The 72,089-nt window shown below is 36.7% G+C and overlaps 1 long non-coding RNA gene across 1 annotated transcript; it reads right to left on the reverse strand.

Moving 5' to 3' along the window:
* Positions 1–15,943: 15,943 nt before the first annotated feature.
* Positions 15,944–30,580, reverse strand: LOC128316218 (uncharacterized). Its single transcript, XR_008299805.1, has 4 exons — positions 30,530–30,580; positions 29,023–29,075; positions 16,389–16,456; positions 15,944–16,083 (listed from the first exon to the last, which is right to left on the reverse strand). It is a non-coding gene; the product is annotated as an uncharacterized LOC128316218 (long non-coding RNA).
* Between the last annotated feature and the right edge of the window lie 41,509 nt (positions 30,581–72,089).

A 72,089-nucleotide genomic window follows, 5' to 3' on the forward strand; every position in this document is an offset into this window, starting at 1 on the left:
CTTTCATTGTTAGAATGGAAGTTTATAGATAAGCAAGAGGAGGAGGCTAAAATGGTCCGTGTGGTAATTAATTAGAGTTTGAGATAGCAGGATGAACTCATGTTTGGATTTCTACAGACAAGGATGTTTGTACATAAAAGTATGAGGAGATACATGTTTAAACACAGGTTAGAATACACACATACATTTTTCTGCTCTGCAGTCAAGAGGGCAAAGCAGCACTCCAGAGCAATGAAATTGTCTGGGATCCAGGTCTTGGTTTTTAATTTCATTGTACAAAAAAAAGAAAGCATTGACTTTTGGAGAAATGGTTGATTCTAGGACTGGGACAAGAAGCTAACTGGAAGATGATCCTGGAGTATCTCATAGTGACAGAAAAGTAAGAAAGTGCTAAAAACAAAACAAAACAAAAGAGCACAAAACACACACACACACACACACACACACACACACACACACACACCAATAATGGGTTAAAGGGACACAGGATTCAACTAAAAGTGCTCTCAATGGCCAAAACTGGAATTTGAGAAATAAAATACACTGGTTTTGGTTTTACAACTGAAAGTGTAAAATAAATATTGATGACTCTACATTGATACAATAAATAAATAAATAAATAAATAGGAGAAAAGAGACAAATCTGCTGTGCATAAGATGTCCAAATATTTTATATAGATATTCCAACCTTAAAGAGGTAGACCATAATTTCCCACTCTTTAAGTATGGGTTGCTCATAGTGACTTATTTCAAAAGAGTACAGTATGGAAGTGGGGAAGACGAAAGAGTAACTTTACAATAAAGAAACATGGTGTCAAACATTACCCTGTCTAGGTGATCAAGGTTAACATCAACAGTCATAGATTATTTTGATAGCATACGTCCTTGCTAGCTATAATGTGATGAACCTGACTTTATTTCTGTGGTCTTCCAAATTCTCATAATCCCAGTCAAATCACGTGACAAATCTGACAAGTCCCATTTGGAGACATTCTATGTAATAAATGACCAGTACTCCTTAAACTGTGAAAGTCACCCAAAACAAAACAAAAAAAGCCTCAGGAGTTGATATTGTCAAAAGAATTCTAGGGAGAATTAATGACTAATGACTAATACCATATTCTGGATGGAATCCTAGAACAAAAAAGACAGTGGTAAACTTGAAATCTGAAAAAAGTGTCAGCTTGAGTATTAATAATATACAAATACTTGTTAATTTGATATAATGAATTTAATATATTTACATAGTAAGATAAAAACATCTCAGGCAAAATAAGATTATTGTATAAATATAAATGTAATATATGTCAGGAATCAATCAGTTCTATACTTAAATATATTTAATAACATAGCCTAAATATGTAAGATAAATATTTACAAAACCAAAATGAAATTTTGATAAATCCACCATCAAATTGGAAAACTTTTTTTTAAAGTGACAAGTTAGTGTAACCACAGGAAAAGACTGAACAATACAAACTTTAAAAAAGTGATAATTCTAAAGAAACTCAAGAAGTGATCAGGATGAATAGAAATTAATGAGTAAAGCAGAATCAGAAAAGAAAGAAATAGTAAGGAAGATCAATGAAACTGGTTCTTTGAAAAGACCAACTTAGTGGCAAGAGTGTTAAGGAGACAAGACTGAAAATACAAATAAAAATGATAAAAATGGGAAAGTATATAGCTCTAGATAAAATATAGGCTAAGAATATGAGAATATCATGAACTTTATGCCCAAGAATTGAAAACCATAATGAAATGCATAGTATCCAAAGACGTAACTTACCAAAATTAACTTAAAAATTAATCAGTCCCAGATGAATCAGTCCCCTTTCACAAGCCTGTGAAATAGGTTAAAATAGTCAATACTTAAAAATATACCTATTAAAAGAGAGGGGAAAACACTTACCTCAACAGAGATCATTGTTGAAATGAATATTCTTCTTCAACATCTAATGCTATGCAAAGTTTTTCTAAAAATACAAAAAAATTGAATTTCCCTTGTTTGTTTTGTGAGATTATTATAATACCAATAACGAAACCAGATAAAGATAGTATATTACAAAAGTTAGGCCAGGGTACCTGGGTGGCTCAGTTGGTTAAGTGTCTGACTCTTGAATTCAGCTCAGGACATGATCTCACTAATATCATGATGTGATATTAAGCCCCACATCTCTTTCCCTCTCTCTCTGCCCTTCCCCCACTTGTGCACACACATGCATGCTCTTTCTCTCAAATAAATACATAAACTTTAAAAGATTAGGCCAATATTTATGAATTGAATCTACAATTATATACAAGACATAATACATAACCATGTTGAGTTGTTCACTTAAATGTAAAAGTGATTTCACTTTGAAACACACATTTATTAAAATACTAAGAAAAAAAGATGGAAAATAATTTACTTGATTGTCCAGAGTGCTAAAATAAATAGAGAAATATTAGTATAGTATCCTTAACGTAAATATAAATTTTGCATTACATACATATCTATTTATATTTGTATTTATATTTATATTTATATTTATATTTATATTTATATTTATACCTGCTAGCATTGCTTCATTTGTACAACCAATGTTTAAGACACAGCCAGTGCAGTAAGACAAGAAAAACATAGCAGAATATAGCCTTTGGAGAGAAATATCATTGTTACTAATTATTAACAATATGATATCCTAAACAAAATCTGAGAGGATCTACAAGAACAAGCTAATCAATTTCTTTTGTAATTCCTTAACTGAAACATTTAGATCCATATGTTTCAGAATTAAGAATTTTTGAGTTCTAGAAAGGTAAAAAGGTCCATAAACATACATTACATAACATTGCCTGCAGTTTGGGAGCAGCGTTCCATAATCAAATATATTAATGTTTTCAACAAAACTTATGAATATTCACGCTAATTGAGACAAAGACTGTAAATAGCCTCACATCTGTTCAGATCAGATTTGGCCTTGGAATAAGATTGAGTGCCAAATTTACTTTTAAAAACTCTCAGTTTTTAGAGCTTTTTGAATTTCAGAATTATGAATAGGGGATTATGAATCTGTTGCAAGAACAGAGTTCAGCATGATTGCTATGTAAGCGCTAAATAAACAACAACAAAAAACCCTAAACAATTCTTATATACTAGCTACAGAAATTAGAAAGTACAATTTTGAAAATTTTAACAACAAAGAGCTGTAAAAAGAATGAGGAATAATGACAGAAAAGTATTACCATTTTTCAGATAAAATTATAAAATTTGAATAACATAAAAAATAAGATTCAAGTACATGGGGAAACTTACCATATTTATATATAGAAAGATGCAATACTGCAAAGATTTCCTTGCAATGCAATTATGCAGAGTTCAATAAAATATCAATGCAAATCCAAAGGGACTTTTTAAATATAACTTGACAAGTAGATTGCAATATTTATATGAAAGAGAAAAGGGCTTTGAACAGGTAAATCTATTCTGAAATAGGAAAAAGTGGGAGGCTTCAAAGCAAATAGCAAGACACAATTTTTGAGTGATTTGGAGGTGGATAAATTGACCCGTGGTACAGAATAGAGATAAGAGAAACCAACTCTTTCTATGGGATAAATGTGACCTTAGGAAGCAGGGAAACACAGGCTATTCAAACAATAGTAGGAGCAAAATTGCTTATCGATAAGAAAAAAAAAACAAAGATTTAACCTCATAACAACCACTCATTGAGAAGATAAAAATATACACATTTAAAATATTTTAAACACTAATAAAAACATATGGTCATAGATTTAGAACTGTGAGGTAAGAAAGGATTTTATTTGTCTGCATTAAAATTATTTTTTTCTGAACTTAAAGTACACTGTAAAGAATTAGAGAGCAAACTTCAAATTGAGAGTAGATATTTTCTCTGTATGTGTCTTCTAAAATATAGATGTCTATATAGAGACAAACCTTTAGAAATCAATAAGAACAAAAGACACAACTCATTTAAATTATGGGAAAATTATATAAAGGTACAAAACAAAGAGGAGCAAACTTAAAAATGTGAGAAATATCTATTCTCATCCCTGCAAAAGGCAAATTCAAACAATGAGATGTCATTTCATATCCCAAAGCTTGGCAAACACTGAGAGGTCTGACAATACGTTTCAGTAAGAATTGAAAAAGCAGTATTTACAAGCTGCTGTAAGGAAATGGGATAAACACTTAGTAACCATTTCACAATATCTAGTAAAATTAACTATGTGAATAACGTGCAACTTGTAACCTATCAGTTCCACTTTCGGCATATATCTTGGAGAAACTTTTGAACACATGTACAAGAAAACAGATTAAAAAGTGATCATACCAGTACTGGAAATAATGGGTTAATTGTAAAGGTCTTTCAGAGGTGCCTGGGTGGCTGTCGGTTGAGCTCACTCTTGATCCTGGCTCAGGTCATGATCCCAGGGTTGTGAGATTGAGTATGAGATTGAGCGCCATTGGCCTCAGCACTGAGTGTAGAGCCTGCCTACATCTCTCTCTCTCTCTCTCTCTCTCTCTCTCTCTCTCTCTCTCTCTCTCTCTCTCCTCTCTCCCTCTGGCTGTCTCCCCACACATTCTCTCTCCCTTAAAATAAAATCTTAGAAATATCATAAAGGTATGGGACGCCTGGGTGGCTCAGTCGGTAAAGCATCCGACTCTGGCTCAGGTCATGATCTCATGGTTTGTGGGTTTCAGACCTGCATCCGGCTCTGTGCTGACAGCTTGGAGGCTGGAGCCTGCTTCGGATTCCGTGTCTCCCTCTCTCTGCCCCTCCCCTGCTCATGCTTTGTCGCTCTCTCTCAAAAATAAATAAATGTAAATTTTTTTTTAATTATAAAGGTCTTTCATGTCTAACAACAGAAGAATGGATATATATATATTATATATATTATTATATATATTATATATTATTAATATTGATATTATATATTTATATATAATCATATTATATTATAATTATATATATTATATATAATATATATTAATAATATATATTAATTATAACATATAACTATATAAAATTTCATATTTGATATATAAAATAATGCATATTATATATAAATATTTCATAAACGTATACAAAATATGCTTAAACTGAGTATACAACTTACTACCAGAAATGGGACAAAGAAGGGGAGAAGTAGCCAAAGACTGGAGATGACAACACATGTAGCCGTGTCTTTATTATCATTTCTTCAAAAGGTAATGGAAAAAGATCTGCCGCTGGTATTAACATTATATTTTGCTCAAATTCACTTACAGAAGTGCTCGCTTGTATTTTTAAAATAATCAGTTTCCTTAAATTTTATTGTAGGAATAATTTTTCAAATACATCGAGACGCTTTGGTCTTCTGCATCAGGGCCGTTGCCCAGTTCTGCCCCTTCCAGTAACCAGTCAGTCTCCTAGCAGGGAATATGGAACATGGACAGTGACTGCTCCAACATCTTGTAGGTTATTTTAGGTCTCAGGTTTTGCACAGACTTCTCACCTCCTAATCCTGCTAATCTCCACAACTTCTAATCTTATCTACTTATTTATCAACTTAAAAAATTCCAGAAGTGCTACATGCAACCATTGCAAAAGTGTGTGTGTGCGTGTGAACGCATGTGCACATGCATGCACACAGGAAGATGGGGGCATGAATAATCTCAAATAAATTTAAGCTTTCCTGAGCAGAGGTTGAGATCCACTTGCAGAGAGGTGCCTGGGTGGCTCAGTCAGTTAAGCGACCGACTCTTGACTTTGGCTCGGGTCATGATCCCAAGGTCATGAGAGCCAGCCCCACATCGGGCTGGCACTGGGCTTGGACACTGCTTAAGATTCTCTTTCCCTCTCCCTCTGGCCCTCCCCCATTTGCACTCAAGCTCTTTCTCTTAAAAAAAAAAAAAAAAAGATCCACTTGGGGAAAAGACACCCAACGCCAGTGACTTGACTTGCTGTTGGCTTTGTGTTTCCGACCCATCTCCCTAGTTGTCTCCTGAGATGCCTACTCATCCATCTAAACTCATCTCACCCATAACTTCTGGGTGTGAGGTATTCATTTCTTTAATTAAATACTTAGGAAAAACTTACTCTATGCAGCACTGTTCTAAGGCCTGAATTCTGAATGACTGAAATGGAAGGGGCATCAAAATTTTGTACGATCTTTATGGAGTCAATTTAAATATTTTTCACATCCAAAAAAGGATGTCCTCTTCAAGAGTTTCTTAATCTACTCTAGGTAAAGCTGTGATCTACCTCAAATTTCTCAAGTCATACCTTGGATGTCTCACTTGTCTTAAACAAACACTTCCTCAACTAGACTTGGGACCCCTTTGTCCTCCTTTATCTACTTGCCCCACTTCATCAACCATGGTTTCATTCCACTCCAGTCTGTGTATGTCCAAATCATATCCCATATGTCTCTCTAGTCACATCTAAGGTAATGCCTGTGTGTTACTGCCACGGTAAAAGTACCCGTGTACATATAGCTATGGAAAAAGAACCAATCTTAATAATTATTTTGGTCTGGAGTCTTTATGCAACTTTGTACATATATTTACTAATTCTGATTATCCTAGTCTTTTGTCGATCCATGTATCTATCAGGTATTATTTTTCTTCTTTCTGAATAACTCCTTTAACATTAATTGTATTGCAATGAATTCTGTCAATTTTTATTCTGGGGTGTGTATATATATATAGAGAGAAAAATTTATGTTTAGGAATTGTCTCATACAACTGTGAGGGCTGACAACTCAAAAATATGCAGAGCAGCCAGGCAGACTGGAGACCGAGAGAATTGATGTTACCTTCTTGAGTCTAATGTCCATCTAGAAGCACAATCCCTTCTTTGAGAGAACTCAGTTTTTTCACATAAGACCTTCAACTTGTTGGATAAGGCTCACCAACATTATGGCGTGTACTCTACACAAAGTCCACTGCTTTAAATGATAATCACATCTAAAAATTACCTCCATAGCAAAATCCAGACTGCTGCTTGACTACAAACTGGGCATCTTAGTTCGTCAGGTTGATACATAAAATCAATTATTATATTTTGTCTTTATTTTTGAAAGGTATTTTGTGGGTGTAGAATGCTAGGTTGACAAAGGTGTGGTTTTTTTGTTGTTGTTTTGTTTTGTTGTTGTTCTTCCTTGCAGTCCTTTAAAGCTGCCATTTCATTGTTTTCTACCCTGCATGGTTTCTAGGGAGAATTTTTCTGACATTCTTACCTTTGTTCTGTATATATGTGTCCTTTTTTTCAAGGGGGGTATCTTATTTTAAGATGCTCTTTTTTTCACTATTTTCGACAATTTGATATTATTTCTCTCTCTTCTTCTTAGGGTTTGTGGTGCTTGTTGGTTATGCAGTGCTATGGTCTGAAGTTTCATCCCCCCGCCCCCCCCCACCAAATTAACATATTGAAATCCTAATACCCAATGGTGTGGGGGTTGGAGGTGGGTCTTTGGAAGTACTTAGGTTATGAAGGTGAGGCTTCATGAATCAGATGAGTGGCTTATAAAAGAGATCCCACAAGGCTCTCTAGCTCCTTCCACCATGTGAGGACACAAGGAGAAGGACCTTGTGGAGGACACCCACCATACAGGCAGCCTAATCTCAGACATCTGGTCTCCAAGCTGTGAGGAAGAGATTTCTGTTGTGTTTAAGCTACCCAGTTGGTGGTATCTGTCATAGCAGCCCAAACAGAGTAAGGCATTTAGATTTGTGGTTTTCATCAAGTTTGGAAAGTTTTCAGCTATTATTTAAAAAATGATTTTTAATTCTTCCCCTCCACTCCACTTCTGTCCTCATGAATCCTTGATCACTCCTCTGCAAACTGATATTATTCTGCAGCTCATTCCATCTCTGTCCAATTTGGTTCCAATCATTTTACTCACTGGACTTCATTTTAGACGTTTTCTAAACACAGAATAGTAGTCAAGTGGGTTAGTTCTTAGAGGTGTTCTGAACCGGGTCTTGGCAGAAATGGAAATCGGAGGAAGTTTAAGAAACAGGCCCTGGTGTTTATGATCATCAGTACTCACAATGTCTCCAAGACCCTGCCTTCTGCTCAGCTCTGCCTCAGGGAGGGACTAGAGGAAGCAGACATTGACATACCTTGCAGTTTAGGACATCTCTCTTGGGCAAGTTGTCACTCTCAATTTCTGGTAGGCAATCAATCTCTATTAACTATTCTTTTAGAAAGCCACCACTATGACTTTAGTTTGGGGGAGATGTTAAGACGTGCTCTCCAGAGCACTGAATTTTCCACAGAACCAGGACCACTGCCCCATGGCAAGCCCTAGGGAAAATACCCAGTCCAAGTCTTGGCCATACTCTTTAGACAAGGTCATCCTTTGGATCCCTTTGTCCTCAAATTTGGAAACAATTGCTAATTTGCAGCATAGTTCTGCTTTTTGCCTAATTATTAAGATCATTACTTACAGGATTCAAGGGATGCCTGGGTGGCTTAATCAGTTAAGCATCCCACTTCAGCTGAGGTCATGATCTCACGGTTCATGAGTTTGAACCCCACAGCAGCCTCTGTGCTGACAGCTCAGAGCCTGGAGCCTGCATCCGATTCTGTGTCTCCCTCTCTCTCTCTCTGCCCCTTCCCTGATCATACTCTGTCTCTTTCACTCTAAAAAACAAATTAAACATTTAAAAAAAAGAGAGAGATTCAAAACTGGTGGTTTTTTAAAAATTATTTATTTATTTAAGTAATCTCTACACTAAAGTGGGGTTCAAACTTGTGACCTTGAAATCAAGTGTCACATGCTCTTCCAACTGAGCCAGCTGGGGACCCTAAAAACTGTTGTTTTTGAGAAATATTAAAATGTTACCACAAACACTATTGGTTTAATATTTTCTTATTTTCTAAGAGGCATTGGCAGTGTTTCTAATTTTTATTCCTACATGAAGGAAATCCAGATTAAGGGAATTAAGTCAAAATTTTCCTATAAATGTGAAAATGTTAACATTGATTAGTTAAGACGAAAGTCTGTCCCTAATCCTTAGTTTTCTCAGAATTAGTACTTTGGAAGTAATTAATGGTTATTTTACAATAATAATTGATCCCATGGTACACATACCCTTCCAGTGCAACTCATTAAAATAAAGACATTTAATTTGATAATCAACTGTAATACCACTCAGCTAACAAGATGTAACATCATTTACCGGCTTCATAGTCGTTATATATGGCAGAATAATAAATAATTAACCTATTACAGGAACATCTGGTAATCCTTTAATCAGTGTACCCTCAGCTTATTTATATAAATCTCAATTTGGTCTATGTTGCTTAGATTTCATGAATTTAATTTACCTTTGATGATTAAGTAACTAATTATTTGGTTACTCTATTATGGTTTTTACTCTAACATAATTGTGGGCTAATCAGAGTACAACATTATAATCTATCACCTTATATACTAAATGCACTTGTATAAAAGAATGAAAAGGTAAACAATTCTTTCTAAATATTTTAAATATTTTCATATCACCATGTAATATGAAAAAAAACATGGAAAGCACATAAAGAGATAATGTGGAGTAATGAAAGGCAAAATGATTTTTCATGTAAAATTATGTGTTTCCTTTTATTGCTTCTTCATTCATTATAAAATGTGAGTGATCACTCTGGCTTCATCACAAACTTATGAAGAAGAGTGTATTATTCCCAATTTACAGATAGAATAGTGAGGCCCCAAGAGTTTAAGTCACTTGTCTCAATTATTAAGTGGTCCATTTGAAATATTTGCCTATTTTATCCCAAAATTTATTCACTGTACCATATTTTTCTTTATATTTTTATAACAAATATGTAAATAAATATATTTATTTCAGGGATTTTTAGGAAAAAGGAATATAATCTTTCCTTAAATTGTTGTCTGTTGAAGTAGATACAACAGAAAATGCAGGAAGAGGAGGAGGAAGAGAGGAGAAAACCAAGAACAGGAAGAACATGAACAAGAATAAAAAGATGACTTCTTCCATCATTTCACCCATATCCCTATCTTATAATCACATTAACATGTTTCTCTCTCCTGTTAAAAAGAGGTGTCTGTTTTGTTTCAGTCTCAGCCTACTGAGATCCAGTATTGGAGCTGGACCAGACCTTGTGGTCCTTATTATGATTGCAAAAGGCCCTCAGTAATAACCATCAGAAAACTGGAAAAAAGAGAGAGAGAGAGAGAGAGAGAGAGAGAGAGAGAGAGAGAGAACTCAAGCCAGGGGTCCTGCTTTTACTGGGGTCAAGAGTGGGATGTAGGGTTTTAGGGTTCACTCCTTATTGGAAAATTTAAAATGGAAGAATGGGAAATTAAAGCACAGGAAGAGAAAAAAACCACAAGTGACCCAAATGGTCAGTCTATCAGACCCTTGTGGCTGGCAGTGTGTTTATTTGAGATGGCCATCCTTGAAGTGGATGCCTCCGTAATCAAAGCTTAAATAAGGAACTTTTATTACTAAAAGAAAAGCCAACTGTCAGAATCTATGCCACAGTGGAATAGCTTAATAGCCAATGTTTGTTTTTATCAGTTTATTTTTGTATTATTTCCGTATCTATTCCAGTTGTTTTTATTCTGGGTTGACCAGACATGGTGAGATCATGAAGCTTTAAAGCTTCTTTCTTAAAACAAAGTTCTCTGGGGTAACATAATATATAGATTTGAGAATAGAAAGGACTTATTCGGGAAACCCTGATGGTACTTCCCAGAGTACTGTTAAATTATGTATATGTTAGGATCATGAAAGTCTTACTCACTGTATTTCTCTATTATAGGATAAAGGTGAGTAGAATTCAATTAAATTGACAGAATAACAATTATCAATAGCAAATTTATAATTTCTTATTACTTATTACATATCAACATGCTTTGATAATTATATTTGATTCCACATTTGTCTTAATGTAGACATTACAATATCTTTCATGGGTAATCCAATGACAAAACAACAACAAAGACACAGATGCTCAATGACTAATTCAAGTTCTTTATCTAAGAATATGCAACTAACTCAATGTCAAACAGCAAGTCAATTAAGAAACCAGTAAGAAAATGTCTAATTCTAGAGCTAAATGTTACCAATAGGCAGAAATCACGTTTTAAAAAATGCTAGCTACCCTTTGGAATAGAAACAAACCAATCTCTTAGAAGAGAAAGGATTCAAATAATTTCCATGAACCTGACCCAGTCTGAGACAGTTCTCTTAGAACAAAGACTTTGAAGTGAAAACCTGACAATTTGTTATATTACCAATTTAGAAAATAATCTCAAACCCTACTGATACAATGCCAACCTGTCATGTTACAAAATTTCCCCCTTATTTTGTCAGATCATTCAGCATAACAACTGTTTTCTCTAAATCTTTCAGTATTCTGGAGCAAGGGTTAGAAAAAAGCTGTTTCTTTTCTATTAAGAATCTTTCATACCTCTTAGAGGTTGTTTTTTTTTTTTATTTAATTTTTTATTTTTTTAAATTTACATCCAAATTAGTTAGCATATAGTGAAACAATGATTTCAGGAGTAGATTCCTTAATTTCCCTTACCCATTTAGCCCATCTCCCCTCCCACAACCCCTACAGTAACCCTCTGTTTGTTCTTCATATTTATGAGTCTCTTCTGTTTTGTCCCCCTCCCTGTTTTCATATTATTTTTGTTTCCCTTCCCTTATGTTCATCTGTTTTGGTTCTTAAAGTCCTCGTATGAGTGAAGTCATATGATTTTTGTCTTTCTCTGACTAATTTCACTAAGCATAATACCCTCCAGTTCCATCCACATAGTTGCAAATGGCAAGATTTCATTATTTTTGATTGCCGAGTAATACTCCATTGTATATATACCACATGTTCTTTATCCATTCATCCATCAAGGGACATTTGGGTTTTTTCCATACTTTGGCTATTGTTGATAGTGCTGCTATAAACATGGGAGTGCATGTGTCCCTTCAAAATAGCACACCTGTATCCCTTGGATAAATGTCTAGTAGTGCAATTGCTGGGTCGTAGGATAGTTCTACTTTTAATTTGTTGAGGAACCTACACACTGTTTTCCACAGTGGCTGCACCAGTTTGCGGTCCCACCAGCAGTGCAAGAGGGTTCCTCTTTCTCCGCATCCTCACTAACATCTCCTGAGTTGTTAATGTTAGCCATTTTGACAGGTGTGAGATGGTATCTCATTGTGGTTTTGATTTGCATTTCCCTGATGATGAGTGATGTTGATCATTTTTTCATGTGTCGGTTGGCCATCTGGATGTCTTCTTTGGACAAGTGTCTATTCATGTCTTTTGCCCATTTCTTCACTGGATTCTTTGTTTTTTGGGTGTTGAGTTGGATAAGTTCTTTATAGATTTTGGATACTAACCCTTTATCTGACATGTCATTTGCAAAAAATAGAAATGGAAGGAACACTTCCAAACTCTTCCTATGAAGCCAGCATTACCTTGATTCCAAAACCAGAGACCCCACTAAAAAGGAGAACTATAGACCAATTTCCCTGATGAACATGGATGCAAAAATCCTCAACAAGATATTAGCCAACCGGATCCAACAATACATTAAAACAATTATTCACCACGACCAAGTGGGATTTATACCTGGGATGCAGGGCTGGTTCAATATCCACAAAACAACGTGATTCATCACATCAATAATAGAAAGGACAAGAACCATATGATCCTCTCAATAGATTCAGACAAAGCATTTGACAAAATACAGCATCCTTTCTTGATAAAAACCCTCAAGAAAGTAGGGATAGAAGGAACATACCTGGAGATCATAAAAGCCATATGTGAAAGAACCAATGCTAATATCATCCTCAATGGGGAAAAACTCAGAGCTTTCCCCCTAAGACAGGAACAAGACAGGGATGTCCACTCTCGCCACTGTTATTCAACATAGTATTGCAAGTCTTAGCCTCTGCAATCAAACAACACAAATATAAGGCATCCAAATCAGCCAGGAGGGGGTCAAACTTTCACTCTTCACAGATGACATGATACTCTATGTGGAAAACCCAAAAGATCCCACCAAAAAACTGCTAGAACTGATTCATGAATTCAGCAAAGTTGCAGGATATAAAATCAGTGCACAGAAATCGGTTTCATTCCTATACACTAACAATGAAGTGACAGAAAGAGAAATCAGGGAATAGATCTCATTTACAGTCACACAAAAAAACATAAAATACCTAGGAATAAATCTAACCAAAGAGGTGAAAAATCTATACACTGAAAACTATAGAAAGCTTATGAAAGAAATTGAAGAAGACACACACAAAAAAATGGAAAAAGATTCCATGCTCCTGGATAGGAAGAACAAATATTGTTAAAATGTTGATACTACCCAAAGCAATCTACATATTTAATGCAATCCCTATCAAAGTAACACCGGCATTCTTCACAGAGCTAGAACAAATAATCGTAAAATTTGTATGGAACCAGAAAAGACCCCATATAGTCAAAGCAATCTTGAAAAAGAAAACCAAAGTAGGAGGCATCACAATCCCAGACTTCAAGCTATACTACAAAGCTGTAATCATCAAGGCAGTATGGTACTGGCACAACAACAAACACTCAGGTCAACGGAACAGAATACAGAACCCAGAAATGGACCCACAAACGTATGGCCAACTAATCTTTGATAAAGCAGGAAAGAATATCCAATGGAATCAAGACAGTCTCTTCAGCAAGTGGTGCTGGAAAACTGGACAGTGACATGCAGAAGAATGAACCTGGCTCACTTTCTTACCCCACACACAAGAATAAACTCAAAATGGATGAAAGACCTCAATGTAAGACAGGAAGCCACCAAAATCCTCTAGGAGAAAGCAGGCAAAAACCTCTTTGATCTTGCCCACAGCAACTTCTTACCCAACACGTCTCCAGAGGCAAGAGAAACAAAAGCAAAAACGAACTACTGGGACCTCATCAAAATAAAAAGCTTTGCACAGCGAAGGAAACAATCAGCAAAACTAAAAGGCAACTGACAGAATGGGAGAAGATATTTTCAAATGACATATCAGATAAAGGGTGAGGTTGTTTTGAAAAATAAGGGTAGGAAATAGAACCCATGAGCTGGAAGGTACCAAGATCTGTATGTGTTTCCAGTCTCCTTCTTCCCCTCCAACCTCCTCTTCCTCCCCCTCCTCCTCCTCCTCCTCCTCCCCGTCCTTCTCCTTCTCCTTCTCCTTCTCCTTCTCCTTCTCCTTCTCCTTCTCCTTCTTCACTGTGCTTTTTCTGTTACTGATATTTCCTGAAAGAGATTAGTACACATCAACTGTACAATACATTCTCTGATGATCTTTCTGCACTTTCTCATAAGTAAATTTTTCATGACTGGGAAAGCATGTGTACTACTAATCCTCCATGTGAGTTACCCCATTCTACATCAGAAAAGATATTCTCACTCAGGGTCAGGGCTTTGTGATAATATTTTTTTTCAATATATTAAGTTTATTACCAAATTGGTTTCCAAACAACACCCAGTGCTCATCCCAAAAGGTGCCCTCCTCAATACCCATCACCCACCCTCCCCTCCCTCCCACCCTCCATCAACCCTCAGTTTGTTCTCAGTTTTTAAGAGTCTCTTATGCTGTGATAATATTTTTAATGATAGATGAGCATTCATACCACTTACATTTCTGATACTGTATGTAAGTAAGAGAGAGTATTCACATGGATGTTTGTATGTGCACATTAGTTTTACACTTCTTGCTGGACTGCAAGTTCCTTTAATGCAGAGACCATGCTGTATTAGTCAGGGTTCTCAGGGAAAACACAACCAATAAGATGTGTATACTTTTGTGTATGTATGGATGTAGAGAGAAAGAGAAAATTGGCACATATAGTCTTGGGGTCTGATAAGTGCAAAATATGCAGAGCAGTTCAGCCCAGCTAGAAACCTAGAGAAGAGTTGATGCTGAAGCTTGAGTCCAAAGGCATCCTAGGGGCAGAAATCCCTGTACTTTAGGGACCTCCATATTTTATTTTAAGGCCTTTAACTGATTGAATGAGGCCCACCCACATTATGAAGGATACTGTATTTTATTCAAATTTTATTAATTTAAATAGTAATCTTATCTTTGTAGAGATACTTAGGTCTGCATTTGATCAAATATATATGTACAATGGCCTGCCTGGTCAAGTTGACACAAAATTGGCCATCACACACATCATAGGTTTTGATCACTCACTGGGTTCCGTACCCAGGACAGACTTCAAAAAGTTGAATGCTTCTTCATATTTCACGTATTGGCTTGTATTTTGTTTTCCCTTTGGAAACTTTTGTTGATCATGACTCAGTTGCAATGACCCAGTTTAATTTCTATATTTTAAGACCAATTCCTGGATTCAAAACTTAAAAAAAAATAACTAAATGAAAAGAAAGGAATATGCAGAAAGTAATTTGGTTTATCAGCTAAATATGAATGGTAAAGGGGGAAACATTTGGAGATACATAATCCAGTCATTAATTTAGTAAGTTAATTTCTTTCTTGAAATTTTGTTACTGTTAAGAAATTAATCGTAGATATTATTAACAGTGACATTATATATTTTGATCATTAGAAGAGGGGCTTATTTGATCTCTGTCATAAAAGTATTATATTATAGTGGTATGATATAATACAAGATCTGCAGTAGATGGACTGTATCAGCCCCTATCATTATTCCTCTAGCGTTTCAAGAAAGTATGTGTATATTCAAAAAATGGGTGTGCACAAAGTCGATATATTTAAGATATCAGAGACACCTGACTAGAGTCAAAGTAGGATAATGAAGATATGGTTTTGGAGGTAGCTTTGACCCTTCTTAAATACATTTTTGACCCCCCCCCAAAAAAAAACCCCAAGAATTCTGGCACCATCTCAAATGTGAGTAGATCCTGGCTCAGTAGCATATCATCAACAAACAAGATATGGCTGAGTTTTTGTGGTTTTGTGTTGGTTTGCTTTTTATTATAGTATATTCACAAAGGCTCAGAAGTCAAAAACAGGACAATATCCTAAACAAATTATTTTTCTTCTAGAGGGTTCAATTAGTTACAACGGCCGTCTCCTACTGGCAAAATCCTTGACCAGCAGGTATTGTCCTATGGGGACAAGAAACAAAACAGAAATTATTTAGTTCCAAAAAGGCTTGATATTTTTTCATTATGAAAGACTGGGCCCATCACCGTTGGTGAGCTTTGTCTCTTTTACTTCAACCAGCCCCTTGTCTTTAGACCACCGATATGCTCCCACCCAAAACCAATTCTCTAGTATATTATCTAGTATACTAACAAAATCTAAACCGAGATATTACTAATAATGCCTTGCCATCATCACACTGCTAATTTTGCTTGCAAAATTTTTGGCTTTGAAAAAAATATGGTCTTAAAAGGAGAGATTCACTAACCATAAAAACTCATTCCACTCCATTCATTCGTTGGGCAAATCTATTCAATATCTTAGTAGCAGCAGGCACTGAAATAAATTTAGAAAAGCAAGCATGGTCAGTAACCTTATTTTCACAAGGTCTGTAAACCCCTATACACTCCTAGGTGTACATTCATATTCCACTTTATTTTACATATAAAATGTAAATATTTTATTGGATAAAGGAACTGACAGTTGGACATTAGGCTCTCTAATAGGTCACAAATGGTCACTGCAACCCAAAATCTGCTCAAGTTTTAGAAAAGAGTTTATGGTCCGTTATTAAAGAAGAATTTGAGGTTGATTTTTGTCCTGCTTCCCCTCCCCCCACTTATCTCGTATCCTTTTTATACAGCATCATCTTGGGGACAAAAAAAAAGTACCATCTGTGGAATAAATCTCAGAAACAGGAAGACATTAACTACGAGCATTTTGCTAGTTATCACACAGTACCTTTTGCCCCTTAAAAAATTATTCTTTTGAATAATTTCTTTTCAAAAGGAGCTAAACACTAGCAGTAAATCACAACACCTCTTGGAATATATAAAAAATAATCAAATATCCTAATGGAACTTTGAAAAGACTCTGATGCTCTGTTACAGTAATTGGCACTATTCTGATTCAAGTATTCTGTCACAATCCCCCTTCACTGAGAAAGACAATTGCTTAATGAATGCAAAGGACCGCAGGTCATTGAGGGTTATTTCAGAGAGCCTGTGGTACAGTAATTCATGCCCTGAGCAGTGAGAATGGCAGCAAGGATGTGTTAATTATATTAATTTTTTTATATTAATGTGCAGGGCAAGGAAAAAACAGGAAATAAATGTCAGCATCCTGTTGATTTTTTTTTTCTTAGCCCTCAAGGTGGAAACACACTTACCCAACCATGCAATACAAAGAAAAGAGCTGCGTGTTGTCAAAATTGATATAAAACTTAACTCCTGCAGGATATGGAGAAAGACCTACATGCTCGTTTGTAGAGAGAAAAAAAAAAAGTTAATCAGAGAGGTTAATCCTGTTTTTATGGACCTGTGGTCAGTGAAAGGATTAAAGCTTTGTAAACATGTTCTAAGCATTTCCTTAAAACATCAGTTAGCAGGATATGCTTATCCAGCTCTCTGGGCATGCATGAAAACTAGACAGAAGATATGAGGTGATTTGTTGTTCAGTCTTTTATATATATTTAAAAAATATATTAGGAAACTACTATTTAATTTTCCTTACATGTAACTGCCTGCTGATCAAGCCATGTTACCAAGTTCTTCTTTTATTTGAAAATGACTTTCCTACCAAACTTAGATACACCCCAGTAGTTCACAGTTCTTAACTGAAAGGGCGGGCCTACGCCAGCCAACTCCATCTTGTTCTGTGTCCTTCACCTTGACCACACCTCCTCCCCTTGAGTAACCCCTCCTCACCTGCCTAACAGGACTCGGACCCTTCCCCAGGACCCTTCCCCAGCCAATCGGCTGAGGCCACAGCCATTACCTCACCAACTGCCCCTAGGCCCCAATAAAACCTTTGTCCTTTTGAAACTCGCTCTCTTTCCCTGGTATCTCACCGCTGTGTCGGTGCAGGTAGGGGATTGAGCTCGAGCTAGCTCGAATAAAGGCTCTTTGCTTTTGCATCGGACTCGGCTCCCTAGTGGTCTTTGGGGATCACGAATTCTGGGCATAACATTAACATCTTAGATTTAATTCTGTTTTAAACCTAAGGACCACACTACTCCTGTCCTCTCTAGGTAGGGGAGACCAAAGAAGTAACTGGGGCACCCCAATTCAAAATTTCCTCACCAACCATGTGAAAAGATACATTAAAAGGAAATTCCTTTAGTTTAAGGGGCTGGACTGTGAGGGCAGCATGGGATATGGAGATCAAATAGACTATTAGGGATTGGAGAACCCAAGCAAGACTAGGACAGCTTACAAAAAAAAAAAAAAAGTTGGATAAGGACCACCTCACTGTCATATGTAGCAGAAAAAATTAAAGCAACCTCAAATCAAGATATACACACCATGATCAGAAATAAGACTGAGGATCAGATCATCGGTGGTCAAGCAAATCCTGCTTTCAAGCTCAAAAGTTTAGAGATGGATGTGCACTGGAAAATCATTTGCAAACAAATGACATGATGAAGACAAGGCCCCTTAACCATTCACTAAGTATTGGCTCTTGTCATTCTGTGACTCTCAGTGTGCTAGGTCTTTAAGATCAAATCAAGGCACACTTTCGGCCATCAAGATGTCCGCAGTATAGTTGAAGATGTCCAACTAATAATGATTCACCATGTAGGCCTATGAAAGGGTGCTACAGGAAATAGCATAATGCTCTTGACCTAGCCCGGTGATGCTATTTAGGGTGAGGTTGAAGCCAGAAGGCTCTGGTTCTCAAAATGCAGATACTGAGTGTTTAGGGTACAAGATTTTATTAGGGATCAACCTATAAAGGAATGAGGAGTCAGCTGAGGTTACCAGAGCAAAATATACAGATAGGGTGGCTTAAACAACAGAAATTAATTTTCTCAAAATTTCAGAAGCTGGAAATGGAAAACCATCATGCCATCAGGGTTAGTTTCTGGCGAATTCACTCTTCTTGTATTGTAAATGGCCACCTTCTCTCTGTGTCTCTCATGTGGCCTTTCCTCTGTCTGTGCTGGAGAGATTTCATCATCATAACGATGTCATTTCTAATGGATTAGGGCTCTACCCTTAATGCTTTATTTAATCTTGATTAATACCTTAATGGCGTTATCTCCAAATAAATCACATTGGGGCTTAAAGCTTCAACATATACATTTGGAGGGGGGTTGCTATTCAATCCATAACAAGGAGGAAACATTAGAAGACGGAGAAAGTTAAAGCACTTGCAAACTTGAAAAGTCAACATGGTAGGGACCTCTGGAGTGAGTGTCCCACACTGTGTTAAAATGGCCAGACCCTGGATGCAGACAGCCTTGGAAAGGACATAACCTTGAACAAAGCAGTTGTCCACAACTGAGAAGATCCTGAAGCTGCTGACAATTGAAAGCCAAAGCCAAATGATGACGACATTCTTTACAACTGGGTGGCCAGTCCATCCCCGACGTGATCTGGGCATCACATCTCTATGTCCACCACAGGACACCTACAGTAATTTCATTAACTTCTTTATTAAACCAGAAAAGGAAACAACTGATTGGAGACAGGGATTAATATTTTTTCAGTGTATTTGTTTATTTTGAGAGAGAGAGAGGGAGGGAGCATGAGCAGGGGAGGGGCAGAGAGAGAGGGAGAGAGAGGATCCCATGCAGGCTCCGTACAGTCAGGCAGAGAAGCCGCAACTCAGGGCTTGAACCCATGCACCTTGAGATCATGACCTGAGCTGAAATCAAGAGTCAGACACTTGACCAACTAAGCCACCCAGGTGCCACAAGGGATTAATTAGTCAGGAGAGGAAGTGTGAAGGCCTTCCACCCATTGACTCACTATGTATTGACTCACCACATTCACCTATCCAACTTTTCCCTCCTACTGTATTCTTCTCAAATCCAGCTCAAGCTTTGCAATCCATTACTACAATTATTTGAAAATATAGTAAAACCTCAGATTGTGAGTAACTTGTTCTGCGAATGTTCCACAAGGCGAGCAAATATTTCTAATAAATTTTAACTTGATAAATGAACCATGTCTTGCAATACAAGTAGTACATGAGGCTGAATGTCCCGTGATCACAACTGAGCCAATGGGTCTTGAAAATCACTTTGATATACAAGTGCTTTGGTTTACAAGTATGTTTCCTGAATGAATTATGCTCCCAAACCAAGGTTTTACTGTATTTTAACTCCAATGTCTCCTATGATAGAACCACACCTCCAATGCCCTGACACCTGCCCTAACCCCTGGAAGAACTGACATACGTACTTTCTTTGGGCCCAAATTCAGCTGAATGCTATTGCAGACCAATCTAGGGGATAGGTGACATTAGCTTTATTTAAACACTTGTCACAGCCTATCATTCCAACTCCACTCTGTCTGTAGTGATCATTCACACATTCTCATTGTTCCTCACATTCCCCATTCCTCCCCACTGCTTTGCTTTCAGGTGATAAATCTGTCTTGAGCAAAGAGATACCATTAAATGGGCATCCTTTTAACTCCCTACTTCGAAATCAACAAACCTAACAGCATCAACAGCTTTTTTTTCACCTTTGTTAAAATAAAGGAAGTGTCTTTCTCTTTAGGCCAGTAGAATCTGTCCATGTGTGCCCTGAAAAACATTCTGGATGTCTTTATTCTGACAAAATCCCTTGTATATCCGTATCATTTATTGTTTCCTCTATTCTGGATCATTATCATCGCAATGTGAATATTTTGCCTCTCCAGGAATTATTTTGTTTTTCTACTTCCTGTTATATCCAAACTTATTCAATTAATGTCAGGATCCATATGTACTTCCTCATTTCCCTTTAAACCAATCCACTCCAGGCTGGTGTCTGTCCCCTGTTGTTGTACTGAAACTGTTCCTGTCAAGGCCACCATGGAATTCATGTCGCTAAATGCATATTTTCTGGTCCTCATCACTCTTCATCTTTTAAATGCATTAAAACTGGTCACTCCCCTTTTCTTAAATACATCTTTACTGACCTCCATGACATCTAATTTTAGGACTTCCTCCTGAGTTTTCAGCACTCTATCTTGCCTCTGCCCTATTCTTCTTCCTTCTTACCTTTAGATTTTGGAGTTCCTCATGTTTCTGGTTTGTACTCCCTTCCTTTTTTTACGTGTCTGACTAATGTATCTACAATATGCCTTCAACAGTATCTGTATTGAATGATCTCGGAATGTGTATCTTGAGAGCTGACCTGTCCTCTATGGCCAGTTCTTATATCACTAACTGCTTCCTTGATTCTTCTGTTTATATTTCTCAGTGACACCACAAATCCCACACATCAGAACCGCACTTGTGAACATGTTCCCTAAACCCCTTTTCTTGATTTCTTCATCTTCATAATACAACTTATTCTCTATCAAGGTAAATAAAGGTGAGATTCAACTTTGGTTCCTGTTGCATCATCATCTCCACCTCTGATCCATCAACTGGCCCATTGCTTCGGCCTTTGGCAGCTAGCTAAATTTCTTGTTCTCTGTCACCACAATTACAGCCCTATTTCCAGTCCCCAGCTGTGGCCACAAGAACCCTGTTAGTGTTTTCTAACTGGCTTCCCATTCGCAGATTTATGTCCCTGATGAATGCCTCATCAGGATAATTTTTTAAAACTATAAATTACAAGGGTGCCTTCATAGCTCAGTCAGTTGAGAGTCTGATTTCAGCTCACGTCATGATCCCACAGTTCATGAGTTCAAGCCCCACTTTGGGTTTTGGGCTGACATCTCAGAGCCTGGATCTGGCTTTGGATTCTGTGTCTCCCGCTCACTGCCCCTCCCCCGCTCATGCTCTGTGTCCCTCTCAAAAATAAATAAACTATAAAAAATAAATATACATTATATCAAGTTTACACCATGTCACTGCTTTGGTTAAAGTGACTACCAGTTTGTAATTATCCATAAAGAAGCTTTTTTTTTTTTTTAGCATGCGATCTAAATGTCCATCTATATCTGCCAAGTACTGAATTGTGTCCTTTCAGTATTTCTGTGTTAAAGCCCTAACTTCCAATGTGATGGTATTTAAAGATGGAGCCTGTGAGGGTAATTAGGTTTAGATGAGGTTATGAGGGTAGGGGTCCCATGATGGATTTGTCCCCATATGGGAAGAAGTATCAGATAGCTTTCTTCTCCTCTTTTTCTTCCTTTCTTTCTCTTTCTTTCCTTTCTTTCTTTCTTTCTTTCTTTCTTTCTTTCTTTCTTTCTCTTTCTTTCTTTTCTTTCTTTCTTTCTTTCTTTCTTTCTTTCTTTCTTTCTTTTTCTTTCTTTCTTTTTCTTTCTTTCTACAATGTAGCCAAGTAAGAAGGTAGCTACCTGCAATCCAGGAGGAAAGACTTTGCTGAAGAACTAAACCATGAGAAATAAAATCTTGTTTAAGCCACCCAGTCTGTGGTATTTTCTTATGGCAGCCAGATCTGACTAAAACCTGTATCTGCATATACCTATATCTGTATCTAAATTTATATCTATTAGAAATGTGTGATTTTTTTAAAGTAAACTCTACACCCCACATGGGCCTTGAACTCATAACTCAGAGATCAAGAGCCACATGCTCTACCACTTGAGCCAGCCAGGCTCTCCTGATTTTAAAAATAAATATCTATATTCTAGGTTTCATGAGCATTAGGACAGTGTCTGTTTTATTCGCTTATTATATCCATGCCTAGCCAGAGACTCTCTTACGTAAATGTTTCCTGACCTTATGAATGACAGGAAATAAACTGATTCCAGGAGTTGATGACAGATACAGTCCTTGTTAGGTCATCACATTGTTAATAGTCCAGACATGGAGATGCATAATAAACGAATAAAGGCATAGCTCCAATAAATGTTGGTAAGAAAAAAAAAAACTGTAGGGTGCGAGTGTGTGTACACATGGGTATCTGTAGGTAAATGTGAGCCAGCAAAGCATGGGAGAGGTGGAAGGAAGCATTCTGCAGAGAGAGAGCAGTGTGGAGAAAACCCAGTGTCTCCACCAGGAAAGAGAGGAAGCTAATATGAATGGAACACAGGAAGTTCTCTTCTCAAAATGCCCCAAGCATACTATTTGAGGCTATTTCTCATGAACTGGGATTCTTAAGGCTCCTCTATTAAGAATCTGCAAGTTGGGGAGCCTTGGTGGCTCGAGCCACATTGGACTTGCTACGGTCAGCAGGGAACCCACTTGAGATCCTCTGTCTCCCTCTCTATCTGCCCTCCACCCTCCCTTCTCCCCGCATCTCCCTCTGTCTCTCTGGCCTTCCCCTGCTTGAGCGCTCTCTCTCCCTCAAAAATAAACATTAAAAAACAAGAGTCTGCAAGTAAATTTATGTTATGGCAAAAAAGGTTGAATTTATTGATGTATGAATTGAAGAAATTTAAAAAATATATATATTAAAAATTAAATGAGTTGTTCAGGGACATGTGTTGATCAATGATATGTGGAAGTTTCATGATATTCTGGAGTAACAATTAGTTTTACTTAATCAATATGCTGTATATTTAATATTGTCTTACATGCAGGGTGAGTTGTTTTAATAAAATATATCTCTATAACTATTGGGAAAATTTTACAAATTCTGGAAGTTTTTGTGGCCAAGCATATGAATCAGTAAAGGTAGTGATTCAAGGCTCTCTAAACACCATTGAAGGACTCAATGATATTAGTTGATCATCTGCCCAAAAAAGGAAAATGCTTATCATAGACCACAAAATGAAGAGATGGTAAGTTATATTTTTCTTTCCATTCCTTTCTCTAACCAAGAAAGTCTATATATCAGATTATGGTTTTGTAATAATTTTCCCAGAGTAATAATACATTCAATGAAGAAAAAAAAATCTTACTTTATTCAAGTTCAAGGCATCACTCCAAGCCTTAAAATCTTCATGACAGAAGCAATGCTAATTAGTATAACTAGTGATTTTTTATTATTACTATTGGATTGAATCCAGTGATTCTCTTCAAGAGACAGATTGAGAAAGAAACCTCTTGTGTTGGGGCTTCCTGACTATAAACAACTTAATGCTTAATAAAACTACTAAAGCTGAGAAAATAGAGTTTAGGGCCCTAGCAAGGTATTTGGTTATAGTCATCCATAAAAAAAAGGAATCCAGGAAATTATTCGTAGAACTCCCAGGACTCATTTAAATGTTGCTTAGAGACTGGAAACGCATTCCTTACAATACGGGAAATATCTAAATCATTCCTAGATGCATTACATTTTGTATGTGCTGTTTACATTTAAAGATATGGGAAGTGCATTCACCTAAACAGAGGCTTAAGTAAAGGGAAGCAAAAAAAAAAAAAAAAAAAGACTATATTCTCATTTGTATTTCGCAGAAGTGACGTCAAAACTATAAATCTTATAAATAAGTATTTCAAGTTTCACTCAAATATATAGATAATTAGAAAAGATAATTAGAAAAGGTAAATTAGAAAAGATAGAAAATTAGAAAAGAAAAAGTGTGTAGTTGTGTGTTAATTTTTTTTTTCTTTTACAAACTTTTCAGAAAAAAAAAATATATTTGCAACCAGCAGGAAAGTGGGCATGTTCTTGGATACAAACACATACTGGTCAACAAGGAACTGTGTAAAATCTGGGCTAACCACGTTTAATTGCTAGGAGTTATAACTATATCAGTATGGGATATGGATCATTTTGGACACAATAATAATAGCAGTTAACACTGTGCCAACTATGTTCATGTCTTTAGTGCTCTATTTTAACTTTCAATGCAAAGAGACTATATCTAATAGTATCTCCAATATACATATGAAGAGACAGAGAGGTTAAGTAACTTGTACAGGATCACACAGCTAGTAGGCGGTAGAGTTGGGATCTAAACAGGGCAATCTGGCTTCATAAGACATGTTCCTTAACCACCATACTCTTGTGAAAGCAGGTCAGGAGACAAATGGGTGGGAGGGATGGTACATGAAAATGAATTAAATAAAAATGAATGAATGAGACTAGTGTGGTGTCTTGTACAGGTAGGCACAATATAAATTCAACCTGACCTGCATTTGGTCATGCTGCGTTATGATAACAAGTCTAACCAACAGTAACTACAGCCCTTAGAATGTTCTTTTAAGCATAATAAATACAAAATGACACAATATTCTACAAATCACTAAAGTCATATTTTAAGTGCTTATCATGTATTAAACTGTTTCATCCCCCCAAAATCTTATGAATTAGGTAATGTTTTCATTCCATTTAATGGATGGGAAAATTGAGGCACAGAAATGATAAGAAATTTGCCCAAGATCACATGATTAATATGTTTTTAAAATTGGGTTTTATTTATTTATTTATTTATTTTAAAATTTTGATTTTAGAGAGAAAGTGTGTGAGCAGGGGAGAGGGGCAAAGGAAGACAGCAAGAGAATCCCAAACAGGCTCCACACTCAGAGCAGGGCCTGGCGAGTGGCTTACCATGGGGCTCTATCCCACCACCAGGAGGTCAATACTTGAATGGAAATCAAGAGTTGGAGGCTTAACCAACTGAGCCACCCAGGCGCCCCTGATATTGGGTGTTAAATGAAGGTGGTCTGGCTCCAGATGCTGTGCTCTTACTCTTCTACTGTACTTCCTGAAGTATTCTAAGGTTACAGCCTGTTTGTAACCTAAGTTTACAGCCCATATTAGGCCCTCAAGTGCACCAGAAGTCCTTCTAAGCTACCTTTATGACTGGGAGCAGTCAGAAACTATGGGCTCAGATTTCAAATTGTGACTTACTGATGAGCATGGATTTATACCCAAGAACACGCCTAATATCTTGAAAGTTTGCAAACACTCTTAAAGTTCTTTCAGCACAATCATACATCACCATTCATAGTTTGGTGCAATGTTCTGCTAAAACACATTTTTCAGTAATATTTATCTCTGAGGTCATTCATAGCTGAAGACAAGAGACAACAAGATAGTACATTAGATATACAGACACTCAGAATATAGATTCAGTCTTAAGAAAAATTAGCATAGCCCCATATCCATACAAACAGGGTAATTTTGGGGACCAAAGCCACAATGAATCCTTCTTTATCTGCTGATATGTGCTGAAAACAAAATCATTAATTTTTCATGAGGTTTACTATCCTCTGCCATATTGTTCATTGTTAACATAACACTATTTTTCCTGTATCTGTTCTTCCAGGTCCAGTGAAAAGACTGGGAACTACATTTCCCAGAATCCTTGGCAGTGGGTTCTGGGTTAGATTCAGAAAGTGAGAGTTACTTCCCAGTGATCTGGCAGCATAGAAGTGGAGGCCATCTTTGATTTCTCCTAATGAATGCAGAAGCTGGCTACCAGATATGAGCTGAGAGCAGAAGAGAATGTTGGCCAGGAGATTCCAGGTGTCCTCCTGTAAAACAACCTGTTCTACTGCTCCACGTGCCTGAGCTCAGAACCAGTAGCTTCCTCTGATTCCAGTACCCACTGGTTTCCTGAAGATACTGGTGGCTTTCCTGACCTTTATGTCCCTAGCCTCAATAAGTCCCTTGTTGAAGAACAAACCTCAACCCTCTAATACTGTTTAAATCATTCTCTTAACATACTTAGGATAATTTCCAATATCCTGATTGAACTTGGCCTGATAAATGTATTTATTCATTCCTAAAAGACCAGGATTATTATGACCTCATGTTTGTAAAGTACTAGCATATATATTTTTTTCCCTTCAGTTTATTCTAAAATAAGTCTAGAAATTTATACAGTAGGTTTTATCTCCAATACATAATTTATCAGAGCCCTGATCTCTCTGATTTTTGTCAAGAATGACCTAGAGCAAACTAGTGATAAAATTAGTTTGATTAGTGGTTAGTCCAACTAATCACCAACTCCATGTTCTTTGCACCATACTCAGTAGTCTCAGAACAGCTTTTATGGGGGCGGGGGGCGGGGACGACTGAATTCTAAGCTATACTAAAAAAAGAAAAAGATGAAGTACCATGAGCCACTGAAATTTAAAGCTCTTTTAAAATGCTTACATGAGGTCTGGGGTTATTTCTCAATCCCATAATGACTCTGCAGAAAGTTTAATCACCATTTTGTAATATAAGCTATACCTGCTTTAATTAAGCACAAAACAAACTTAATTTTAAATTATATATATATATATATATATATATATATATATATATATTATGCAATCCAATTTCCCTGTGAAAACAAAAATAGAAAAATAACTGAACATCAAATATATCAGCAGCAGTGGTCTCTTAAGTGTGGTATCTTTTTAAAGTTCCTCCTTTTAAAAATATTGTTTGACTGTTTTCCCCTTCCTACTGAATTAAATAGGGAAAACAATGAAATTGAAAGCTTAAAAATGGCTTTTAATTAGCAAATCTTTCTTGTATTGTATTTAGCATTTCCATTAGAAGAGCAAGGCCCTGTGGAATTATTTTTAATGCGTATTTGTTTTTTCTTTGAAAATTTATTTGATTATTACAGCAAATGAATTTTTTATAATAACATTGCTTTTAAAATTATAATATGCTGTATATCAAACTAGGGAGTTGACATCATATTAACTGTATTGTGTTTGCAAGAAAAAGCTTTATAAAATGGATTATCAATTATCTGTAATATTTTCTGCATTTATTTGTGGTTAGAGGAGGTAATTTTGCTCTGTTTATAAGTTCATTATTTCATCGATCGTATGTTCTTCCTTTGCACCCCCATTTATTTTTTCTATTATAGATATATCCGCTCAAAATAATTCAGATTAATTTTTCCCATACACACCCTTTAAGGCAATGGGGGAGAAAACATATTTGTTTTCTTCCTTGTTTTCATTAATTTGCATATACTATAGTTAGGGTTTTCATTAATGGGTGGATTGAGTTCTGTATTTCATTACAACTAAAAACTATTGAGATGTGGAATTTAAAGAATCACTGAGAGATTATGTAATGCATTCAGAAACAATGAATATTTCTGGAGAAGCAGAAGTCACAGCAGCCATTATCAATATAATGGGTTTCACCAGACAGGTCTGTGTTGCTACAGTTTTGATTGACAACTTCAACCTGCTCCTAGAATCACAATTTCATTGACTATTCACTGGAAAAGTCTGAAAGATAGAGTATGAGCAGGTAAACATTGCAATTACACATAAGTGCTTGGGTGGCCTCCTTAAGTTCTGTGATTTCACTAAAACTTCTCATGCAAATTGATGTTGCTATTTAGAATACATTGACCAGATAATTCTTAGCAATCACAATAATACCAATTCCATACTGGTGCTCTTACCACCAAAAAAGCAGTGACTAAGACTTATCAAGAGCTTCGTATCTTCAAACCCTGACCAAATGCTTTCCATGTATTTACATAAATCTTTTTTCTTTTTTTAAAGCTTATTTATTTATTTTGAGAGAAAGAGACAGAGAGAGAGCATGCAGGATGGGTAGAAAGAGAGAGAAAGAGAGAATCCGAAGCAGGCTCTACATTGTCAGCAAAGAGCCTGATGCGGGGCTCGAGCCCCCACAAACCGTGAGATCATGACGTGAGCCCAAATTGAGAGTCGGACACTTAATGGACTGAGCCATCCAGGCATCCCGTATTTACATGAATCTTAATGTAGTTTTTACAGCACCCTTACAAGGGATGATGAAGTAGATTAAGAATGACCAAAAAATGGTATTAGGATCCTGGGACTTGAGTAATGAATTATCACAAGGTCAGTGGCTTAAAACAACAGATCTATTTCATCACAGTTCTGAAGGCCGGAAGTCTGAAATCAAAGATGTCAGCAGGGATGTTTCCTTCTGGAGCCTGCAAGGGAGAATCTGTTCCAAGTCTCTTTCCTAGCTTCTAGTGGCTTCTAAGCAATCCCTGGAGTTGTTGCTTTGTAATTGTATTTCTACCCCCATCTCTGACACCAACATCCCTTGGCCTTCTCCCTCGGTGTCTCTCTGTGTGTCTTCCCTTTTTCTGTCTCTCATAAGTACACTTGTCATTGGATTTGGTACATATGCTAATCAAGATTCTTACCTTAATCCCATCTGCAGAGACCATTATTTCAAATACGGTCACATTCTGTGATTCTAGATGGATATAAATTTGGGTGGTAATGATTCAATGTACTACAGTGAATATCCACTATATAACTTATTATTTTTACTGACCCCATCAGTTTAACAGGAAGAACAACAGGTCGACAGTAACTATAAGCTTTCTTTAGTACACATGCTCAAATTAATGCCAGTTACATATTAATATCATTTCCCTTCATTGCTTCACTCCTTTTGATAATATCCTAAACCCTTCCCAAACTTCTCCTAATATCCCTCCTTCGCAAAGATGGGAAACTACCCAAAGTACAAATACCTCCTGACTTCACTTCTAATGTATGTTTACGTTGTTGAATTCTTTTTACCATAGGAAGGGTTCCCTATTTTCATGACTACCGAGAACACAATATAAGTGAAACCTAAATTAGCGTCTCCATTCCATTTTTTTCCTTTGCCAACTGGATTTTTGCTTTCCTTCCTATCTATAATCAAAGAATGTCTTATGAATTTGTCTCCCCCTAATTTTTTTATAACCTCTTAATTGTAACCTTATATTGTAACCTTTAATCATTTTTCACTGACTTGCACATTCTTTTTCTACTAACCAATGCTGATAACTTCCTTTCCTCCAAAACAATAGATCCTTCCTCCAATCAATAATGAGAAACCAATAGTTTTCACTACAGAGATGGATGAAGTAAAAAAAATACTTCCTTGTGGTTGAAATGTTTTTATTACTAGTAGGTGTTTTTTGTGTCAAAAACCAAGAATAATGTTGTTGCCCATGAAAATAATGCTTCGGTTCTCTTGCTTCTGTCCATATATATCAAGTATAAGTATATAAATACAATCATCTGGGATTTTACATTGCAGTCCTTATAAAAAGTACCATTTCTCTATGGTTCAGTGAGAGTTCAGGATTTATTTTATGTAGTGGTTGCTTTTTAAACCTAAATGTGAGTTCTACTTAGAATTCTGCTTTTAAATGTATTATTTTCTAGTATAGTAATTATAACTTTAAAATGCCAACTTGGAAACAAATAATATATGGGAACTCATTGATTTGTCACTTGGCACAAACCACTTCCATCAAAGTAAAAAAAAAAAATAGAACATTTAAAAATTATTCATAAATAATTTATGAACTGGATAGGAATCAAAGTGGATAACCAATAACCACTTCACAGGGCCTATCAGGATAAGTGGAAGAGAAAGGTAATTGAATGAAAATGGGGAAATTTAACTTTCTGCCACTATTAAGAAGCACTAGACACCAGGAAGACCACCATATTGGATACTACATTGTTTGCCAGAATTGACTTGGCCTATAGGGAGCTACATGAGTCTTCCTTAACCTTCACCAAGTACTACAAAAAACAAAAACAACACTTTTTTAGGATATACTTAGGTAAGACCTAATTAATGTCAAAAGGACAAGGCAGAACAAGAGCGGGAAGGAGGGTATAGAATCAGATATATTCACTTACTCAGCGACAATGGAGAGCATGGCCAATTTAGTCATAGGAGAGATTCATCCTAGTCAATGGAACACAGCAAAGATTTAGGAGTTAGTGATGGCTATTTCGGTTTGCAGTGTTCTGGTATTCTGGTAAACCATGTTATTTTATTTTATGTTTAAATTACCTTTTTATAGTACAGTTTACACACAATTAAATGTACCTATGGAAAAATGTATGCACTGGTGTAACTGCCATTACAACTAAGACTCTTTCCATCATCCCAGAGAGATTTCTTCTGACTCCTTGTAGTCAGGAGCCCAGCTCCAGCCCCAGAAAAATGAGTGGTCTGCTTTCTGTCACTAAAGATTAGTTTTGCCCAGTCTAGAATTTTATATAAATGAAATCACACAGTAAGTAGTCCTTTTTGTCTGACTGTTTAATTCAGCACAGTGGTTTTGAGATACAGCTGTGTCGTTACATCTATCAGTACTTTGTTCCTCTGTATTGCTGAGTAGTATTCTACTGTATGAATACAATCCAATTAATTTATCAGTTCACATATTAATGGACATTTGGATTGTTTGTAGCTTGTCACTATTATGAATGAAGCTGCTATATTGCTGTACGTGTTTTTTGTAGACCTCTATTTTCATTGATTTAAGTGAATACATGGGAGTAAAATTGCTGGGTGATAGCGTAACTGTATGTTTAACTTTATAAGAGACTCTCAGAGATTTCCATTTCGCAAACCTACCAGCAATGTATGAGAGTTTCAGGTATTTCACATATTTGACAATTTGGGGGATTTAAAAAAATCTGGGATTAATTTTCTTTTTTCTTCATGAGCTAATTTACCACCTTTTTTTTTTCTTTTTTGAGAGAGAGAGAGAGAGCCCGAGTAGGGGAGAGGTTCAGAGGGATAGAGAGAGAGAATCTTAAGTAGGCTCCACACTCAGCATGGAGCCTGATACAGGGCTTGACCCCAGGACCCTGGGATCACAAAAGGAGCCAGAATCAAGAATCAGGTGCTTACCTGAGCGAGCCATCCAGGTGCTCCAATTATAAGGTTGCTTTTTGTTTGGTTTGGTTTGGTTTGTTTGTTTTCTCTTTTTTTAGCCATTTGAATAGATTTCTATTTATGTCTCATTGTACTTTTAATTTACATTTCCATGATTAATAATGATGTTAAGCATTTTTCCCCGTGGTTATGTGGTTACTGGTCATTTGTATATCTTCGTTTGTGTTATTCCTGTTTCACTTTCCGCCTATTAATAAAAAACGGGTTGTCTCCTTAGAACTGAGTGGTAAAAATTCCTTATTCTAGATATGCTTTCATGGGAGAGGGGCTATGTTAGACTAGGATAGATCCTTTTCTCTCCAAGTTCTGGGGAGAAAAATCAAAACTGCTACAATTCAGTACCATTGTTCAAAGAGGTACAGCCCAGATACAGAGGCTAGTTTTGAATAATCTACTCAGGGGAACCAACATTTCAATCTCAGTTTAAGTAATGCTGCTAATGAACAACTCCTACATCATAGAGGTTTCAACTACAGCTATTTACTTTCTTGCTAATATCGCATGAAGGTAGAAAACAGCTGCTGCAGCTCTAAGCTGCAGGTCAGTGCCAGGCTATGGGGTCTACTCTTTCTGAGATTCAAGCTGAGGGAGCGGCCCTGATCTAGTACGCTCTCATTCTCATGGCAGAGGGAAGGAGAAAGGGAGAAAAGGCAACCACATGGTGACAGTGACAGTATACCTTCTACTTGGGATGAGGTGTGTGCTGTGTTCACTCACATTCCATTGGCTGAAGAATCTCACAGGGCTGAACCCAGCATGAGTAGGCTGGGGTGAGAATGCATACCCACAATAGGGATAGGAGAGTGAAGATCTGTGAACACCAATAAAATGAACCACAATCAGCTGGAAAAAAAAAAAAAAAAGACCACATTCCAGGGCAGAGAGTTCTCAATAAGAATCACATGTAGAACTGAGGGTAAAGCCTGCACATGACAAGGTTGAATAAATGTTCACTCTTATTTTCATCATTTCCTTCTACGTAGGCCAGACCCTGTGTCACATTATAAGAATTGTTCCCAGGACACGGTAGGAAGATTTTAACAGCACTGATACAATCAAATTGCTTAGAGATCGGGGGCACTGTCATCTCTGGTTTCTTAGTTTAGACCTTTACTCAGAATGAGAGTGAGACTTCATTCCAATACATTGAAATGTTGAACTACGAACCATGAGCAATCTGACATGTTAAATGAAGGGGTAAAGGTATTGATAATTAACTTAATATTGGTATGGTTGTTTAGACACATTTAGAATTGATTTCTATGCTTGTGTGTGAAACTATTGCATGACATAAACGTGCATTAGTTTGTGACAGTTGTAAAATTTTAAATAGGGGAAGTTGAGAAAATGTACCTTTGCTCCTTAAAGCACCTTTTTCTAATCCTCCTTAAATCATCTTGTATTAGAATTCTGTATTTTTGTGTGCCATCTTCTTTAGACAATCATATCCTTCAAGATAGAATTATGTCTCAGGGGTTGGAGACCCTATAGATGAACTAATGTATAATATAACACTATAACAGGGTAAAAATATTGCACAAAAAGTTCAGCAACAACAATAACAATGATGATAATGATGATGATAGTAAGGACAAAACCTTTTACAGCTCTTACTGTGTTTCAGCACCATTCCAAATACTACACCTACTAACCCACTTAATTTGTATGTCACTGAAATAGGTGCTATTTTTAAACCTATGCTACATAAAAAGGAAACTGATGCCAAAAAGATTTAGTATCTGGCTCAAGGTCCAGAGAGCTGCCACTCGAGGTATGTTAGATTGGTGTAAGGTGGCCTACCATGAACCATTCTTCCTTCTATTCACACCCTATGTAATTTCCTTCCATGTTGACTGTTGTCAATGGGACATTTATAATGTGTGATGCAAGCTGAACATCTAGAGTCCTAATTATTTTAGAATACTACGTTTTACAACCTAGCCACTATGTTAGATGTCTTGTTGAGGCTCCTGAGTGATGAGTGAACATGTGTGAAGAAAGATGTTGAGACTACAATCAGAGACATATGTAGCCATCCTGGCACGATAGCTGAGTCCAGTCCTCAACAGACCCACTAGGTCAGAGGAGACTCATAAGTAACCTAAGAGGGGTGGTGCAGAGACAGCAGAACATTCTAGACAACCCAAAGTCTTCTGAGAAATAATAGTTGTTTTATGCTACTAAATTTTGGATTGTTTCTATACATAGCAATTTATAACTGAAACAGGAGGCAAGCCATGACCTGCCTAGGAGAATTGTGCTGTATTGAAACAGCTAAAAAAGAAATTGGTATATATTCACCTCATTCTTTTTATCTGAATTTTCTCACACAATCTGCCCCCAGTCATGATCCAGTCCTGCAGGAGACTTCTTGCCACAGAATACAACATACCAACTCTGTTTGGGAACATGATACAGAACTTGCTAGATTAAATAACCTCATTTCCTTAAGTTCCAGGTATCTGATTTTTGGGACAATGTCAAAACAATCTCTGATGATATTTCAGCAGTGACCATGGGGGTTTGGTTACCAGTAGGTATTTGACACATTTTTTTCCTCATTCTTGGCCAAGTGCTCCTAAACCAAATCAGACGTATTGTTTAACTGGCTGCTGATTAATTTTTCAGACAATGTAGTAATCAGCTATCCATATGAGCAGTTAATCAGAAGAGTGAGAAAGAAATGACATCTTTAGACCACATTTTATTAGAGTCTAAAGACCAAGTTGGTCCTTAGAGTTCTCATACCAGAAACGTGACTGTTAGCCATTAATCTACCTTTAGGTAGATTTAATCTACCTTAATTGACCTTTAGGGATAGAGACATCTTCCTCAACAAAATCAGACGATGCTTTGCAGTCACAAGGAAATAACAGATTCATCTATATATCAGATATATTTTATGAGATTTTTCTATAGGAATTGGCTCACAACTATGGAGGCTGAAAAGCCCCATGATCTGCTGTCTGCAAGCTGGAAACCCAGGATAGCTGGTGGTGTAATTCAGTTTGAGTCCAAAGGCCCAAGAACCAGGAACTCTGATGTTGTAAGTTTCAGTCGATGGACAGAGAGGAGATGAGACATCTTAGCTCCATCAGTGAGGCAGGAAACAAAAAGGGGGGGGCGGTGGTGGTGGAGGGCAAATTCTTCCTTCCTCTGGCTCTTGCTCTAGGCAGGCCCTCAGTGTATTGGATGACACCCACCCACACTGGGGAGGGGGTTCTACCTTACTGAATCCATCAGTTCAAATGCTAATCTCATCCAGAAACCTTCACAGACACACCCAGAAATAGTGTTTAATCTGGGCACCCCATGGCCATTCAAGTTGACACATAACCATTACAGATATTCATAAATAAAACCCTCTAGTGCCAGATGTTCAAAAATCCAGGATGATGATGATGGTGATGATTACTTCATCTGAGTTAAACTCTTATTAGAGTACTTTGTATGGAAACAATGGGAAAATCGTTGCCCTATTATATTTGTTCTTGCTCAAAGTCCCTTCCAATGTTAAGCTAGAGCCATTCTTCTGTCCTCTTTAACATTACCTGGTCTTCTCTTATGCTTCGGTGTTCTCAGGTTTAAAATGGGTTAATAACACATACCTCACAGGGCTGCTGTGAACATCAAAGAGAAAAAAAAAATATATTTAAAATAACATGTTTACCATAGAACTTTGTGTGCAGATTATCAATCAAGTTATACACCCCATGGAGAGCAAACATTATTACAGATAAAACATATAAAATACTCTCAAGCTCTAAAATTGTCTACTACATCTCTGTGTTGGACAACTTAATACATTGCACAGGCCTACACCTCCAGGGCAACTGAAGTTTGAAAGCAATGTGTTCATATCAGAGCTTATCAGAATCAAATACACCCACCCCAATGATTCACAGGGCATATAAGAACTGAAACCTCCTTGAAATCAATATGAAATACTCAAATACTTAAATCCATGATATCTAGCTTCTGAGAATCTGTAAAAACCCAGTGGTGGTGAAATTGTCTGCTATCTCAAGCACTTTTATAGTGTACACCTTCCCTCCTACCTGGCTGGGATACAACTTTGTCAATACACTAAATAGTTTTGAATCAACTGGAGCATAATCAGCTCCATGGCCAAGGTTATGCTATTTATTTTAATGTCAGAATGGGAGCTGATGAGATCATTGTGGTCCTTCCATTATCTAGTTATAGAGACACATTTTGTTTTAATCTCTTTCTTCTAAATCAACGTTTGCTACTGGCAGTTCATATCAAAATGACTTTTGGGACTTTTCCATGTTTTGTCTCCCTTTCCTCAAATCAATGGGTGTGAAATGAGGGTTCAGGCATGTGCATTTTGAAAAAGCTCCCCCCATAAATTTGATGGGCACCCTTGATTAAGAGCCACTCGTGAAACTGAAGTGATCTAATCGTTATATTTTTTTAAAGGAAAAAAATCAGTTACAATTTCGTTCAGCTTCGTTCATAATAATTTTATGTTGTGTACATTGGCAAAATCTTTAATTTTCAGATTTTGCTACATTAATATCATTTACTCTTGATACAACTCAGGGTTGCAAAACTGAATTCCAGTTCACTGCTATCCTGTAGCCAGCGTAACACCTGGCCTCATACGGGTATGAAACTTCTCTGATATTGGCCCATGTAGTGGAAAGGGAAAGGTCTTTTTCAGAGTTCATGATCATGGCCTTTGAGTTGTTATTTTCTCCCAGGGATAGAAGGAAAGGAGAGAAATAGCCCACATAGTGATTAGAAGCCGCAGTCCCTATGTTCTTTTTAAAATGTTTAAAAATATCAAGTTAGAGGGGCGCCTACGTGGCTCAGTCAGTTGAGCGTCCGACTTTGGCTCAGGTCACCATCTCACCATTCATGAGTTCAAGCCCCGTGTCAGGCTTTGTGCTGACAGCTCAGAGCCTGAAGCCTGCTTCGGATTCTGTGTCTCCCTCTCTCTCTGTTCCTTCTCCACTCTCATTCCATCTCTCTCTCAAAAGTAAATAAAGATTACAAAAACAAATAAAATAAATAAAAAAATAAATAAAAATATCAAGTTAGAAATAAAAAGGAGTCAATAACCAGCAGCTAGTCAAAACCATGTGTTTTGAGTAGTCTATAAATTAAATGACATATGTACATAATGATATATATGTAATATAACACACACCCCCATTTATACAGAAACATATCATGGATATGACAAATATTAATATGAATAAATGTAGAGAGTGTGCTTCAAAAAAATCTCAGAATAAAGTCACTTTTAGAACTTGAGAAGTTCAGAGACTTCCTGATTGTGCGACTCTTGACAAGACTTTTTTTTTTTTAATTTTTTTCAACGTTTTTTATTTATTTTTGGGACAGAGAGAGACAGAGCATGAACGGGGGAGGGGCAGAGAGAGAGGGAGACACAGAATCGGAAACAGGCTCCAGGCTCCTAGCCATCAGCCCAGAGCCGGACGCGGGGCTCGAACTCACGGACCGCGAGACCGTGACCTGGCTGAAGTCGGACGCTTAACCGACTGCGCCACCCAGGCGCCCCTTGACAAGACTTTTTTAAACAACTCTGTTGTGGTACAATGGATATACCTAAATTGCACACATTAGATATGCAATTTTGTAAGTTTGAAATCATCACCACAATCAAAATTATGAATTTACCCATCACTCCAAAACGTTTCCTCATGCCTTAACGTAATGTCTCTCAAGCTCCTCTCTTTCAGGTAACCACTTATTTACTTTCGTTAATATTTATTTTTTTGAATTATATACAAATTCATCCATACAGTAAGTACTCTTTTTCTGTCTTTTTTTGTATTCAACATAATCATTTTGAGATTCATTCATGTTATAGTGTGAATCAATGGTGCATTCCTTTTAATGCAAGTAGTATTGTATTGTGTGAATGTGCTGGTTTGTTGATCCATTCATCAGTTGACAGACATTTGGGTTGTTTCCAACCTTGGGCTATTACAAATAAAGCCATTATAAACATTTGTATGTAAGTCATTGTTTGGCTACGTGCTTTCTTTTCTCTTGGGTAATTACCTAGAAGTAGAATGGATGGTTCATCTGGCAAGTGTGAGTGTTACATTTTATAAAACTTCCAAATGATTTTCAAAAGTGTATTGTTTTTCCATTCCCATCAGCAATGTATGAGAGTCCAAATATCTCCACATTCTCACCAACACTTGGTATGGTCAATCTTTTTAATTTAAGCCATTTTCATACCACACACATATTGGTACCTTATCGTGGTTTTAATTTGCATTCCCACAGTAACAAATGATGTTGAACTTCCCGCCATGGGCATATTTCCCATCCACTTATCTTCTGCGGTGGAATGTCTATATAAACCCTTCATCCATTTTTTAGAATTGAGTTGTTTGTTTCCTTATTAAGTTTTGGAAATTTGTTATGTAGTGTGCATACAAGTCCTACATCAGACAGCTGATTTACAAATATATTATCCTAATCTGCAGCTTGTCTTTTTATCCTTTAACCAGTGTCTCTTAAAGAACAAAAGTTCTTAATTTTTTTTTTCTTTTGAGAGAGAGAGAGAGAGAGTAGCTGCATGAGTGAACAGTGGTGGGAGTGGGGGAGCAGAGGGAGAAGGAGAGAGAGAATCTTAAGCAGGCTCCACAGAGCCATAGAAGGGCTTGATCTGACAACCTAAGATTGTGAGATTGTGACCTGGGCTGAAATCAAGAGTCTTAATCAAGTTAATCAAGTCAATCAAGACGCTTAACCAACTGGGCCACCCAGGTGCCCTAAAAGTTTTTAATTTTGATGTAGTCTGTTTTTTCTTTTATAGACTTTGATTTGTTGTAATAGCTGATAAATCTTTGCTTAACCCAAGATCCCAAGAGTTTTCTCCCATGTTTTTTTCTGTTTTTTTCTTTGTTTGGAAGTTTTATAATTTTATATTTGTGTCTTTGAACCATCTTCAATATTTTTTTTTTATACAGTGTTGATATGGATTTAATTTTACTTTTAGTTTGCATGTGTATTGCCAGCGGGAGAGTCTGCAGTGTGTGAATGGAGGTCTGGGCTCTTGGATTTCCCATGAAAAGATAATACCCAACAACCCCCACTGGAACAAAGACAGCCACAGGGAAAGAATCAAGCACAGAGCAGTTGAGTAAAGCCAAAGTACACTCTCAAGGTGGGAGAGCAGGCAAGTTCCAGGAGGTGGCACTGGCCCTAAGTTGTTTAAGGTTTAGGTATCTGTTATAGCTCTCTGGGCTGGGAGCAGCTGAGACTCACAGTGGGGTGGTCTCTAAATGGAGGCAGCTTGCAATCATTTGGGGGACTTCTCCACAGGCTGGGAGCGGGAGTTTTTGACCCTACAAGGTTTGTACCAGAACGGTCAAGGAAGCCTTTCTTAGATGGGGTAGGGGGCTATAACTGCAATGCAAATGCATTATAAGGAGTGTAGGGGTCACCCTGGGGCAGAGGTGGGAGAAGAGAGCACATGCCCTGCACCTGTGGCTCTGGATATGTCAGCCTCAAGGTCTTGGAAGCCACAAGGTCAGCGTCTTGTGCCCCCGGCTGCTAATGTGTAACCTATGTATCACTATCCTTGCCTCCAGCTCATGTCACTAGCATTCCCCCTCAAGGACTTGGGACTCTGCCTTGGGGCATTCCTTCCACTGCTTCTACTGAACGTAGGGATACCCACTTGCTTTAACACCATTTGTCAAAGTGACATTTTTTTTTTCTCCATTCGATTATTAGGAAGAGATTTCTAAGTTAAAATGTATAAATATAAAACAGATTACACCAAAATAAGTTTAAACTTCACTTTTGGAAAAATGCCTGGGTTATTGAAGAGAGATTCTGCTTTGATGTACAGCTACGGTTGATCTTAAGTACAATGGAAGAACTGAAATGTGAAAAAAAACAAACCAAGTCAAACACAACAAATAGGTTTGGAGTTTGTTTTGAACGTGTGGTCCAGCTAAATGACCCAATTGATTCTCACCTACTTTTACTGGCTGTGTTTCTTATCATTTAGTCAAATATTCACCTATTTTGAATAGTGGATGGTAGCCTACTGCTGAGGACTAGACATCCTACATTATTAAATTTCTTTTCAAGGCATAAGTTACTAAGTTGGAGTAACTACATTATTAGAGGGTATAAAGGGGATTCTTTCCCCCGAACAGGGATCTATCCCATATTGAGTTTCATTCTGCATATGAACTACAAAGCCCAACCGGTCAAAAGATTTCCTTCTGCTCAGTCTATTTTGAGAGGATAAAATATATGACATATGATATTCCTGCTATGAAAATTTCAAGGTCTGTGATGGTTATATTGTATCTTTGTATTCTTTATAAAGTTCATCCTAATTCTGTAGACATGAAATGATATTTGAAGTAAAATATTATAATATTTTTCAGAGTTACTTTATAAAAATAAAAACATTTTAAACTAAATCACTCTTGCCTTCTCCATATGAATGCAAATAAAATCCTTAAAAATAGTGTAACTTGAACCAGTCAATAAAATGAGAGAAGCCCATAAACCTGACATGCCTTTGATGATCACAACCACTGATGCTGGAAAATTAATTTTGAGGCTCTACCAAGAAAGCTCCAGTTCCCACAGGAAGCAAACGCATACGCTTGCGTGCACGTGCGTATGCACTTAAACACACACACACACACACACACACACACACACACACACACACCCCTGAGAAGTCATTACTTCTGCTTTATCAAAAATAAAAGCATGTTTATTGCTTTATAAACAGTCCACAAAATCTGTATAAAGCAGCCCTATCTTGTCTGGAGTTCCTCCCAAATAAACTTTTATTTTGTTGTTGCTGTCTATATACATTTTCCTTGCATAACTTCTGAGATTTTCGGGTCAACATAATCACCAAACATGGGTATTCAGCTTGGAGTTAACGGTCTGACATGATACCTATCAGTATGTCTATCCTAAGATTGATTCACAAAGTACATTTTTTTATTAATTTCTTACAATTTTGTTTTTTTTTTTCCACATTGTATTAAAACAACTGGAACCAAGACTTGTGTTTCAGGGTATATGCAACTCATTCATGACCTATCGCATTACTGAACAGTTATAATGGTACATTAGGACACTGTAGTCAATGTAGCAGGTGAGTGCTATGGTCTATCATAACCCTCTAGTGTTGGAATCCTAATGCCCAATGTGATGCTACAAGGAGATGGGGCTTTGGGAGGTCCTTAGGGCATAAGGGTAGAGTCCTCATGAATGGGATCAGTGTGCCACAAAGAGACCCACAGAGATCCTTACCCTCTTTCACCATGTGAGGACAAAATGAGAATCTTTAACCTGGAAGGTTCTCATCCCATCATGCTGGCACCTTCTTCTCAGACTTCCAGGCTCTAGAACTGTAAAAAATAAATTTCTGCTGTTTATGTTTTGTCTCCCCCATGCATAATCTTTAGTGCCTGACACATAGTAAGTACACATGAATATATACTGAGTGAATAAGTATCTGTGAAAAATCAAGTATGAACAATTCTAATTTAGCATTAATATTCTATAATATAGCAAATTTTTTGAATGCTGATGAATATCTTGCCCACTGGAATAGATTCTAGAGATACAAAAAAAAAAAAAGAAAGAAAAAAAAAGAAGACACAGTATCTGATGTCAAAGGGCTTAGTGTCAATTTAAATTTGGTTAATCCTGAAATATTTAAGGTGATTTTGGAAGCAAAGATCAATAATTATGACTCATAAATTGGCTCATAGTGTATATTTTTGCAAAGTTTTATAGATCATACCCAATGTCATAATCTTATATAATTACTTTCTTTTTTAATGTTTACTTTTGAGAGAGGTGGAGGGGCAGAGAGAGAGGGGGGGACCCAGGATCCAAAGAAGGCTCTGCACTGATAGCCGCAAGCCTGATGTGGGGCTAGAACTCAGGAACTGTGAGATCATGACCTGAGCCGAAGTTGGATGCTCAACCAAGTCACCCAGGCGCCCTGCCTTGTATAATTCTTTACCACATCTGCTTATTACCATTGTCTTCTACAAGCTAAAGGTCTTTACGAGGCTCAGGCTTAGTCTAGTCCTGTCAAATGCAAACATAGGCATAGATAGTGAGATTTAAGCAAAATGAGTAGGGGCGCCTGGGTGGCTCAGTTCGTTAAGTGTCTGACTTAGGCTCAGATCATGATCTCATGTTTCATGGGTTTGAGCCCTGTTTGGGGCTCTATGCTGACAGCTCAGAGCCTTGAGCCTGCTTCGGATTCTATGTCTCCCTCTCTGCCCCTCCCCTGCTCACGCGCTCTCTCTCTGTCTCTCAAAAAGAAGCAGACATTAAAAAATTTTATAAAGCAAAATGAGTGGTGGTGTAAATGCTTACCAGGTTCTTTCCTTATTAACTTCCAACACAACGGTTTTAAATGTGCATTTTTCACATGACAAAAATTACTGAAAGTTAACCCACCTTCCTTTTACAGGCAAGTAATGAAACTGATTAAAATCAAGTGAGATCATGATTGATTAAACTCATGATCAGAGAAAACTTCTGGCCTTTATTTATTGTTGAGTCGTTCACGAGACCATAGACAGAATTTGTTCCAGTCAATGTAAACTCCTCAACGATGAGCATTGGTCTGTACATTGTTTTCTATATCGGTAACCAGTGCAAGCTTCATTCATGCCTTTAACTTGACTTGTAATTAGAAAATCTAGACCAGCCAGCCACGTCTTCAAACTCAACTGCAGGAGGCAGAGCTAAATTAATTCTTTTTAGGGTCTCAGTGTCGTGATAGCTACATAAAGGCCAAGTTTAGAGAAAAGGGAACATGGAGAACAGCCGGCAAAATTTCAAGATGGAGAAAGATTATCATAGCAATACAGAGTCTAGGACATCTGAAAGATCTTTGTCATGGCTTACATTGTTTTACAGCCTCTGTGGGCACCATTCAAAGAGGTGCTATGACTTGTGAGCTTCGCAAAGTTACGGACACAGGCAGAATAAAATTGCAAGTCTTTTAATTCCTAGTTCAAGTTTCTCCCCAGTCTAAGAAGCTTTAAAAAAAAAAAATTACACGCTGTTGCTTTAATAAAAAGTGCCTCCTTTTATGCCTAAAACTGATTGCAAAATAAGTTTCCTTCCCAACACATCCTGAGAACAGAGAGCTTTAAACCATATAGATCTTATATTCATAGAGCCCTGCTTCAAAGAACAATATTCAGAGGAGGGGTACTCATACAAAAGCAAATAAATGTTAAGGCTATTATATAGCTGACTTAAAATTTTAGTAGCAATAGTGTGGTAAAGAAAAATAAATTTCAAGATGTGCGACTAAAAGAAACTCTATTCTTTAAATCTATCAAGCATTCTGGTAAATGTTCCTTAACTTGTCACTGGTGAAACAAATTCAATTTGCTACTTCAGTTCTAGCAAAGTGTCATCAATTTTCTTCTCCTTTTCCTCTCTGTACTCTTTTCTGTGCAATTATCAATTTCTGTTGGCTTCAAGTATCACCAATTTGATTACAGCTCTTCACATGCATATTTCCATTCCCGTTTTTTTTTTTCTCTTTCTCTCCAGACTGAAATGCATTGCACTCTTGTATCTGGAATACTTGTGCTTCCAGTTAAACATTGTAAGTATTAAGCACATCTTCATCTCATTTCAAGGCCTTCTTTCCCTGCATTTCCTAATCCATGTGATAGAACTTACACTCCTACTGCTGTCCCATTCCTCACACCTGTTCACATCTGTTAATTCTAGCTCTGGAGCGCCTGGGTGGCTCAGCCGGTTAAGCATCTGCTCAGGTCATGATGTCATGGTTCATGAGTTCGAGGCCCCTGTTGGGCTCTGTGCTGACAGCTCAGAGCCTGCAGCCTGCTTCAGATTCTGTGTCTCCCTCTGTCTCTCCCTTCCCCGCTCACACTTTCTCTCTCTCTCTAAGATAAAATAAACATTAAAACAATTCTGGCCCTAAATGGTTCTTAGATTTGTTCCCTGCCTTTCATTCCCACCACCTCTACGTGAGCCCTGGAACTTACCGCCTCCTATATGATTTTTGCGGCTCCTGCTTATTTCTCATACAGCTTGGAGTTGGGGTGATCATGTCATGCCCACTATACAAGGAATATTCTAGAGCTCTTAGGTTGCTCAAAAGCTCTTTGCAGTTGGTACCTGTCTTTTTTAACTTGCCCCACCTCACATCAAGTATCCTAAACTTTAGTTATCCTGTACCTTAGCCACTTAAAATTTTTCTAGTTCCCGGACATACTTGGCCCTACATGCTTCTGAGCACACTTGATATGATACATATCCCATTTTTATGTGCTGAAATCCAACATATTCCACAAGATTTGGTCCTCTTGCCTTCCCCATAGCGCAACAAGACAGCTAGTGGAGCAAGTCCTTCTCGCTTTTACGTTTCCATAGCAATCTGTTCATATTCTATTCTATTATTCTATTCTATTCTATTCTATTCTATTCTATTCTATTCTATTCATATTGTGACTCTTACTAATTACACTCTAGCTATTTGTGTCTCTAGCTTTCCCAAATACTGTGAGCTCCCTTAATGAAATCAGAAACAACCAGAGTGCTTAGAGATTAGGTAACATTCAGTATATGTTTTCTGAATAAAGGAGTAATGATGCACAGGTAAATGCACACATGAATGAAGGAATAATGGGTGAATCAAACACAGACCCTTGATTTCTTGTCTCAGGCACAGACTGCAGTAGGAAATAATTAGAAAATGTACCTAAGCCTGGCACTGTACAAGTAGACTCATATGGGATCTAGTATTAGGCAATCAACAGAGCTCTTCTCCACAAATACCACCCTGTGAGGTCCTTGATGCTTGCAATTCTTTTAAAGTAGGGCAAAAGTTTTCATTATATGATTAGGGAAGAAGATAAGTTTAAAAATACTGCAATCACTAATTCATAGCATGATGGGCAGTAAGGAGTCAATAACATTGAAGTTAATTTCTGCCCCTTATAGAACATTACTACAGATCCAGGCTGCCTGAGTGTAAGATCCAACTCAGCAATGTTTGACCAATAGGTAGATCTCTCACATATAAAACAAGGAGTATATTTATAGGACTATTTTAGATGTGTTATAATAATAAAACTCAGTAAGTTAATAATGTGTGTGTAATGCTTACAGGAGTGCCTTGTACTTAGTTTATGTTTTATAAATTGTTATTTTAAATTTCCAACCATTTATAATTGACATCAGGACTTCTCTGGAGGAAAATGTGTAGTAATAGATAGAATGAGGTTTACCAGAAGATAAGGGAAATGGTACAGAGGGGAAATGGGTCAAGGAAGTTAGAACTGGTCTGTGAAATGCAATTTCTTCCCTGGAGTGTAATTGTACATTTACCAAAATTTTTAATTTGGCACAACAATGATCATATCATTTAATTTTCAGATAATAATAGTAAGGTGATTTTTTACAATAAGAGGGATAGATATTGATGGAAGATGATCAAGACTCAGTTTTCAGGAGAAAAAGAAATATTGGAGACAGAATTAGGAGGCATTCATTCACAATTGAAAAGAAAATAGCCATTGTTAAAACAATAACACCAAAAACCTGTAAGGAAAGATGGAAAATAGGAAGATAAAGACCTAAGGATAGCTCAGTGTAAGTGAGGGAGAGGGAAGAATGTTACTGAAAATGTCAAACTTGAGTGTAATTCTGTAAAACACAACAACAACAAAATAATAAACAAACAAAAACAAGCAAACGAAACCCCATTCATCTTATTGATATGCTGTAGGAGAGGAAAATAGTCCCTTGCCTAAAAAGCAAAAATTACATGCTCAGTTTTTACTTTAAAATGGAGATATATTCAAGGAAAGAAGAGAGAAACAAAGATCAAAGTGGATCAATAATATTGTAATTATGACTTATTTCTCCATCATATTCCTTATACAAACAGAAATAAGAAACAAAGCATAAGGTCTCCCTTTGCCTAAAAAGACCAGACTATTTGTACAAAACATTTTAGACCATGTCCTACGTTTGTGTTCATTACATACCAGAAAGCCTTTCAGAGAGCAAATTGCTCTCATTTTAGATTCTTATCATTAACACAATTCATACTGATCTGCTGCTCTTTCATCCCATAACAGATAGATTAGCAGGAAATTATAGCCAGGTTGGTAGAAATATATAAATGTAATCTGCATAATATTTATCCAATGTATGACACTATGTATGTATATCATAAAAACATATTAAATATAAATATAAAACATATATGTATATCCATATAAAACATATTAAATGCAAAAATCTGAAACAAATGTGCTTTAAATGAAGGGAAAACAGAAAAAAACTATAAAAATAAAAACAAAATTTCAAGATACATAAGCGGTTTGGGACTTGTTAAAACAGGGACAGGCATCTCTGGCTTCAAAAGGACAGTCCTGTAGTATCTTAGATAATAACGATAATGGATAGTTACATTTACAAGCTTATGATATCATGATAAATTTAAATTATAAAGAAATTGTGCAAAATATTTAGGAAAGGTCTCCTGTTTTTATTGTCAAGTTTTGTGCTGTGTATATGGAAAATTCACCTATATGAAACATTTTATATGAGGATAATGATGGAAAAACGAGGCACTCGTTTTTATTTAGCGGTACCATTAAAATCACGGCACGATTGTAAATTGCCTTTCTCACATTCTAAGTAGTTGAAAATAGCTGAGCTGCTTCTGATCTCCTATTATGGCCAGTTTTAACAATGAATCTTTTTTGACATTAATTGGAAAACAAAGAGACACTAGAGATTATTATTTTGAGTTGCCTAAATCTTAAAACTCTTTATTACATTTAATTTAATTCAAATAAAAATTCATTGAAATTGAAATTAATTAATGATAAAAATGTTAACTATTAGTTGTAGAGTAACTTCCAATAATAAAGACCTCCGAAATGTTAAGAGGAAACCTAATCGACAATGCCTGGGAGGAAAGAACCTGCCTTTCACCCTTTCCCCAACCTGTAAATGTTTCCTCCATTCAACACAAAGAACACAGGTCCCAAGGAGCCCCTCAAACCATTGGAATCAATCAAGCAACTCTTGTAGGCAAAGGACAGAACAAAAGGCTCTCAGGGATCTGTACTGTGGGCTAGGTATGGGTGAGAAAAATAATTTAAGCCTTATTCACAAATCACTGAAGATCCACTCTGAAGCTTCCTTATTATTCACAAATCCATTAATAAAACACACTAAACAGTGGTGCTAAAGAGATGGCTAGATGTTCACTAAAGTCCCTCCTTTTCTTCGGTCAAACAACTGGATGACTTTGCCAGCCTCTTTTGAGATGCAAAACTCCTTGTGACTAAGTTTTTCCCAAAGGAACACAAGTAGCAGTGTGTTGGTCAAATCCTCCCATGGGCGTTGCTCCTTGCTCTTTTCCTTCCTCTGGAAGTACAGACCATGGCAAGGTCTTCGGTAGGGGATGGCTGAGCACCAAGGCCCAAGGGGCTTGGATCTCTGTGTGTGATCCTATGGGGAGGGTTGTCCTGCAGACATTAACACCAGTGGGTCACTCACATGAGCGAACAGTGAACAATGGTGTTAAACCATTGAAATTTACCATCTATTGTGTTCATTCCCCAGCTTACCTTAACTAATTTGAAAACTGAAGTAGAGAGTTTGGAGTTAAGTAAACCTAACTTTCAATTCCCACTCCCAACTTGCTAAATGTGTGGCTTTGGGTAAAGTCTCTCAAACTGCAAAGACCTCCACTGTCTGATCTTTAAAAAGGGGAAAATAATACCTAAACCTATGTCAGAGTTTTAATGAGATAACATGTAATATTCTTTTTCTGAATTTTATTTTTTTAAATTGTTTTTTAAGTTTATTTATTTAGAGAGATAGAGAGGGAGTGGGGGATGGGCAGAAAGAGAGGGAGAGAGAAAATCCTAAGCAGGCTCCTCACTGTCAATGCTAAACCCGATGTGGGGCTCGAATTTACAAACCATGAGATCATGACCTAAGCCGAAATCAAGTCTGATGCTTAACCGACTGGGCCACCCAAGCGGCCTTCTTTTTCTGAATTTTAAATGAGATAAAATATGATAAAATATTTAGCACAGAGCCTAACAAAATACTTAATCAATGGGAGTTATTATAATTAGTTTGGTAATTAAGTACCATAAGTACTCTTCCAGGGAGAGAAAATAAATATCTGAATAGTTTTTAAGACTATGCATCTAAGTACAGACTCTGTCCTTGATATAATCTAACTGGCAATTCAGTCTTCTCTACACGAAAGCTGCTTAAGCAAGGGGATCCTTACGGGTTGATAAGTCTAAATATTTTTAAATTCAAAGATACGACTTTGCATGTAATCCAGACTCTTGACAGTAAGAACGTAGGACCATCTTTGTGGGTTACCTAATGCCCAAGTGCACACACAACACAAATACACACATATGCACCACCTTTTTATTTAATGAAGTGTTTTCTAAAGAGGCACCCATATTCCATGTTACCAAGTGAAGGTAAAATGACTCCAAAGAGATAAAAGAAAACAATTACTTCACTGTTCCTAGGAAGGGGATCTGTATAAAATATTTGAGGTTGATGAGAACTGAAGTCCTTATTCTTATTTGTGTTCTATTCGTTCCACAGATAAACTAAAAAGAACAACAACAACAAAAAGAAGTATATAGACAACAGGGGCAAAATGTCATCCCAAATAATACATTGATAATACTTTAAAATAACCATTTCCAGAGGCGCTTAGGTGGCTCAGGCAGCTAAGCACCTGATTTCAGCTTGGGTCATGATCTCACGGTTCATGGATTTGAGCCCTGAGTCGGGCTCTGTGCTGACAGCTCAGAGCTCGGAGCTCAGAGCCTGCTTCGGAATCTGTCTCCCTCTCTCTCTGCCCCTCTCCTGCTCGTGCGCTCTCTCTCTCTCCTTCTCTCTCTCTCTCAAAAATAAATAAACATTAAAAAATAAAATAAAATAAAATAAAATAACCATTTCCATAAATGAGGTGGTCAATATTAGTTTTAAAGCTTACAGATCTCAAGTACCCTGGAACTTGATTCAATGCCAGTATGAAAGAAGGGTGAAATAAGCAAGACCTTTCTCTTATTTTTTTTTTATACCTCTCAATAATAAATTGTAACATGCCTTTGTCTACATCTTTCTTTAGACATATTAGTGCTATTTTGGATTGCAAAATTTTTATCCCACCCTACCGGCTCTCCCTCCCGCCCCTTTGCCTTTTCTTTCTTCACCATTGTTCCTCTAAACTACAAGACCATCTGTTCACTTGGCAGATGCGAGTCAGTTCTCTAATTGTTGTCATTCTTAGCAGAGTGCAAACCCGGCACAATCCGGAGGACGAGAAGTACTACATTCATGAGTTAGCCAAATGTATATTGTTGTCGAAATTACTTGTCAAAACGTCAAAGGGAACGATATTTGATTTTCAAAGCACAGCATACATCCACCCAGATTACAATATGAGGGCCTTATTATGCGGTTACTTATGCAACGCATCATTCAGATTTTGACGCAAGTAAATGGCATGAGCTCTCACAGGCTCTGATTTCTATTGTGTAGAAGGAGTATAGGAGTTAGTTACAAAATCCTTTGTTCAAGCAGTGAATTGAGAGGTTTTTCTGAAGTATATCAAATGCATACATTTAGAAGACAGAAATCTGTGGTATGAATGCACGTCACTTTTAAACAGCCTCGCTACATGATAACCAGGATTTAAACAATATATTAAATATATTAAAGGTGGAATTGTAAGATTTTCAAGGTGAAAAGCAACAAGATACCGTATTAGGGTTCTACTGCTGCTGTAACAAATTACCACAAATTTATTTACATTTTGTAGATCAGGAGCCTGGCACGGGTCTCCCTGGACTAAACGCAAGGTTTCAACAGGGCTACATTCCTTTTCAGAGACTGGTGAAGAATTCATTTTCTTGCCTCTGGTAGTTTCCAGAGGCCACCCTGTTCCTTGGGTGTAGGCTGCTTCTCTCTTCATAGCCAGCAACAATGTTGCATCTCCTTGATTTTTCTTCCTAGTCACACCTCCCTGCCTGCCAACAGCTAAGGAAGCTTCATTGCTTCTGCTGAAATCATGTGATCAGGATGAGCTCACCAGGATAATCCAGGTTAATGTTCCCGACTCAAAATCCTTCATCGGAGCCACACCCACAAAGTCCGCTTTTCCAGAGAAGGCATCATACTCACGGGTTCCCAGGAATCTGCTATAAGCATCTTTGTGGAATATTATTCTGCCCACCCACAGCTATCATCCATCTGTGACTCCTCTTTCACAAATGACAAATGGAAAGCATAAAATAGGTTACGTTAGCTCAAAGTCAAACACTGAAAAGAATAACACTGTAACCCCACCATTCCAATTCCCTGCCCTTATAAGTGAAATATACTTTTCTTCCTAATTTTACATGCTTCTTCTTGCAAAAAAAAGAAATTGATCAAAGGGTTACTCTGGAAAGTGTTTGCACTTCGTGCATGTGATAGCAGACCCAAACTATTATTTGATGATACAAATCAGTTACAAGTGAAACTTTTCAGCAATGCATAGACCACCCAGAGTTAGAGTAGGTGTTTAATTAAATTATATACATTGTTGATGACAGCAATGATGACGTCATATCACAACACCTTTCCAAAGGCTCTAAGAACTGCTTTTAATTTCTAATGGATCTAGGAAGTAATCTGAATATACACAGATTAAAGATAGATGAGTAAGAAACTGAACGATTAGAAGTCTGTACATGTAAACCTTCTACACATACTTATTAAATGGCGATTCCAGGCTAAATGTAGAGATAGATGCTGGAGATAAAGGATAAATATGGTATGGAACTACACTGAATGAGCTCAGTGTGATTGGGAAACAGGTACATATATAAATTTTGTACCATGTGTTCTAAAGGTGTATGGAAAGAGAATCAAGGAGGAAGCAGTTAGCACTAAAAGGCATCTCAATATTTGAGATTGGTTTTGAAGGATAACCAGGATTTTGAACATTCAGATAAGTAGCAATACGCTGTCCTATATTTTCTCAGGAACCATAAAATGATATCAGTTTAATCAAATAAAAAAATGTCTTGCAAAATTAGCCTCTCAGAAACTTACATGCTTCACATCAAATTTCCACCCAACTTTTCTTCTGTATTGAAAGTGTAAGTTTAAAGAGAAAGAAAGAAAGAAAGAAAGAAAGAAAGAAAGAAAGAAAGAGAAAGAAAAGTAAAATAAAAGTGTAAGTCTGAGGATGAACAATAGCATAATACACTCAGGCCACAGGGTTGCTTTCACCAATGAGCAAACTTTAACTCTGGAGCTGAGTCCGCAGCAGAGGCCCTCACTGACTGTTTAAAGCCACATAAAATATAAGCTTTAGCTCTGGAGAGTGTCAAAACAGATTCTCCTTAATAAAATGTTCACTTGTTTTCAAGAACGGCTAAGCCACATCAAAAGTAGGCACTTTGGGGTGCCTGAGTGGCTCAGTCCATTAAGCATCCAACTTTGGCTCAGGTCATGATCTCATGGTTTGTGGGTTCAAGCCCCGTGTTGGGCTCTGTGCTGACAGCTCGAGGCCTGGAGCCTGCTTCAGATTCTGTCTCTCTCTCTCTCTGCTCCTCCCCTGCTCATCCTTTCTCTCTCTCTCTCTCTCTCACTTTTTCTCTCTCCCTCTCCCTAAAAAAGAAATAAAAACTTTAAAAATTAAAAAAAAAAACTAGGCACTTTAATTTGGGAATATTCAATAAGTAATAACATCATTAGTAATGACTAAGATTTTACAGAATATTTTGGAACGTGACAATATCTCACTATGCATTCAAGTATTCAATAAATATTTGTTAAGCTACTATTATTCACTGGATAGTCTTCTGTGCATTGAAGAAGTGAACTAAACAAGCTGTTCTCTAAGAGAGATGAATATATAATATGGCAGATGATAGGAAGTGCTATAAAGTTAAAAGTAAGAGAAGGTAATAGGAAAATGGCCTAGTGGTGATGTTAACACAAAAGATTTTTTTTTAAGTTTATTTATTTTGAGAGAGAGAGAGAGAGATTGAGAGAGAATCCCAAGCAAGCTCTGAACCGACACCACAGGGCCTGACTCAGGCCTCAACCAGGGGCTCCATCTCAAGGACCATGAGATCATGACCTGAGCCAAAGTCAAGTTTAAGCGTAACCAACCGAGTCACCCAGGTGCCCCAAAACACACGATTTCTAGGGAAATACTCTAAGGTCGTCTTTGAGCACAAAACTGAGAAAATGGAATGAGGAACCTTTACAGAAAGAACAGAAAATACAAATGCCATAAGGAAAGCCCAAGTATAGTATTTCTCATGTACACCAAGAAAAGCAATAAGGCCAGAGCTGTGCAGGCAAAGACAAATGTAGGAGATGAGGGCAAACAAGCAGCTATGGAAGCTTCTATGGAGGACCCTGTGGGATTTTGGTTTCAGTGCAGTGGGAACTTACTAGCAGATTTTCAACAGAGCTGTGACATGACCTGACTTACATCTTAAAGAGATTTATCTGCCTTCTGTATCGCACAGGGATAATCAGAGAGGGCATTAGAGACCCACTGCTCTTGTCCAACTCAGGTATGAGGATGGCCCCTCTTTCAATATGACTTTGCAAACTGGTTAAATGGAAAATTTATTTCAGTACTTTTTCAAAATGGAGATTGTAGACACATCTGTATTAGTGCAAAATAATAAAAAAAAAATAGTTAAATCCATGTGGCCAATAAAAGATGTAAAACTTGTAGAATTTTGAATAACTACATAGGATTCTTGAATAACACAAAGATAATTGTTACTGAAAACTGTAGATGAGAGTTATTGCCGTCATTATTTGTAGGACATTGTTTAGAAAATACCTACTTATAATCAATGAAGTGTCACACTTTATTCACCCTCATTTTAAACATTTGTGCTGAATGGTTGTAATTTTTTAGTAAAAGTTCTTATTAAACTATTTATTATGTATATTTCCTATATATATATTAGAAACATACATACATTTTATATATATATATACATATTAGAAAAATAATGTCTTAAAATTATTGCAACTTATGTATATTGCTAAATAACATTTTCAGATGTAACTCTAAGGATTTTCCTGGGAAAATCAAGATTCACCCGCTATTATCATAATAGTCAAAGCCTAAATCATAACTAACATGTATTTATACAAATAAAATCACATCCAAACATGCACACTTTAAAGTTACTAAGGAAGTCTTAAACAACTCCATATGTTTAAAATTCCCTTTGGATTCTAATGAAATATTTGTAATATTTAGTTTCTGGGCCATATGTGCAATCACTTCAAAAATTTCTTGGTAACATGGGTAACTTTTTTTTTGGTATCGGTTGCTAAGGTTACAGACTTTTTTTTCTTTGCTATTAACAGACTATATTGGGTCTGTAACCTGAGTCTCCTGGGCTCTCAGGTTCTGATTGCCCCATGTCTCATTTTCTAGGCTTTCTTTGTATCCAATGCCGAATTTTCAGATTCCTGCCCTGGGTCAGCTGACACTACTGTGCTTGCTAAGTGTATACACCCTTGTCCTCCATGAATAAGGGCTTGATTGTGCATTGATTAAAATGGCTTATTTTACTGTTAAAGTAAATTACACAGAAATGGCATTTCCTCCCAAACAAAGAAAAATAATACCATAATAACACAAACTTGACACTTCCCTAATGCTTTAATCTGACAATCTCAGCACACTTAACAAACAGCAATTAATTAACCCTTACAACATTCCTGTCAGGAAGGTCTGATTACACCCATTTTACAAATGAAATGCTAAGAGGTAACCTAACTTGAACAAGGTTACACAGTTTGCTCATGACAGACCGGGGACCATAACTCAGCAGCCTTGGCCCTATGCTCCCAGGCAGTCAACAAGCAGTCAACAAGTACTAATCAGGAGAACGTATTGCTTCTGTTTGTACTATGAAAAATCCCTATTTTGTAAGAATCCATGGATGGTTATGCAGACGAAGGCTTTATTACATCCATTCGTAATTCTCACCCAACCTTATCACAAAAAGGAAAGAGAACTTGAAAATCCATAAGCCCAGCTTTTCAAGGGTACTGCTGCCTTAAAAAAAAAAAAAGTTTGTGTTAAATGTCAACCTGTAAAATATGACCAAGGAAGAAGTTTGATGGAGGGGTGGAAGGCTAGGTTGCCATATGTGTGAGCTAGAAAGTGTAGCAGTCAATACATTCAATGACTTGATTTTCCTGGTAAATTTTCATCCATGCCTGATAATACAAGGAAGATTGAAAGGTTTCTTGGGATTCACATACACAAGCAGAATTATCCTGTAAAGAAAATATGAAGCCATATGAGAACATTACTGTATACCTCCATCCGGTTAGAAAGCTCTTTTTTTGTAAGCAGTAAAATTTAGTGATTGCGTGGCCAGTCATGTGGCTTCATCAAAAGCTGTGCCTGCGGTTAAATTGGATCCCATAACGTCAGTGAGAATGGCAGGCATCGCACTGACATGGTAGCTGTTAAATCTGGAATCATCAAACTTCAGTTGGTTCGTGACATCAAGGGCAGAGAGCCCACATCTTTTCCCTTCTCAGGCTGCTCGGGAGAACATAAACTAATCAAGCCCCTCATTAAAAGTTATGTTTCCTCAGAAGTGTCTTTAATGAGAATCTGATTTTAGTCAAGGCATCCCCTGCCTAACGCTCCATGCTGTGAATGATCAACCGCTGATTTGCACTTAGGCCATTATCATAATCACATAATGGCAAAATGTGCTCCAACACCGTCTATCCTCTTCTTGACCATGGCTCCATCTCTACTTATCCCTCTTCCTTGACCCAAAGGAGTTAGCTACCTTGCCTCTACATGATGTTGAATCCCGGGTATTTTCCTGTTCATCAGCCCTATTTCGGGACCATATCTTCAAGTCATCAGCACCTCCCACACAGCCATTTCAGCCCAGTCCTTTCCCGCAACTCATCGTCTCTCGTTCTCTTGAGGCTGCTGCCACAGCCACTTTTCCACCCTCCAATCCCAGGGCAAAACCACTATCTACTTTCTGTTTCTTTTCCTCAACTCTTGCCTGTCCACTCCAGGAACTTTCATCAAATACGGCTAATCATCTTTTACATGTCAGACCCTGAATTATGATATGTGGACTGAGCGATAATTTTGTCACAGACTGTGCCCTGCAGCAGCTTATAGTTTAGAGGGATTTCAAATGTGTTAGTTTCCTCCTCTGAATACAGGATCAGAGTATGCACATTGTGTGAAGAAAGCGCAGGAGAGGGTCACACAATTTCTTATGGGAGAGCAGTGGCAAGGAGCCAATGTAGAATCCTCACATCTAACTGACTCCACATGGGCCGCAGCTGTCCCCTGTTCCCTCATCCACTACTTTTTCCTTGCCACTGCTCGTTGTCTAATGTCCTAAACTTATTTATTTTGCAATTCTGTCTCCTCTGAGTAGAATGAAAGTTTTAGGAGGACAGGAATTTTGCACTGATTTGTGCACTGGGTATGGTGCCCAGTAAAAGTTCAAGAAGTATTTGTTGCATAAATAACTGATCCTACCTCCACTTGTGACGTTGCCCCTGTCCTGCTTTCCAGTTCTGAACTCTTAACACTTTCACAACTACACAAGCCTGCTCACTAAATTCTCCTGAACTTAGAGAAAGCAGAGCTTGTTAAAAAAAGAATACATAATAAGGAATAAATGTAAGCTGGAAGATCAAATAAAGTCAGTGTTGTGATGAAAACTGAATAGGGAGAATGATTTTGCTATTTTACTTAGTCAGAAGAGGCATCCATAAAGCAGTTGATGCCTTAGTAGAATCAAATGATATAATTCAGTGCAACACAAATTAATATTCATACGATTTTCCTGAAGCTTTGGCTATAATGCAGATTTGATTCAGTAGGTCTGGGGTGGGGCTGAAGATTCTACATTTCTGACAAGCCCAAGGGTGATGCTCATGCTGTGTGCCCAGGGAAGCAGGATATAACTTATAAATTGGAGAAAAGTAGATTAAGGAAAACAGCAATAATGTTAACACAGCAGCTGAAATTCTTACTGGGTACATTAAAAAAGGAAATATAAGTTGAAGTCCATTTGATCAATTACTTGATGGCAATTTGGCCTCAATGGCATTCGATGTATTTTTTTTTTTTAAATAGCTTGACTTAATTATTTATTTCTTAGTCATTATTGAAAAATTAAAAATACAGATGAAGAAGAAAAAGAAGTTGCTTATAAATCTATCCACTGGAGAACACTAATTCACTCTCGTTTTTTTTTACATCTTAGAATTATTCCATATGTAATTTTTTATAACAATCCTTTAACATTTAATACACAGTTTGATTTCAACAACATTAGTCTGCATAAACTTCTTTGCCATAGAAAGTCACATTTTAATTACCCAATAAATGCCTGTTCACAACGGGCAAATAGAGAAAAAAAAAGATCAGCATAAAGAACAAATCAATCATAATATCAATACCCAATGTATATGCCTATGTAATATACGCAATTTGCCTCTTTCTAGATACTTATCTATATGTACTTCTACCTGACTTCACTTGTAATTATAAAAAAAGGAACTTACTTTACCCAGATTCTTAAGTTTTTTTTTTTAATTCTGTAATATCATTCTAAAGAGCATAATATTCTATTATAAGAAGATACTATTCTTATTCAAACCTTTACTTTAGGTATTCAGAGTGGCTCTGGTTTTGAAAGAAACATCTTTGCATTCTGGACCTTTTTTTTTTTTGAAAGAATAAATTTTTAAAGTTGAAATTACATCAGCATATTCATTTTTGAAGCTTTTTGGTTTGTTTGCTTTATATTTCTTTTTTGGTGTTTTCTTTATTTTAAATGTAGTCAAAACCGCACTCCAAATATTGTTTTATATTTAGAATTTTGCTATCTATGTGAGTATACTCTTTCTAAATCTTATCCAGCAATTATTATTGTTTTAAAAACTTTAGCAATATTATATGTAAGAATGTTGTACTTTATAAATTACTCATGTGGGATCGTTTATACTACTCAAATGTCTTCATATTATTGGTCTACTGAGCTTTTTCATTGTTTCCCTATGGATGCTAATTGTTCATTTTTTTCTAACAGATTATCTTTTATTGATTCAAATTCGCTACACTGCCTTTAACAAAGTGATAATAGTTTACATATAGGTGGCAGTTACTCTGTGTACAAGGCTAAGATTATAATATTCATTAGTCGTTTTCTTTCCTTACGACATCTAATGTTGTTCAAATTTACAAATTTGAAAAATCTCTTTATATAATAGGAATATTTACCATTTGTCCATCGTATATGTTGTGATTTTCTCCCAGTTTGTAATTACTTCTTTGCCTTGTTAATGGTGCCTGTTTCTTTATTTTTTTTCTCCCTCACGTACAATTTTTAATAATACGTTACACAGACACACCTTTTTTTCCCAATCCTCAATAAATAAATGTTAGCTACATTTTCTCCTCTTTTATGATTTAATTTCTTACATTTAACTTTGTATTCCCTGAGGGATTTACTATGGTATATGCTGGAAAGAGAATTCTTAATTTTTACATACAAACAATAATCTATTTGTATCTAAGATCTAGGTTTTCAAATAACCTACCCTTCCTTACTGAACAAACATCATCAGCTTTAGTATATTCATAACTTTATTAATAATTTTTTATTGTTTATAATTTTCTTTTCTCATCTATATTTATAATATAGAAGAGTGCAGTTGCTGATATTACTTGTCTTTTTTTCTAAAAATTATTTGGCTGTCATTACATAGAAAAAGGTAGAAATTGCTAAATTCATTCATTAATTTGGAGAAAAATGATACATATTGATTGTTAATCTTCCAACCCAAGAGCATGGTGGATCATTTTGTTTACTCAACTCTTCTATTATGGTCAACAGTAATATATTATAATTTTATTTAAAGAAACACACATTCCTCATTTAGATTATTTATATTTTGGGTTATGATGAGTAACTTATTTTCTTTATTTTCACCTTTTTATAGTCAGCCTTTAGCAGAATAATTTATTTTATTTGTAATTTCTACAACTAACTATCACATTCAAATCTCTAATTGTAGTACTTTTCAGTTAACTTGTTCAGGTTTTTCAAGGTAAAGTGTAAAATTTACAAATAATGATAAAAAAAAATCTCAAAAATAAATAAATTAAAAAATTAAAAAATAAAGGGGGAGCACCTGCGTGGCTCAGTCACTTGAGCATCTAACTTCCACTCAGGTCATGATCTTGAGGTTCGTGAGTTCAAGCCCCACATCAGGCTCACTGCTGTCAGTGCAGAGCCTGATTTGGGTCTTCTGTCCCCTTCTCTCTGCCCCACCCCCTACTTTCACACTCTCAAAAATACATACATATGTAAGTAAATTAATTAATTAGATTAAAATAATAAAATAATGATAAAAATTTATTTTCTTCCGTCAAATTCTTGTTTATTTTATTGTCCTATTATATTGGTCAGAAATCGGAATATAATGCTGAAGAAGTGGTGGCAGCAAATATCTATAATTTATTCATATCCCTAATGATAAAGTATCTGGTGTTGTGCCATTTGACTAGTGGTGGTGACTATTTGAGAGAGATAGGTAATCTTTATCATTTTAAAGGCACTTCCTTTTATTAACATATTTATAAGTTAATCTTTTAGTAAAGAAAAATGGTTTTTAAACTTAATTGAACATCTTTTTTAGCATGCACTGATGCTAATATATTTTCCCTTGTGGTCCTTGTATGATAACAGATGCTATCAATAGATTTTGTAAATATGGAAGCACTCTAGAATTTCTGGAATAAATTCTAGTTGGTACAATTTATTAATCACTAATATGAAGTATTAATTTAAGTATCTGGGATGCTAATATTATATTTAACATCTTTTCATTAAATTTATGTGAGGCTGTTTTTGGTTTGCTTTATTATTTGATGTTATCAGATTCATAGAGAAGGTGAATTGATTGAGAGGCTTTAACTATTTTCTAAAACTTTTAAAATATCATGAGACAAATCTCTTGGAAGTTTATTGAACTGGCATGCAGTTATTGCGTAGGCCTGCATTAAGAATTAACCACAGATTGGGTGGTTTAACAGAACAGTTATTGATTCTCTCAGTTCTAGAGGCATGAAGTCTGAAAGCAAGGTGTTGGTAAGGCCATACTCCCTCTGAAGGCTCTAAGGAAGAATCCTTTCCTTCTTCTTGGCTTTGGTGACTCCCGGCAATTCTTAACCTTGCTCGGCTAATGGCTGAATCACTCCAATCTCTGCCTCCGTCTTCATATGGGCTACTTCCCTGTATGTATCTCTGTGTGTCCTCTCCTTTTCTTATAAGGACACTATCATTGAATTGAAGGCAAACCCTAAACCAGTATTATCTTACCTAATTACATCTACAAAGGCCGTATTTCCAAACAAGGTCGTGTTCTGAAGTTCCAGGTGAACATGAATTTTGGAGGGGACACTAGTCAACCTACTACATAGCCCATACAATCCTATGGGCCTGATGCCTTTTCATTATTTATTTATTTATTTATTTTGCCTATATATAGATGAAAACATGCCATCAAAAAGAAAAACAAAATGAATCAATATACTCATTCTTGACCTCCCATGTTTATGGTATTAGCATATCAGATGATTAATTAGAACATAATTCAACAGAATTACCATAGCTTTTAACATTTATTGTACAGTCGCGTATGTAGAACCATCCAAATTGGTTTGTAAACACAAATGGGACCTCAGTCAAAAATATTTTAAAGCTATGCTTAGAATTTGTCCATTTTATCTGCTCAGCGTTTGATCAGAACAGAAGCCACTTCTTGTATTCCAGATGCAATGGTTTTGATGTTAATTAGCGCTTACATGATCATTCCAACAGCCAAGGGAGTAGAGGCCAGGGAAGCTACCACTGTTGAAGTTCATGAGGGGATGACTACCAACAATCTCATGAGGTGACACTAAAACTCTCAACTTGCAAAGCCCAAGTGAGTGGGTCTCAATAGCTTTCGGGAAGCCTCTGGGCCTTTGTCTATCTGCAAGTCTGGCTGGGGCAACCTCCAGAAAATAGTGGCTTGTCATTCACATCTACCTTACAAGTTCAGCATGAGCTCCTCTCATTGTCAGTTTTCAAGCCAGGACCATAAAGGAAAGGTGACTCTGGGAAACAGGGTTTCTTCCTTTCACAGGTGTGACAGGGGTGCCAAGTTGGCATAAAGTCATCTGGCATTTCTGGTACCATGTAGATCATTCCTGGTGCCCAGCAGTGCTCAGGGACTCAGATGGGTGGGGCCTTTGGTTATTTAGCCATTGACTATTCTCTAGTTCTCTTACATACCGTGAGGAAACAGAGTTGAGAATCTTACCTCTAAAATAGCGAACTTACACAGACATGTATATTTTATTATTTATGTATGTATGTATGTATTATTATTTTTGATGTTTATTTTTGAGAGGGAAAGAGAGAGAGAGAGCAAGTGGGACAGGGGCAGAGAGAGAGGGAGACAGATGATCTGAAGTGGGCTCTGTGCTGACAGCAGAGAGCCCAATGTGAGGCGTGAACCCCATGAGATCATGACTGAGTAAAGTTGACACTCGACCAAGTGAGTCACCCAGGGGCCCCCAGACACCTGTACTTTAGATCTTTAACCCAATTATTTGCTCTTTGAAATACTGCCCTATCTGCTGAATGTTTCCAAGTGAAACAAGGGTAATAAGGAAGATTAAAAAAAGAACCTAAGATTCTTAAACATATAATTACTTTTTATATTCTTGCTATTATATTTGTAAAGATACAATTAAACGATAAAATTTATAATACATTAGCTATCATAAATGTTGATATGTATGAAATTTCAGAGGCATCTATTTGCCTAAATATAAACATTATCAGCAATATTAAGCTATTTATTATATACTATGTACCAGTCACTGAAATCTAATAGCTTATTTAATGCTCTCAGCAACTCTATTAGGTAAGTACTAAATGTCAAAACCCACTTTTTAACCATAATGGTTCTGAGAATGGTAAAATGTAAAATGATTCTTAGAAGCCAGATGAGGAGCTTCTGGGTGACTCAGTCCAACTCTTGATTGCAGCTCAAGTCATGATCTCATGGTTCATGGGATCAAACCCATTGAACGCAACATCAGGCTCTGTGCTCACAATGCAGAACCTGCTTGGCATTATCTCTCTCTCTCTCCCTGTTCATCTCTCTCTCTCTCTCTCTCTCAAAATAAATAAAGAAGCATTTTTAGAAAAAGAACCCAAATGAGAGTGGAATCAATCTTTCTATTAATTGGACAGATAGCTGCTATTCATCAAGTCACACAGTTTATTTTGTAATGAGTTAAAGGCCTAGGTTGCCAAACATAATTTGATGAAATTCTTCTTAAAAGAGCCCATGTGGTCAATTTGTCTCAAATATTTACATTAGGGTTTATTTATCCAAGCGTTTGTTCATTATATATCCCTCCTTTTACAAACTAAGCAAATGAATCCTGCCTTTTTTAAATTAAGAACTCTTCTATAGTCCATTTTATCACTGGTGAGCAAAGAAGAACCTCAAATCATCAAAGAAATTCAGTCTCTTATTTTAAGGTCTTGACCTCTTTGGAGGATAAACAGAGCTACTTCCAGCAAAGGAAGGAAAGTGAAGAGAGCTCATAATTTAATGTCAAGTATGTCAGTTTAACTGGAAATGTTCAAATCTTAATAGACTGTAAATCAGGAGATCCTATGACATAGTAATTGAGTTAACATTAGCCTTTCACCTTCATAAGCTCGGGGATGAATCTGACCTAGGTTAAGGGGAAGAAATTCCATTAATTTTCAGGTGTCCACTGGTCTGTGACCCAAAATTGCATTAGCCCCACTTTGGTTAGAGATGGTTTACAGTCAGAGAATTCTAAACACCCTAGGTCACGTTTTGAAATCACTCCTATATGCACTGACAGTGGAAGGTGTTAAGAAACAGAGGAACATTAACTCAAAAGACATCATCCACTCTGGAAGCATATTTTAAAAATAAGGTAAATTTCGAAATATAATCAACAGGATTTTTCAAAATAAATATCTAACAAATATAATGTATTTTGTATCATATTGTTTTATAGTACTAATATTTACAATAATAATTTTTAAAGTTAAGTTTTGAGAGACAGAGAGACAGAGCACGAGCAGGGGAGGGGCAGAAGGAGAGGGAGACACAGAATCCAAAGCCAGCCCCAGGCTCTGAGCTGTCAGCACAGAGCCAGATATGGGGCTCCAACTCACGAACTTAGAGATCATGACCTGAGCTGAAGTCCAGTGTTTAACCCACTGAGCCACCCAGGCACCCAAATTACAAAGTTTTTAAACCATATAGTCTTTCATCCCATGTGTTGTGGGTATCAAATACACGCCCACGGTAGAGAACTTGAACTGATAAGTAATGGGAAAATAAAATGGACTAAAGTACATGTAAATGTGTTCAAAGTACATGTAATAAAATAAATGCAAATTAACCTGGAAGGCGTATCATGTTTTGCCAACAGATGAATAAGAGTACTCACTGTTATAAAAGCAATCATTTTCACAAATGAGTGAAATAGGTATAAGCAGGGGATGTGAGGGCAATCACCCCATTGACTGCCAAGGTTGATTCGGCTGATCTAGCTGGCTAGACAGGTGTCCCTTTCCTCCTTCACTGCTCCACGTGTATCCCTCCCCAGGCTGCATGCTGGGTCGAAGACCTTCACTGATAGAGGATGACCATTTTTTGGTCAAGGGTACATGAGTGTCTGAGCTCCCCCTGCTAGAACATCCAAACAAGTTCTCAAGGTCCCTTTGGAGGAGAATGTAGGGTAATCAAGCTTCCAGGACTCCAGACATATCCAAACAAGGAGCTGAATGTGACAGTCTGCCTTTTAGAAAGGAAAAAGAAAGAAAGAAAGAAAGAAAGAAAGAAAGAAAGAAAGAAAGAAAGAAAGAAGCGTAAGTTGGTAAAACTTCTCAAAAATGATTTATCAGTATATGCCCACATATATTAAACATTTAATACTCTTCACCAGATTGTTCTCCTTGAAGGAAACTTTCTTAAGAAAATTATTCAAACATAGATCTATGAGAAAAGTATATATAGCATATTTGATTCAATATTATTACAATGATAAAAAGCATCCAAAAATCTAAAACTACAATAAAAGAATAAAATTAAGATAGAGTGTTATCTATATAATGGAAAATGATGCAACAAATAGCAAAAGGTTAGGAATTATATCATGAAAAGGAAAACAGTGGTGGGATAATCATTATGAAAAAATGTAGAATAAAATTGCTTTAAAATATGATCTCAAATTTGTAAAATAAAACTTGAACCTACTTTAGAAAAAAACTAAAAGGGAGTCAAATACATTTTTAATAGTGAGTATTGTTGGGGTGCCTGGGTGGCTCAGTCGGTTGAGCTTCTGACTTTGGCTCAGGTCATGATCTCACGGTCTGTGAGTTCAAGCCCCATGTCGCGCGCGCTCTGTGCTGACAGCACAGAGCCTGGAGCCTGCTTCAGATTCTGTGTCTCCCTCTCTCTCTGACCCTCCCCCATTCATGCTCTGTCTCAAAAATAAATAAACATTTAAAAGAAATAGTGAGTATTGTTAACTTTGAGATTGTGGGAATGTGTATTTGTGATGTTTTAATTTGGAAAATTAATACAATGAGCATATTGTACTTTAATATTAAGAAATTAGGACATGCCTATTAAAAACGTTTTATTTCCTGTCCTTTTGCTTCAGAATGGCCCAGTAGCTAAACCAAATATGAAAAGTTCAAGTATGATACTTAAAAAAAATTGCCTGTACAGTAGCAGATAAAATTTTATAAAAATTAGTCGTCTTAAGAGCTATCATGCCAGAAAGAGTAAACACAAAATGTCATAAGTAAAATTATATTTTTCTTTGGTTCTAAGGTTATTATTATAAGCAATTTAAGTTAAGTGTATAAATCATAAACTAAATCTACAAGCTGGAAATTCTTTGGCTCATTATACATTATTCGGTTGCTCTTTCTACGTGGGAGAGCATTCTCCCCTCTCCCCACTGGACTCAAGCGTTGTATAGTGTAAGCTTAGCGGGATCTTCTACTATTTTAGGTCAAAGAGGCTGGCTGATAATAAAACAATAAATGAGACTCCATGACTAACTTAACCATGCATATTTGGTGAGGCACAGGACAATTTTCTTCCCGTACAGTTAAGGATATTTTGATATTATGGTTAAATAAGTGTCATTGGTCACAATTAACAGTTGCATAATCCTAATTATAATTCTCCCCGTTGATACTTTTTATGCTTAAATGGATACATGAACTACTCAAGACTCAGAGTGACATATTAGAAGGTCAGAGGCAAACCATACACCCAAGGAAAGCCCTCTATAATGACTTTCTTTTCAAATTATGCTTACTCCTTTCACTTCTCTGACTCAATCATTAGAGAGTAACAAAGCCTATAAGGTAAGCCATGGGCCTTTTCCATGTTTAGTCAATGACAACTTTAATTAACTGTCAAAATCAGAGTGGTGATAATGTTAATAAAAATATTTGGAGGGAAAGTTGGCACAGAGTCTGGATATAAAGGAAAAGAGTATAAACAACAACAATAACAACAGAAAAACAGAAAATGACCTTCACTTTTTTTTCACCTCTTGAAACAAGAATTTGAGAGAGAGTTGGGAAAGAGTCACCATAGCAAAAGAAGTGGTAGAAAAAGGTCAAAAGATACACTCTTCCAGAGAGAAAAGGAATGGATTTTTAGCATATGTGTATTTTATCTTTTTTTTTAAATTTTTTTTTCAATGTTTTTTATTTATTTTTGGGACAGAGACAGAGCATGAATGGGGGAGGGGCAGAGAGAGAGGGAGACACAGAATCGGAAACAGGCTCCAGGCTCCGAGCCATCAGCCCAGAGCCCGACGCGGGGCTCGAACTCACGGACCGCGAGATCGTGACCTGGCTGAAGTCGGACGCTTAACCCACTGCGCCACCCAGGCGCCCCGCATATGTGTATTTTAAAAAGCCCTTTTTACCTTCTCTCTACCTAAGAGAGCTTTTCAAATGTTCCAAGAAGCTGCCCGGATGCACTTACCTGGTAACAGGTGGACAGAATGAGGCATCAGTCTCAGAATGTCACTGCATATTATGTTTCCAATATGCTCTTCTAGTTTTAGCAAGTCGGCTGCAATGAAGGTGCAAAACAAACACATTTTAGGCTGCCTCTGATTAAACTAATGATAAACCAATAACTGCTGTTAGGAGAAGAGGAAGAAAAAATACTAAAGTTCAGGCTGTTAGGATGCATTCCATCTCCAGTTAAAGATTTTCACGCCCGATAAGATTTCATTTAAAGCAAAGATTAAGCCATATGTCGTTTTAGTCATTGATATTTTAATTTGCATATGCCGATCTCATGTATAGGAAAACTGTTCTAAATCCGTAGAGTGGGCGGTACTTAGCAATTCAGGGGAAATGCAGATTGGTAGTCAAATGACTTAGAACGCGGTGGCTTTACAGAAACCTAAATGTTGGTGATTGATTCTTCCTTTCTGTTACATGAAGGTGCCCTCTTTATACCCTCTGCCCAACCACTTCCCACCAAAGCCAAGGAGACAGAGGACAGGTGGCATTCCTAGTAGAATGTGTTCACTTGCCTAGTTCTCTTTTCACCCATCTATTCTTCCAAACATCCTTCTAACCGATGCATTTTAACAGCATACAGCAAACAGAGTTAGTGGTTGAGGCTGGACAAGTTAAGAAAACACAATAAGTTAGACATTTTCGCTTAAAGATCTGCTTCAATGGAAGTCTGGACAATGCAATGAGAAAAGAGCTGTGGCAAAAGCAGATTCTCTCGTCGGCCGAGACCTGCAGTGACGGTAGTGAATTCCCAATTATACACAAAATAAAATGTCCTGTATTTTGATTTTAATAATACAATTGCACTATTGGTACCTCTTTTATGTTGCAAACACATAGGCTGGTGAAACTGTGAAACCTTACAAAATTTAGGTTTGGGGGGCATTTGCTTTGGATTTTAGTATCCAAACATAGAAACCATCTTCCATGAGATTAGGAAAGAGGACACCAGGTATCTTTCAACTCGTGACCATAACCCACGTCAAAATCAGTTCCAACATTTCTGTACCTCTAGTGATAAATCACGAGTTTAAAATACATGTATATATGTATGAATTCATATATGTATTCATCTACATATATGTATATATTTAAATATATTTATTAAATATTTATATGGCTATATATATATAATAACTAATATTTCCTGGATATCTTAAAGCATGATTTTAAAATGCCAAACCTGAAGCAAACAGGATTATTATTTAAAGTTATCATTAAATAAGTAATTTTTTTAAATTTTTCTTTCCTCTCCATGTTCATTTATGTAATTAACAATAATGGGCACACTCACTCAGTTGTGTGTTGCTTTATTAATAGAAAAGACATGCTGTTTTATGTAATAAAATTGTGTAAACATCTCTCACAAAACCTATGCTCTCACGCTTCTCCTTTATTTACATATCCAACTGATAAATCAGGACAAAGATGAAAGCCTGTTAACACTTACCATAGACCTTAGAAAAAGTGATTTTTCCCTCATGAAAATATGACAAAGAACCATTTTTCACATTTGCTGAATGAGAAGTAAACTAATCTCTTTCTGTTTAGACACCTGTGTTTTCCCGTATTGATGCAGTCTGAACTGTTGTCCTTGGTACTAAGCAAACTTTAATTTGGTATGACCTCCAGCAGGTCTGCTTTTAAATCTGTAAAAACGCCAGCTATAAAATCACTTGCTCAAAGACCTCTGCCTGGGGGTAAAAATAGCCACCTCACATTAAGGGTACCTGGAGTAAAAAGACACCAAACAATGGCTTACTGTATTTCAAAGACCAAGTAGGCACTGCAACATCGGTAGTATCTTGTTCCAAACTAAGTCCAATGACACGTCACAAGCATGCATACAGTTTAAATATTTGCCAGTTTCTCCGACATTTTGTGTGCTCAGTTGCACCCTTCAAGAAGTTGAATCTCACGGTGCGGCTATCGGTCTCACATTTGACGGTCAAGGAAAATATTCCTTTTCCAAAAGAATTAGTGCAACTTGTTGAAAGATGTGAAAAGGGGTGTCACCCCCAAATATCAAGTAATCTGTGAAACGAATTTAGAAATACTAAAGAGAGCTTAATCTTGATTTCAATTTTTAAGATTTACACGATAAGCTCTACTGTTGTTGACCCATGACCTCTCCTATCAATTGCATTTGGTAGCTCCATCATTCGCCTTGCTGAGCAGTGACTGCTTTTCTCCTCCTTTCTCTGCATGTCCAGTTTCCTTTGTCTCCTAATATTGCTCCCTAATCATTTCTCCATCATCTCCATTCTCCCCCCCCCACCCTGTGCCCATTGCTCATCATGCCTCACTGATGGCAGATCTAGCCCATACCTACCTCTCTCATTTTTTCAGAGTTCTCTGCTTTTTCTTTATGTGATAGCAACACTGGATTCAGTTCAATTCCCTCAACATCCATTTGGTTTAGTTATTCATCCTTAATGGCCATCTCTCCATTTGCCTATTATTTTTATTATTATTTCTAAGAGGGAGCTCAGAAGTAAATCTTCTCGGATTTCCTTCACCTTTAGTTTTATGGCCCTCCTGTGTACTCCCGTAACATCAAGTCCATCCCCATTATTATAGTTAATACACTGAATTGTAATTATTAGCTTCAGTGTCTGAGCTTTTTGAAAACATGGATTTTCTTTATTGTTACCAGTACCAAGTAAGAGTTTCTTGAATGAATAAATCCCCCAGTTTCAGAATTTATAATGGATACTTTTCTATTAATCATTTAATAAGAAATAAAATTTTTATGGGGCGCCTGGGTGGCTCAGTCAGTTAAGCGTCCAACTTCGGCTCCAACATGATCTTGCAGTTGACGAGTTTGAGCCCTGCGTCCGGCTCTGTGTGGACAGCACAGAGCCTGGAGCCTGCTTCTGATTCTGTGTCTCCCTCTCTCTCTGCCTCTCCCTGCTCATGTTCTGTCTCTCTCTGTCTCAAAAACAAAGGTAAACATTAAAAAAAATTTTTAAAAAGCAATAAAAATTTTAGAAAAAATACTTACATATTTTCTTCATACCTACATATCTTCCAGTCAAAGGAAGAGCCTACCTCTCAATACTTGAAAAGAAAAGCTAAACCATATGACTTGATTATCTAAGGGAAGTTGGGCTTGTATGGAATAGTCTTAATGGAGCAAAGAGCTGATCTTGTACAAGGCTGTTAGAGGTGATGGGTCGGTGATCTTTCAGAAGCAAGAGTGTGGCTCCTAGAGCCAGCTGTTGCTGACAGCTGACTTTCACTCGTGGGGGTGGCAGTAAGCAATGGGCTTTTGGAAGCATGGTTAATTATGTGAAGTTTCGCTAAATGATTAGGATCTAAAATCAATAAAAATTGATTCAGGCAACAGTTTTTTTCCCCTCTCTTGAGCATATGACTGTTTTATTCTCCCTGTTGGCAATGTCTTTTTTTCACATCCTTGCACCTGTTTAAGAATGCCAAAGTATGTGCTTTTAGTGTCCTACTTAGATGCCATTCTTTTCTATTCACTAAAGTAAGTTCTCCAAGACGTTTAAGTATGCAATAAGAATGCTATTTTGCTACATATACTCGAAGGCAGCATTAGCAAAATTTTAGGAAATGTAAGTAACACTTTATTCACAGAACATTCGAGTTACCTCTCACCATTATACCCTTTAAGTTTTTTTTTAATGTTTATTTATTTTTGAGAGAGAGAGAGAAGACAGAGCACAAGTGAGGAAGGGCAGAGAGAGAGAGGCAGGCACAGAATCCGAAAGAGACTCCAGGCTCTGAGCTGTCAGCACCAAGTGCAATGCAGGGCTCGAACCCATGAACCATGAGATCATGACCTGAGCCAAAGTTGGACGCTCAAACGACTGAGCCACCCGGCTACCTCAATTACATCCTTTATTTAGTGAGGTTTTATTGGCTAATACAATAAAAGGTGGTTTTATTGGTTCATTTTGTTGTTATCCCCAACAAAACTTTTTTTCCACATGGCACAAAGATTTTATTGGTCACCTACAGCAGGACTTACATGTTCCTCGCTCCGATCTTTCTATACACTCCATAATGAATTCACTTCTCCAGGAACTCATGTGTCTCACATTCGTCACAATTCATCCAAAGATATGACTTTGATGGGAGGTCTTCTCCAGCTAAAATAATTCATTGATTCCTTTATTTACACAGTTCATTAAATATTATTTAATCAACATATTATTATTGCATTCAATATTTTTTCATGTACAAGTGATCACACCTCAAATAGACTGTTGATATTCTATGAACACATATTACCCTATGGAAAAGCACTTTGAAAAATATTTTAAGCTATTATTATGGTTTATTATATCTAGTGCAATACAATCAATTTACATACAGAATTATTTTAGACAAAAAGCAAGAAAACTATATATATGTAGTATAACACATGTACATAAACACATACACGCAGGTACAGGGAATATGGGATATGAAGCATAATAGAAAAAGGAGCTAAAGAGTATGATCTTTCTTTCATAGCAATAAACTAAGTTGCTATCTGAAAATATTGGTAACTCACTACTACCCCAAATTGCCTGTAAGTGTAATGATAATCTTTTGGTAGAGAGAGTAATAAAGGAAGCAAAAATAATAATTGAAACCAAGCTTCAGTTGAAAACTTATGAGAATTTCCATCTTACCATTTGGAATTATAAATTCAAGATTTATTGCCATTTACTAAATCTTTTAATTTATCATCACAAACAAAACTGTCTTGGCTGTAATTCATACATAGAATGCGAAATTTAGAACAAATAACCAAAAAAAAAAAAAGAAACTATAAAAGAACTCACACTTAAATTTGTTTTTCACTTTTTTGTATTCATTTTTGAAAAAAAATAGACTTTAAGCATAAAGTCTACAATGAATACGTTTCCCCCCATGCCACTCAAGATTTTGAAGGCTGTTTTAGCCTTCGATAACCCAAATATTGCAACCTACCATCTAAAACATAACAAATATATTTTGCTAGAACAGATTTACTCCATTAATGAGGCAAGAATTACAAGGCAACAATCTAAGAGCACTATTAATTTATAAAATCTGTTTCATGGTCTATCTATCTACTTTACCAAAAAGTGTGTGATCTGTATAATTTAATTTCCTTTTAAAGCAAATACATTAAAAAGTTAATTAACGTATTTGCATTAAAACATTATCTAGGGGATTCTAACATTTCTTCTAGAACTCTTTATCAAAATGGTGACATAGAAGCCACCTGAATTTCCCTTGTCTGGCAGATGCACCAAATGTAACCACGGGTGGAGCGGTTCCCCCAGAGAGAGATCCAGAAAAGAGTGTGTGACTCCTGCATGTTGGACAACTGAGAAAACACCCACACTGAAATGGGTAGAAAAGGCTGAGACATCTTCTGGCCATAAACTCCACCTGGGTACAGTGACAGACAATTGGGACGGAACCCCTAATTCCCAGCTTTTCCCTGAGGAGGAAAAGATTTGGACCACACATCTAGTCCCTAAACTTTTAAACCTGTCAACCAGTGGCTGGGACCCCAAATTGCTTAGCTCTGAAAGCCAATGACTTTGTGCTCATGAGTCCCACACAACTATAACAAACAAAGAAGGAATTAACTGTAATGCTAACACTCACCGTGGTTCAGCACAGAGGGGACTATCTCCCAGTTTTTCCTTGCAAGGGCTTTGACTGCATACATCCCAGCTGCTGCCTGAGGGTTTAGCTACTAATCAGCCAGCATCTGGGTGCTTACCACAAGCTTCCCATTGGGAAACTTACAAAAGTCTAAGCACACTTCTCACTACCAGGAGCCATTAGTAGCAAAGATGGAAGATTGGATAATCACAAAAGTTTCAGAAACAAGCAGGAGCTCAGACCAGACTGATTGACAAGGTTCCTTTACACATGACCAGTCTGTCAAACCTGGAAGGGGTGACTATTTTATTTAATATTCAAAAAGCAACATAAAGAGACAAGGAAAATCAAACCACCAGATGAAAATATTAAAAACAAAAGCAGATAAATCTCCAAAAACTGATCTTAATGAAATGGAGATAAATGATTTACCCAGAGTTCAAATGATCACAAATATGCTCACCAAGGTTATGAGAAATGCATGAATAAAATAAGAATTACAACAAAGAGATTATATTAAAACCTCTACCAAACAGAAATCATAAACCTAAAAAATACAAGAACTGGGCTAAAAATTCAATGAAAGAGTTCAACATTAGTCTACATTAAGCAGAAGAAAGAATCAGTGAACTTAATGACAGGGAAGTGGAATTCATCCAATCAAAGGAACAAAAAGAAAAGGAAGAATGGAAAAAAGTAAAGACAGCTTAAAAGATTTATAGAATACCATCAATAATACCAATATTGGCTTTTTATGGGTCCCAGAAGAAGAAGAGAGAGAGAAAGAAACAAAAAACTTATTTAAAGGAATAATGACAAGAAACTTCTTTAACTTGGAAGAAATGACAGACTCCAGATCCAGGAAATCCAAAAAAATACCAGATAAGGTGATTCTAAAGAGACCCACATCAAGATATATTATAATTAAACTGTCACAAGTTAAAGACAAAGGGAGAATTTTTAAAAATAGCAGGAGAAAAGCAACTTGCTACATATAAGAAAACTCCAATGATTATTAGTGGGAATTTTTGGGGAAGTTTTGCAAACCAAAAAAGAATGGGTTTATATACTCAAAGTGCAATAAATAAATAAATAAAATAAACAACAGGAACAACAAAAACTGTCAATCAAGATACCCTAACTTGCAAAGCTTACCTTTGGTATTAAAGGAGAGCTCAAGAGTCACCCAGGAAAACAAAGGCCGAAGGAATTCATTGCCATAAGACTGGCCTTACAAGAAATGTTAAAGGGAGTTCTTCAGGTTGAAATAAAATAAAATCAGTAACGGGAAAACACATAAACGTATAAAAATCACCAGAAAGGGTAATTGGTAGTTATTTTCAGAATACTTTAATACTGAAATAGTGGTGAGCAAATCACTTAAAATTCTAGAATAAAGGTTAAAAGACAAAAGTATTGAAATAACTGTAATGATAACAATTTGTTAGCAGATACACAGTATAAAAGGAAGAAACTTATGACATTAAAAACATAACATGTATGGGAGGATTGTAAAAATGTAGAGATTTAGTATGTATTTAAAGTTAAGTTGCTATGAGTTTAAAATAGACTGTAATAAATATATTTTATGTAAGCCCTATAGTAACCATGAAGCATA

The sequence above is a fragment of the Acinonyx jubatus genome, chromosome B3 (assembly GCF_027475565.1).
Source record: "Acinonyx jubatus isolate Ajub_Pintada_27869175 chromosome B3, VMU_Ajub_asm_v1.0, whole genome shotgun sequence".
NCBI classification, from domain to species: domain Eukaryota; kingdom Metazoa; phylum Chordata; class Mammalia; order Carnivora; family Felidae; genus Acinonyx; species Acinonyx jubatus.